The sequence below is a fragment of the Schistocerca piceifrons genome, chromosome 1, assembly GCF_021461385.2.
Source record: "Schistocerca piceifrons isolate TAMUIC-IGC-003096 chromosome 1, iqSchPice1.1, whole genome shotgun sequence".
Taxonomy (NCBI): domain Eukaryota; kingdom Metazoa; phylum Arthropoda; class Insecta; order Orthoptera; family Acrididae; genus Schistocerca; species Schistocerca piceifrons.
Window position 1 is genome coordinate 588,154,717 of NC_060138.1, and position 72,089 is coordinate 588,226,805.

The window sequence follows — 72,089 nt, forward strand, 5'->3', positions numbered from 1 at the left end:
ATTTGGTTAATGGTGACCCAGTTTCTGATAATATCTTTTTTGTGTTTGTCTAAGGGTGGCTTCTCTGGTGATTCATTTCCTGGAACTGTGAATCCTAATGTCTTAGCACTGCATCGAAGTCGCCTCATGGATATTTTCCCAGACATTAATTATCAGTCTGCTCACATATTGCTTGGTAAGTGAGGTAATTATTGCCAATTTTATTGTTGTGCTACTGTTAGTGGTAGTCTCTCAATGTAATACAATCCAGATATGAAAATCAAGCCACAGCAAATCTGTAAGAGGTATAGATGTTGTGATATATAGCATTATTAATGTGATGGTTGGTATGCTCATGTATGCTTGGGATAGGAGGAAACAACATTAAATCAGGTAAGTCTTATCTTTCAGCAATTAGCCATAGTTGTAATGTTCCCTGAAGTGAACTGTAAACTCGAGCTGTTAGCATTTTATTTTCGCAAGACCCTCTGGTTTCACACCTAGTGGATTTGCTGTGCATAATGCCATTGAATGGTGATTCAAGCAGCTTGACAAAAGAAAAAGACAGTGTAGAGATGGGGTGCTGAGTTGTTTTACATCTAAAAAAGATTATGAACATTAGAGCTCAGATTTCAGACTTGCAATGTTGTGCAAACAGATGCTCTAGTCATTGTCAGTCACTTGCTCTTCCTACCCCCACTCTCCTGCCCTCCATGACACAGTTGCATTCTTCTATCACTGCAGTGTAAGTCAGGACTCATCCAAATGGGAAAATGTATCTGTCTGTGTGTTTGTGTGTGTGTGTGGTTTTTTACTTGTCAGTATTTCCTCTTTATAGAGAGTGGTTGTCTTAGTTCACTTGCTTGATGGTACTCCATCTATGATTTTCAGTTTGCACACAAAAATTAGGTTGTAGAAAGTGTGTGATGAAAACTGGTGAATAGCCCTTGATTAAGAGAACAAATCACGATAGATCACAGTTTTCAAACCAGAAGCTCATATCATGCAAATATCTGCTTCGGGTATTGCTTTACTGGGAACAAATATGAATGGTACCCTCACTAACCCATACTGTAGATGTTGATGATTCAAGGTCTGCTATACCCAAATGCTTTTATCACATTTTGCTTAAGAACAATTAAATTCAAACCCCTTTGATAGGAAACAAAGAGTGGAATTTTTCCTGGAAGGTAAAGTGAACCATTTTTAATATAAAATAATGAAATATGAGGTGATCCAGGGCTTAGTATTAGGCCGATTTGTTGTTCTTGGTTTTTGTTAATGAATTATGGTAATTGTTTTCAGTAGCAAATACTATGTTATTTGCTGATGATACCAGCTTCTAAATGAAGGATAGAATGGTTATGAGCCACAACAAAAAAACTGACAAAACAATGAAAGTAATAGAAAAATGGTTTTAAAGTAGTTGTCTATTTGTTAATGATAAGAAAACACTGTGGATGAACTTCAGTCATATAAGAAATAAAATTAGAACCAATGTAAAGTTTACATTAAGAAACAGTCAGATTTGACAAGAGGATCAGAAATACTTCTTTTAGATTATTGTTGGATGAACATCAAATATGGGAAATAATGTAGCAGTGCTTAATAAAGTTTTAAGATGTACTGTGGATGAACATCTAATATGGGAAATAATGTAGCAGTGCTTAATAAAGTTTTAAGATGTACTGTTACCTATTAAGAACGCTCAAAGATTGTTGCCATGATGAAACTGTGTTAAGTTAAATCATTACGGCATTAGACATATTTAGGGATGCATTTTAAGTGAGGAAATTCAAGTGTAAACAAGAAAATTAAAAAAAAAAATATTACAGACATTGAAGAAATCGCAGACAGACTAGCTCAACTGATCTTAATAAGAAACAAAAGTCATTTAAGTCTTCGAAGACTAAGTGGAACTAAAAATTAAATTGTCTAAATATTATCGAATAATAAAGAAATTGCACAAGATGTGGTACTACAGCATCTAACAATTTCAAGTGCAGTGAGTCCTTTTATGAAGCTGGCATTCCAGACCGAGATGTGGAGTTGACAGTCGTGTGCTTGAGGTGTGCTTGCTTGTGTGCACATGTGTGTGTGTGTGTGTGTGTGTGTGTGTTTGTTTGTTTGTTTGTTTGTTTTACTAATGAGTGTTTTTTACTAATGAAAGCTGTGGCTGAAAGTTATATATGAGTGTCTTCTCATTCTGCCTGTCTGGAGTTTGACGTGTCTTATTTACGATATGTAGCAGTCTGTCTTTTCCTACATTGTTGATATATAATTATAAAATGATCCTTGAACAAATAGAGTTATTTGCTATATTAAAATAGGTACAAGGCTAGAAAAAAAGAGATTCACCAACCAGGAAGTTAGAAATATAGATTATGCAAACTTATGTAATAATTAGGAGTTGTACCATTAGTTAAAAGTTGATCATCCTGTGAAATGAACATTGCACAGGTACAGATAAAAGGAGAAGTTCTTTAACCAGAGGTGCTTAGACATTGTGGTCATTAGAAATCGCCTAGGCATTGTGCAAGCATTCCAAGAATTCATGAAATGTTTCTACAGCTCAAGAGATGAATGAAAAACACAGACAGCTATTTATAAAAATAATGATATTCTGGAAGCCATGTCAGATTAAGTGTATAAAGCAATTTGAAGGAAGAAGAAAAAGAAGGCACTGAGAGGTAATGGTGCTAGAATTGGAATTTTTAAAACTGGAACCAAAATTACAAAAATGGAATTGGAAAAGTGTAAAGAGTGTTTGGAGAGTAAGAAGATTCTCCTGAATTAAAACAGTGCTGTCCATCATTTTCAAGACATTCAATATTATTACCAGCAACTGTATTTGTAGGCAATATTGAAGTGTAATTAGAAAAAAGGGAGAAGTTAAATTTAGAAATGGATGTAACACAGTGCACCATTTGCAAGTCATGAACAAAATTACGGAATTAGGAATTGAGTATGATGTACCACTTTTATGGGATTCATAAATTTTAAAGAAGTGTTTGAATCACTGTCAGTTAAATATATTGTAGAAGGTGGCAGCCAGTCAAGGAATATGTCAGAGAATTGGTTTAAAAAATTTATTTCAAAGGCACAGTCAGATATTTACAAGTCTTATCCCAGAGCAACTTCCGCTGTGCCTTTGTGACACAAGTTGCCTGCCTTCAGAACCGAGGCAGTTATGTCCCGTTAAAGCTGATGACAAGAGACACATTAAGCCATCGGCTGAAATTGCTGGCAAATTCACACTATAGGTTTTAGCCAATAGTATGTGTGGAATACAGGTCACCTGTGTGGATGTTGGAGTGTTCTACAGTGCAGAACATAGTTACTTCTCTCTCTTGTGATCTGGACCTCAAGCAGAACAGATGTCTTTCTTGGGAGGCAGAGCCTCTGCCTCTGCATTTCACGACTGGCCACTGAAATCTGTTAACATGAACTGCCTATCCTTCCATTGCCCACTTCACTTAGATGTTCAACCTCCTACGCCGGCCTAAACCTGGTAACTTCCAACCCTTGGCACACCCCTTGTTTACCATACACTGAAATATTTTTGCTTATTTTACCTAATTTCCTGTTCTGTCATTTAATGGCAGCCCTGGATGCCCACTTACAAACCCTGACTGCTCGACCTCCTGTACATTGTTGTGATAAGCCGGATGCTGCAACCTTCTTCCCCCTTCCCTAACCATGTACATTGGTGTCAGGGGTGGGATTCATTCCCATCATTCGTTCCATAGGGTGGCTGTTTACTTTTGGTTCATGTTTAACATTGCGTGGTCGGTCAGTATTCGCCACTGCTACTCCACTGTGAGCTGAGCCCGGGTGCTGCAGCACGTTAGCTATGATACCATGCCAGATGCTGTGTCCATACATACCATTGCTCAGGGCTGCATGTAGTGCAGCACACCAAGGCATGCGCACTGAGTAAACTGAGCTGTGCTACACAGCAGAAGTGTGTGCTGCATGCGTGCCAGCCCCATTTGACAGTCGCAGTCAGACCAGTTTCTCAGTCGCCACCTGCTAACTCTGAGCTGGGTGCCGAGACGTGAAGAAACTGCACGGCATCCGTGCACCGTGCCAGTGCTGTGGCTCATGGAGCACATGGGCACAATATTTACAGTTGGCGTGACATTCCTGCTACTTGCGTCACCCACTGATGCCGCCAGTCCACTGAGTGCAGTGTGGCAGGCCTTGCTGCCACACAGGGGCCTAGATGTCCACGTTGCAGTCTCAGCTGTTGTCGCCCAGCTGCACGGCCCATCTGCTGCCGCGCCGCCCAGCGGTGCTGCCCCACGTGCATCGCTGGTCAGCTCCCTGCTGCCATCTCTGTCAGGGTCCTGGCCTCAACACGCAGGATGCATACTTTCGCCACCATGCAGCCAGCCGCCCCGATGCCCATGCCACTGCTACGCAGGTACCGCATGCGTGCGGCCTTCAGCCGGTGCATTCTGTGCATCACAACACGATGACTGTACTGTGAGTGTTTATATGTAGTGAGGCACTTCCAGTCATATAAGATCAGTAAGTTATAGTACACAGTTAAATTTTGCGTCTTACGCAGTTATTGCCTGGTTTTTGGAGTTGTCTTTACCTAGAATTAATTGAACTTTACCCCACGTCTACAAAGTTTCCAAAATCGTTAATGCACTAAATCTCTTTATCTTTATGGGAGCTAGACCAGACACAGATGCAAAATCTGCTTCTAGGCCTGGTAAGAAAAGCGACAAACGATTAGCTTTTGACGATCCTGGTATTGTCCATAGTTTACTATTGGTACTAGGCAACTTGAGGCCCCAAGCACATACACAGTTGTAATTTACGATTAGTACTTGTGTTGCCAAAATTGGTAGGACGCTGTGTGGCATGCCGGATTGCAGAACGAAAGGAATGAACTTTTTCTGCCTTCTCTTTCTCTTCTTTCTGTGTTTCTCTACATCCTTTTTCCTGACCTTGTATTCTTTTTGTGTCCATGCCTTCTGTGTTTCGTAAGTGGTAGTTGCTGAACTGGATATCTCAATGCAATAATCTACAATGTAGTTACTGATGTACCATAACAAGAGTTGTGATGAATGATGATGGAGAATTTATCTGTTGTACCCCTGTAATTTGTTAAGTGAGGATATGACAACTTCCGGCTGTAATGCCCAAGAGGGCAGTGAAGTTTTGTGTACAAAGATGTGTATGAGGTTGTTTGATTGAGGTTATTTGTGAGCAGGCAAGATGTCCCGTCATTTGTGTGGTTCAAGGTAATTATGTACAGGAAAGAGTTCTTGTGTCAGTTATTTTAGGTGATTTTTATTTCAGTTGTATGCTAATTATGTTGCTAATTGCATGAGAGAAGATGATTCAGTCATGTTAAATGGTCTGTTTTATGCTGTCGCCCTCAGAGGTCAGAGTAGAACAGTTAACCATGATTCATTTTACCATGCAGTTGAGGCAATGCATTTAGAGTCGTTTAAATTGCAGCCTGTGTCACCAGTAAACACTAGAAGCATAGGCCGCATGGTGCAGACATGTAGACTGGCACAGCTGTCGTCTTGCGATAAGCCAGACACATCCCCACACACTATCAGTTCTCTCCCTCTTCTTCGTCTTGTGTGACATAAATTAAGTGTAATTTCCATTTGATTTATAAGTCATTTATTGCACATGTTTTGAGGGCAGTATACTGAGAGTAGTATATAGAGTATAAATATTAAGTGGTTACAGGTAACTGTTAATATTTTTTGTGAGAAGGATTGCCCAGGTACATACCTATTTGTATTAAATAGAAAATTTAGGTATTTTGAAGATTTTGAGGTGTTTAAAAGAATGCATCAAGTTCACCTCACTAAAGTTTTTCTACAGTGCTACTGCTTCGTTGAATGTTTCGTTTTGAGGCCAAACCCAGAATGTGGAGCTGCTCTTTGTGGTGTCTGTTCTATTTGTCTTTTGTTGTTCAGTGGTTTGTGATACTTCGAATTTTCATCTAACTTTTGCAACTAAAGTTCCACTGTTCTGCAGATGAGCTAGTTCCACTGTCGGTTTAGAAGCATTTATTTCCCTGTTTTCTTTCAAGCTGTCAATAACAATAAAAAATGATTGCACAGTTTTAACTCTCATATCTGCCGAATTGACTACTTCCCTTCAATCTCTCTTTACAAAACTTTCCTGTCCTGTATCCAGTGAAATTAACACTTACTTTTTTCTTACCTACATATTTTACATGGTATATTAAGCTGTGCAGTACTCTTTATCACACCCACTGACCGTTACATTTCGGAGTTGTGTTGAGGCAACTCTGTTGTAATTTTTATGCAGACAGCAAATTCTTAAAACGGATGACCAGCATTTCCTGAATTTTGTGTTTGCTGAAATTTAACCCTGAGATGCACTATGTCACCCTATTTCTGTTTTAAATTTAAAGCTAGTACTGTACTAACTTTTGTCATACAAAAGTTAAGATCTTTTCATGTACAAATTTGGTGTCACCTGTACTTGGTGTTTGACCATCTGTTATCTTTATCTGTTTTTGCGCATTCTTAGTGTTATACTACTGGTACATGCCACCAGCTGTGCTTCAAAAACCATTTTCTTCAAGATTGCTTCAGCAAGCATCTGTGTGCTTTGCCGAGTGCTGAAAGTGCCACCTCCCCCTCACCCCTCCCACCTTTTATTTTTCCTTGTGCCTACCTCTCCATCCTTGCCCCTCTTGCAAGATATGCATTATGCCACAGATAATATCCCCTCCACCACCCTACTAGAGAGAAGCGCCATTAAAGTTGTCAATGTCACACATGCATATCTCTCCTTCCCCGGCGGACTAGCCATGTGCTCTTCTGTAAATTGGAAGTTTGCTTACAATCAGTATGTGTGTTGCTGTCGCACAGAACCACTTTCTAGCCCTGAACTATTTTGTATTTTGTGAACAGATGAAAAAATCACTGGATTCCTTCCCTTCCTCTATCAGAAGTATTTCAATATGCCATTTTTGGAGGACTGTTACTCGACAAGGCGATATAATTTATTCCAAAGTGAGGAGGTAACATTTTGAGATCAGAAATTCACGGGTTTTGATGTGTAGCCTTTGCTATCCCCTGACTTATCCATAATTCTAGTATTTTATCGGTATAAGAAAAGGTTTTGTACTTCGTATTTTAACATGGGTTAATGTGGTTAAATGCTTTCGTGTGATTTGTGGTACATCATCTCTTCAACTTGCTAGCTGCATTCTACATTTTACTGAAACTGTTGTAATATGTTGTAGCCTGTGAAACTATATGTAACCATTACCTATAGCTAATACATGGAGGCTGTACTAAGGTTTTACATTTGTTATCACTCTTTCCAAATGTGCCTAATCCAATTCTAACCCAAGCCAGGTGGTCAGACAATACAAACAACTACATATTTATGGGGATGCCTGTAAACCATTAAAAGATCAGTGCTGATTCAGTTCGGCTCTGCTTTCTATGAGACTGAGTTGAGTGCTGCTGCAGTATTAAGGCCTCTACTATGGCAAACTGCCTTTCGGGGAGTGACTGACACCCATTTGTAAAGAATATGAGTCACCACTCCTCGGGGGGGGGGGGGGGGGAGGGAGGGGGGTGCAAGGTGGCAGCCAGTCAAGGAATATATAAGGGAATTGGTTTAAAAAATTTATTTCAAAGTCCCAGTCAAATCTTTACAAGTTCTCTCCCAGAGCAACTTCTGCTGTGCGTATGTGACACAAGTTGCCTACCTTTGAGAACCAAGGCAGTTCTGTCCAGTTAAAGCTGCTGACAAGAGACACCTTAAGCCCTCTGCTGAAACTGCTAGCAAATTCACACCATAGGTTTTAGCCAATAGCATGTATGAGATACAGGTCATCTGTGTGGACACTGGAGTGTTCTACAGTGCAGAACACATTTGCTTCTTCCCCTTGTGATCCAGACCTCGAGCAGAACAGACATCTTTCTTGGGAGGCAGAGCCTCTGGCTCTGAGTTTCACAACTAGCCACTGACATCAGTTAACATGAACTGCCTACCCTCCTGTTGCCCACTTAGATGTTCAACGTCCTACACCGGCCTAAACCCGGTAACTTCCAACCCTTGGCACACCCCTTGTGTACCATACACTGAAATATATTTGCTTATTTTACCTAGTTTCCTGTTCTGTCATTTAACGGCAGCACTGGGTGCCCACTTCCAAGCCCTGACCGCTTGACCTCCTGTATATTGCCAGGTTCTTCCCCCTTCCCTGCCCATGTACAATATACTAACAACAATTAAGGAACAAGGTATTGATCCAACATACATTACTATACTGAAAAATACAAGTATATACATCAGTGCTATAGCATCTGTTAAACTTCATGTGGATAGTGACGAATTCAGAATTGAAACAGCAGTCTTAATAAGGGATACCGTATTGTTACCAGACCTATTGTCAGTAATCATAAAAGAATTTTTTAGATCTTTGAACAGCAAAAATGAAGAACAAACACATATTTGAAGTGACAATAGTTTTCAGATGATACTGTAGTATTTGCCTCATTAATGTGTAGGAGTAACTTCACTACATAAAGGAAAACGCTTGCGTGGGTTTTATACTGCGAATAACCACTTCTATTGTACCGCACAAACACAATACACACATACGTTCACACGGGAAACGAACACTGGTTGTTTCCTCCAAAGAACCTCACTCGTGAAAAGAATGTTTCAGTGTCCTGTTGACTATCGACTTGTCACTCCCACAGCCCCCCCCCCCCTCCCCGAAGTGCAGAGCTCTCAGTATGGTGGGGTATTTAAACTTCACCTCTCGGTCTGCCCGAGTGCGGGTGTGGGTGCTGCTTGATGATTCCACTGCTGCATTAGGTCCGCTGGTGTGGAGCTCGGGTGGGTCACAGCTGTCTGGCTCTGCGGAAGGTGTGGGTTCGTTGCAAGTTGTGTCTGAAGTTGTCTGTGAGACTGCAGTCAGTGCTGTCTTTGTCCAAGCAGGTTTTACCCACTCAATGGAAACCTTGGTCAACTTTCCCTGGAGGAGGATGTACATTGTGGGTGTGCCACGTCCTAGCACTTGGTATGGTCCAGTGTATGGTGGCTGTAATGAATGACATACGAGGTCTGTGCGGAGCATGATGTGGGAACAAGTATCCAGGGACTTTTGTATGAACACTGGGTGCGTGCCATGCTGAGACGTCGGGGCTGCATGTAGCATCTCTGCCTGCTTCCTCATTTGTTGCAAGTGGTGGGGTAGTTGTGTCTCATCTGGAAGAGAAACTGGTGCAAGGAATTCTGCTGGAACACGTAGTGGTTCTCCATAGACCAACACTGCCGAGGAACAACTGATGTCTGTTTTTAATGTGGTCCATAACCCCAGCAAAACCAATGGCACCGCTAGAGTCCATGAGTCCTTGTGGCACATCAGGGCAGCCTTTAAAGTCCGGTGCCACTTTTCCACCAAACCGTTGCTGTCCGGGTGGTAGCTAGTTGTTCGGTTTCGTTGGAAGCCGCAGAGTTTCGACAGTTGTGGGAACAGTGTCAACTCTAATTGGTGTCCTTGGTCGGTGGTAACGAAAAATGGGCACCCAATATGAGCTACCCAAGTTTCCAAGAATTCCCGTGCAGTAGTCTATGCAGAAATGTCCATGATTGGTGTAGCCTCTGCCCACTGTGTGCAGCGATCCACTGCCGTAAACAAGTACCTCTAACCTTCCGAAGGGGGGAGGGGTCCAACCAAGTCAATGTGTACATGCCCAAAACGTGCTGTTGGGGTTGAGAATTGTCCTACTGGAGCATGAACATGGCATCCCACTTCGCTACATTGACACTGATAGCAGGTGCGGGCCCACTCCCGTGTATTTTTCTTGATTGAAGGCCACACAAAACGACCATGCCCTTAACGAAAGAGCGGAAGTGCCTGACACTTTCATACATTGTGAGGAGTTCCCTGTCGTATGCACTCCAACGAGTTTGACTCATCTGTAGTATTTGTGAGGAAAAATCTTAGTGGCTGCCAATGACCCTTCACTCTCTGGTGCAGTGCTGCACCGATTGCAACTTGTCTTGCGTCCAATATTAGGGCTAGCTGAGCTCCTGGTGCAGGGTGTGCAAGCCCCACTGCATTGTGAAGGCTGTTTTGCAGTGCCTTCAAGGCAGAGTCCATCTCGGGTGTCCAAGGGAGGGGGCGCTTGCCAATTTTGTTGTGTCCGACCAAGGCATTGTTCAGTGGTGTCTGGATTGCTGCTGTTCCCGGGAGGTGGCGACAATAGAAATTTATCATTCCTAGGAATCGTCAGATCATGTTAGTTTTGAGGCCATGGTAGGGTACGCAACAACTCCAGCTTCTCTGGCAGTGGGAAAATGCCCTGGGCTGACACTTTATAACCCAGGAAGGTCACCGCGGGTTCCCCAAACACGCTCTTGTCCTTGTTAAGTGTTATTCCATGAGCAATAAGCCTGCTTTGCACCTCGTTTACGTGTTTCTGATGGTAAGAAACATTCCCCAAAAAAACCAGAATATCGTCTAAATAGGCGAAACAATATGATAGCCCTCTTAGCACGCTGTCTAGAAACTGTTGTCATGTTTGGGCAGCATTTTTCAGCCCGAATGGCATCACCAAAAATTCAAACAGCCCGAATGGGGTTGTCACTGCAGTCTTTGGTATGTCCTGCTCTGCCATTGGCATCTGATTATAAGCCTTACGGCAATCTAAAACACTGAATATGGTCGCCCCGGCCAGTGAATGGGTGAAATCCGGTATATGTGGCACAGGCTATCTGTCCGGAACAGTTCAGGCATTCAAAGCTCGATAATCACCACACTGGCGCCGTGACCCATTCTTTTTACGGGCGAGGTGCAGAGGAGAGGACCACGGACTGTTGGATGGCTGTATAGTTCCTTCTTGTAGCATCTCGTTGAAAATGGTCTTGGTTTCCCGCAAACGATCAGGTGAAAGCCTGCGGACGCGTGAGGAGACTGGTGGGCCTGGAGTTGTACGGATGTGGTGCACCGTCTGATGTTTCGCCCTGTTCTTTCTTGTTCCATGTTGTGGCTTGGGTGTCACCTTTGCGGTTGAAACAGCAGAAGCCTTTTGTTGTGCTGTCAACTGTTTTGATGTCATTTGAGTCATCTACAGTTCAGATTCGATCGTCGCTATGGTGTCCTCCCAGTTTATCTACTCTTGGGCATGCATGAGAGGTCGGACGTCCTTGTATTCCCGGGATAACCCACCCATTGGCAGAATGGACTAGTTGTGACTTGCGTAAATCCACGGACAATGCATGTTTTGCCAGGAAATCAGCACCTATTATAGGTTGGTCGATATCGGCCATAGCGAAGGTCCAGTTGCATTTTTGTGGTAGCCCAATGTCCACTGCCAGTGTTTCTGCCCCAAAAACATTGACTATTTGTTGCTTCACGAAAATGTTCTCCATAATAGCAAACCAAATTTCGGGACATTCGGAACAAAAGGTGGGGGCTGAATTTGTAACCGTGACGCGGGTGGGCCACGATAACCGGCGAACGGATAGTGTGAAACTCGTGGGAGCGGCACCGACGCGGGTGATGAAAGCACATTTGGTCTGATATAGGTGTGTCCTGAGGGCTGGTTGTGCGAGGCAATATCCTGTGGCGGCGGCACGGGAACTGCCGGCACACGCGGCGCAGTTGGAAACGTAAAGTCATGGATGAAGTCGGTATGAGATGTAGGAATCCATGGCATTGAGAACTGAGGGGTTTGCTGCATCGTGTCGAGCTTCTTCTTGATTTTCTGGATGAAGCCGTCGATGTTGCGGAAGAGGTTCTGTGCAGACGACATGTCGATACGAGATGTCGCGGAAAATATCTAAAGAAACTTGTCTACTGTCACACCACTTAGTTACGGGGTGACCACTTACGCAGGAGTAACTCCACTACATAAAGGAAAACGCTTGTGTGGGTTTTATACTGTGAATAACCACTTTTATTGTACCGCACAAACACAATACATACATACGTTCACGCGGAAAGCACACACTGGTTGTTTCCTCCAAAGAACCTCACTCGCAAAGAGAATGTTTCAGTGTCCCGTTGACTACTGACTTGTCACTCCCACAAATGAAAGAATTCAGCAGAAAAACTTTGAAAGTAGTTCCGAAAGACTACAGTTATTAACCAGAGACATACAAAAATAAAGTAGTACTAATTAATATTAAAGTCACTGGACTTGTTTATGAGTTTTTATATTTATGGCAGTTGAAGACCATGACTGCTTGAAGAGGTAGAGAAATAAACTGAAAAATTGAAAAGGCCCAGAATGCTTAAGTGAACTAAATAGGTTGCTTCCCAACCCTAACAAATAAAAACAGACCTTACAATCAATGTGCATTACCAGGATTTGACTGATATCAGTGAAATGTGAATTCATAATGCAAAACTGAGGGCTTGTTAAGAAAGACACTCATCTAAGGATTATCGAGAAAGGAAATGAAATCAACCAATTGATCAGAGAGTGGAACTCATAACCTAATTGGGACTGTAATGGAAGTGTGTGTGTGTGTGTGTGTGTGTGTGTGTGTGTGTGTGTATGAGAGAGGGAGAGAGAGATATATAGCAGGACAAATGACTCACATTAGAGGTTGATGTACATTCGTAAATGATATGAACATTTGGGTGTAGTAGTCTAACTCTAGAAACATTTGCAGAAGGAAGATTAGGATATAAGGACCTGACAAAACATAGGTCTCAAAGCTGGGTCATGTATTCAAATTGAACAAAGATGGGAGAAAGAAATTGTTTGTGCTCCTTTCAAAGGAACCATCTTAGCATTTTTGTCCAGTAATATAAGGAAAAACTAAATCACAATGACTGGGTGAGAATTTGAACTTGAGCTTTCAGAGCCAGTGGATCTCGAGGCAGAAGAGTTGAGGGGGGAGGAAGAGGAGTGAAGGAAAAGGACTGGAGAGGTTCAGAAAAGGGGGTAGATTTCGGGAAGGTCACCCAAAACCACAGATCAAGGGAGGCTTACTGCAGGGGATGAGAAGGAAAGACTGTTAGGGACTGCGTTGGATGAGATTTGAAAACCTGAGAGCCTTAGGTATAAGACAGAGATCACTGCTTAAACACCATGTATGAGTTAATAAGAGTGAAAAGCTAAGTACATTGTACGTAACAGAGGTGGGAGGGGGATGGTGAAAAATAGATAGGTAAGACAATGAAAGATATAGAAAAATAAACTAAGCGAAGAAAATAATAGTTACTGTGAAGAAATGCTGAGAGGGAAGAAATTAATGTAAATGAGGCCAGGTGGGTGGCAAGAACCAAGGACATGTTGTAGTGCTAGTTCCCACCTGCAGAGTTCTGAGAAACTGGTGTCTGGGGAAAGAATCCAGATTGCGCATGTGGTGAAACAGGTACCGAGATGACAGTTGTCATGGTGTAGCGCGTGCTGTGCAATGGGATATTGCGTGTTGCCTATATACACCCTCTGCCTATGCCCATTGATCCTAATTGATAAATCGGTGGTAGTTGTGCCAATGTAAAAGGCCAAACAGTGTTTCCATACAGCTGGTACATGACATATCATTTCACAGGTGGCTCTCGATTTAATAGTTTATGTTTTTCCAGTTACGGGGCTGCTATAGTTGGTGGTAGGATGGTGCAGTGGGGACAGTCACAGTGGTAGGAGCCATAGGGTAGGGATATGGGTGCAGAAGGAGCATAGGGTTTGATAAGAATATTGCAGAGATTGGGAAGGCAATGAATAACTATTTTAGGTGTAGAATTTCAGACAGAATATGTCTCATTTCAGGGCATGGTTTTAGGAAGCTATGGGCCTGTCGAAGTAGCTGATTAATACATTCCAGGCCAGTATAATACTGAGTTACCAGTGGTGTGCTCCGAAGTTGTTTTTAGGAGGGATCAGGAGTACCAGGATTGGATGTGATGGCCTGGGAAATCTGCTTTTGAACTAGGCTGATGGGGTAATTATGTGCAGTGAATGCCAAGATGAAAATGGTGGTGTATTGCTGTAAAGAGTCTTCATCTGAACAAATATGTTCGCCTCAAATGCCAAGGCTGTATGAGAGGGAATGTTTGACATAGAAAGGATGTCAAATGTCAAAGTGTAAGTACTGTTGTTTGATGGTAGGTTTAGTGTGGGCAGAAGTGTGTTGCTATCCTTTGGTGAGGACGAAATCAACATCGAGGAAAGTGGCACGGGATTGGAATAGGACCATCTGAAATTTAATTGGGAGAAGGTATTCAGAGATTCCAGGAATTTTAACAGGTCAGCCTCACCGTGAGTCCATATGGTAAAGAAGTCATCAATGTATCTGAACCAAACCAGGGGCTGAAGACTCATGGATCCCAAGAAAGTCCCCTCCAAGCGACCCGTGAAAAGTTTGGCATAGGAAGGAGCCATCCTGGTTCCCATGGTCGTACCCCTGATCTGTTTGTATGTCAGCCCCTGAGAGGTGTTGAAGGTGAGTAGCAAGGATGTCATAGGTTTGGAACCAGGTGGTTGTTGACTGAGGAAAGTTCAGCAGCAGCAGACCATCGTTTGGTGGGTGCTTTGAAGACAGCAACTGTAGGATGGCCAAGGTGATAGGGTTTTGTGAATCTTAGGAAGAAGGGAAAAGGTGGGTGTGGGTGGTTTGGGTGGGGTGAGAAGTTCTATGGATTGGGGTGTTAGTCCTTGTGAGGGGCATGAGGTATTAAGGAGGGACTGTAGGTCAGTTTGAATCACAGTGATGTGATCTTGATGGCAGAAACCATATGTAGAGGTGTCAGACAGCTGGTATAGGCCTTCAAAATCACATCCATTCCTGATACTGCTGACCCCTCCTAAAAACAGTTTTGGAGCACACCACTGGTTACTCAGTACTATATTGGTCTGTAACATAATCAGCTACTTTGACAGGACATGACTTCCCTAAATCATGCTCTTAAATGAGATCAGTTCTGTCTGAAATTCTATCCACCACACCTAGAATAGTTTTTCATCACCCTCGCAATCTTGTCAGACCCTAGGCACCTTCTGCACCCATCTCCCTACCCTATGGCTCCTACCCCTGTGACCGTCCCCACTGCAAGACTTGCCCTATGCACTCTCCTACCACCACCTATAGCAGCCCTGTAACTGGCAAAACAGATACTATCAAAGAGAGAGACACCTGTGAAATCACACATGTCGTATACCAGCTGTTATGTAAACACTGTTCAGCTTTTTACATTGGCATGACTACCATCAAATTATCAGTCAGGATGAATGGGCATGGGCAGTGGGTGTATACAGACAACACACAATATCTTTTCGTAGAGCATGCTGTACAACAGGACAGTCATGACCTTAGAGCCTGTTTCACCACATGTGGCATCCGGATTCTTCCCCCAGACACCAGTTTCTCAGAACTCCACAGGTGGGAACTAGCACTACATGTCCTTGGTTCTTGCCTACACCTGTCCTTCATTTATGTTAATTTCTTCTGTCTCAGCATTTCTTCACAGTAACTACTCTTTTCTTCACTCCATTGTAGTTTTATACATCTTTCATTGACTTACCCGTCTGTTTTTCACTGTCTGACACTCACCTCTCCCTGTTACGTGCAATGCACTGAGCATTTCACTCTTATTAACTCATGCATGATGTTAAGCAGTAATCTCTGTCATGTGTATTACCCTGTCTTCCACTTTTAAGCTCTCAGGTTTTCAAATCTCATCCAATGCAGTCCCCAACAATCAATCTTTTCTTCTCATCACACACAGTAAGTCTTCCCTGACCCCAAAATCTACCCCTTTTCATAGACCTCTACAGTACTCTTCCTTCACTCCTCTTCCTTCCCCTTCAGTCATTCCGCCTGAAGAAGGAGCCACTGGCTCCAAAAGCTTGCCTAATTATTACCGTCTTTTATTTATATGTTCTGCTGCCAATTGGTGAGTAGATTTTTTATTTATCTATCCAGTTTGTCAGTACTCGTATTGTACTAGCTGCAGATATTGACATTAATGAGGTCTTCATGACAAATCGAAGTGTGTTTCAAGTGGTAGTTAGCTAGAAATGAGAATAATTCACATGTCATGGTAGATCATACATCGTTTTACAAGGCAAAAATTGAATATCTGTGTGACTTCTTGTGGACAAGAGTGAGAATTAAAATAAGTTTGACACTTACTAATGATAGTTTCACTACCACCAGACTTACGTAGATGAAATGTTTTGATTATTTATGTTCTAGTTGCTGGTGGTATTAACAAACCAGCAAGAGAGTGAAAAAAATAGTTTCATAAATGATGTAAAAAGACCTTTAAAATTGTTCTAAAAGCCATATTTGAAAACTGCTTGGGATGTAGAGTTCAGCTAAGTAGTTACATGTTCCATAGTTCTAAAAGCCATGTTTGAAAACTGCTTGGAACTTAAGAGTTAAGCTGATTAGTTGCGTGTTCCATATATCATTTGAATAATTATTCTATTTAAATGATAATGTAATGAGTCAGTGTACAAGATATGTATACTTTTTTTTATATTTACTATCAGTTTTTAAGCAAACATTCGCCAGTGGAATAGAGGAGGTTGTCCAGGAGAAATGATTTTACAATAGATTTAAAACTTGCTTTGCTACCTGTCAGACATTTTATGTTATTGGACAAATGATTAAAAATTCTTATTGCTACATATTGAACTCCTCTGACAAGGCACTGACAGTGTTAACAATGGATACACTGACAGCTTTAACAATGGGTAATGAAGATTCATTTTCCCCTCTAAGTGTTGTAGACACACACGTCACTGTTCTTCTCGAATTGTGAGGGATTATTTATGATAAATTTCCTTGGTGACAATATGTCTTGTGATAGCACAACTAAAATGTGTAGCTCCTTGAAGAGGTACCTACTAGAGTCCTGCATGACCGAGTAAGCGAGCACAAAATACGAGGTGGGGCGAGCACACCCTAACTGGATAGGCTGCCCGCACTAGTTCTTGGACCGAGCATAGAAGCCGTGACCGAATACGTAGCACATAACTTCAAACATATTACACATGTCTTTATCCGTGTGAGACTGCAGCCAGTACGGGCTTCTCATTTGTGGTGTGTCTCTCTCCGTTATCATGCAGCCCGAGGAAGCCAGTGCTGTAAGACATAAGATTGAAACCAGTGCTTACACATTGAAGAAACGGGAAGGTCTAAAAAGCCAAGTATGGAGTACATTTCTGTTGGTTGTAGATGGAAACAGTGCGCCTACTAGGTACGTATTGTGCATAAACTGCTCCACATTATTGTGTTTGCAGTCGGGAACCATTCATTTAAAGAAACACAGTTGCAAGAAACCTCACAAAGATACAGCTCTTTCAGGGATACCGGCAGTAATAAAAAATAGTATTATAGCAAAGTGTGCCAAAGATATGAGGCCTTTTAATGCTGTTTCCGGTGAAGGTTTCAGAGAACTAGGCCAAGAATTAATACATCTAGGTGCGCATTATGGAGAAGTTAATGTGGCAGATGCCATGCCACATCCCTCTACTATAAGCAGACATGTCAAAGAACAAACTGATGCAATACGAAACAGCATAATGCCTTCTGTTATATTGCGGAAGTCATTAATAAAACATGTGCTGCGACAGTTGATATGTGGACTGATTCGCATTATCAGGTGCACTATTTGACGCTTACAACACATTACATTAACACTGATTGGTCTCTTGTGAACAATGTTTTATTTACAATGATGACATCTTAAAGTGGTGGGGCAGACATGAAACAGATCTGCCAGGCCTGGCTACAGTTTCAAGACGTATTTTATGTATCCCAGCAACAAGCGCACCTAGTGAAAGATGCTTTAGTAATGCCGGCATGTTACTAACAAATCGCCGCAGCCAAATAAATCGGAACGCTTTAGTGATTTACTGCTGATCAACAATAACTATAATTTTGTCTCTGTTGCAAACAAGTGCAAAGTATGACAAGTTAAGTCTGTAAATGCTTAATGTTCTTTGTATGCTTTCTTTATGAAGACGGTAGTCTTCTAGATTACAGGGACAGCACTTACTTAATGTTTCCTCTTAATGAAAGAAAAAATACATTTTCTGTTTGGAAATGAGACTCGCCCTCTATCCGCGATTGTATTGAAATGTCATTTTACTTTCCAAGTGCTTTATGAATTTAGCTGTGTCACGTACTCGTTCTTTGAAACGTTACTTTTGTATTAAAAGAGAGAGAGATAGAGATAAATACATTGTGTGTGTGTGTGTGTGTGTGTGTGTGTGCGCGCGCGTGTGCGTGAGAGAGAGAGAGAGACGTCAGATTTGTACAGTACAGTGCAGCGAGCCAGGGCGAGGCGAGGTGAGACGCCAGCGGTGACCGGTCATGCTCGGATATCCGCGTGTCCGGATTCCGGACAACAGACATGGGGCGAGTACGTGACCGAGCCAAGTCGTTTGGGGCCGGACACGAGCGGCTCGGTCCCCCCAACAACAGGCGAGCCGTGACCGGTCAAACATTGAGCGTTGCAGCACTCTAGTACCTACATGAAATCTGTGGATGAACACCACATATTATTCTTACTGATTCTTTTGTGCAATCAATACTTTCTTTCTTTCTAAGTGATGAGTTACCCCAGAAAATTACTGCTTACAACATTATTGAGTGGAAATATGAAAGATATGTCAGAAGGCTGATACATTTGTTTCCAAGATTATCAAGTATACATAGGACAAAAGTAACTGAACTTAATTGTTTGAGTGAAACAAATTTGTTTTGATGAACAGATTTGTACTGCTTGAAAATATTCAAACCAAAATAGTTTATCAGAAATAAAGCAGTTGTTGCACCAATCAGATAGTGTAAGAAGCAAAGTTTTTAATTTCAATAAATTATATAAACAAGCTATGGTGCTGTACCTCAGGGAGGAACTAAAAATATTTACATCCGGTTGTGATCCTTCGACAATTAGAGCCTACACAATTGATATAATCTCATTGTTTACTTTGTCCTCAATCAGTTCATCTCCCTGTAATTCTTTCCAGCCCTCACATTTCTTGCTTCTATTAATGTCATAGATCTCATACAATCCCACCCTTCCCTATTTGTCAATTTATATATTCATAACATTTTGTTATTAGTTGATTTATTTATTTTTATCTTTTCTAAATATTGATTCTGGTATCACCAGTTACACTATTCACAACACACTATTCACTTCTTCTTTATAAAAGTGAATGGTAATATAACCTCATTTTCATTCTCTGTCTAGTTGCTTGTATGTTTGATTGTGGTTGCCATTTATAATGAATTGTCAGTTACTCAGATGCATTTCCAGTTGCTAAAAGACAAAATATATTCATAGCAGAGTGGTTAACGTGACAGATTTTAATGCAGGGGCCCTATTTGACTCCCAGTACTGGCAGGAATTTTTCCTTGTTGAGAGGGCTGGACCATGGTGCACTCAGTCATGTGGTGTCAATTGAGAAGCTACCTTATTGAGAGGTAGTGGCTGATAGAAGGTAAGGCTCCAAGGTCGGAACATTGACAATGGCCAGGAGTGTGATGTGCTGGTCCCATGCGCCTCCATACCACTTCTGATGATGAATGACATCAGTCAGTCAGCTATCACGTGGTCATGATAGCCTGATATTGCGTCTCAATTTATTTTTATAGGGCTACTGAAAAACATCTAAGTGATGAACTGTTCTATTTCGTACAAACCCAAAAGCTACCAACAGCTTTTAAAGTTGCCAATACCAAAGAAAGCATCTGAAAACAGGTTTGAACACTATAAGACCCATAGTTTGCCCCCCCAGGACCTTGAAGACCACTACCATTTTAGGAGGATCGAAGTCAGGATAGATTCATTGATTACAAAGAACCAATTGTGCTCTAGAAGAAATGTGTGCACATGAGAAGCAATACTCAGTTTCTGATAAATTCTTGAGAAAAGACTAAAGAAGCTCAAAAAAAAAAAAAAAAAAAAAAAACCTTTTGATAGGGTAGACTGGTGACAGCTTTTTGATATGCTGAAAGTGGAATTAAGTATAAGGAGAGACTGTATAGTGAAGAGGTGACTGTGATTAGATGTGGAGAACATCAAGAAGAAGCTACTGTTAAGCAGGATGTGTGGCAGAGGTATTTACTACCTTCAGTCTTGTTCAACAGATACATTCAGTGGGTAGTAGATGGAAGTCAGAAAGAAAGTAGGAGCTACAGGAGTAATTAAAAGTCCATTGTAAGAAAATAGACATGTTTAGAGTTGTTGATGATATTGCAATGTAATGTGATGATGCAGAACATTTAGAAGTGATGCTGGCCAGATGGAAATCACCCTTAGCTCATCTTAACATCAAAATTAATAAAGCTGAAACAAAAATCATAGTGATGAGTAGGCAAAACACCTTTGCTTAGTGCTCAATTAACAATGAGTGACTGTAGACTGTTGAATGCTTTCTTTACCTAGGGAGTAAAAAGAAGCATATTGCAAGCCAAATCTACCTGACAAAAGTCTTTTTTAACAACACAAGAAAAACTTATCACATCCATCTGCATAGACAAACATGTCTGGCATGTGATGCTACTGCAGAACGCTAAAGATAGTGTGGATAGACAAGGTATGAAATGAGGTGCTTCCTCAGAGTAGAGGAAGAGAAGCCGTGTCTTTGGAAGCTTATCCAATGCATAAGGGACACATGGTGTGTCCACCTGATGAGACATGATGGTGTCACTAAAAGTATCATCGAAGGCACAGTATACGTACAAGAAGAAGCCCGAAGATGGAATTGCATGGTGAGCCCCTCCAACCAACCTGACAGCTGAAGTCGTAAGAAGAAGATTTTGTAGGGACTCTGACCAGTGTGACTGCACTAATAAATATAGAACCCTTATTAGTTATTTGTGATTTTCTGGTCGGGTGAAATGGTGGCTTGTATGTAATTGTGAAATTAAATGTGTGAAAGAGCTTTGATTGAAGTTCTGTTATAATGTTAATGAGTTGACAGAAAAATGTAACTATGTTTGTGCTGCATAATAGATTACACTTGATTTTCAAATAATACAATGGAACCTCACTAATTTGGACTAATTGAGTGATTTCCAGTCTGAAGTATACAGCTGTTTTCTAAATTAGTTATCGGAAGTTAAAATTAGAAATATAATGTACAAACAGTGTGTTTCAAAAAGGATTTTACGTCATTAAAAATCCATATAAATTTATTGACAGAAGATATAGAGCTTAACATATTAAACTAAAGATGTTGTATGTGGCTTCTGTTGGTTATCCTGCACACATCCCATCAGAAGTCAATTTCTTCCCAAACTTGCTGTAGCATTGCAGGTGTAACTTACTCAATGGCAGTGTAAATTCTTGCTCTAAGTTCAGGTAGAGAAGCTGCACACGAGGTACAAACACAATATTCTTGATGAATCCCCATTTTAAAAAATCGAGTGGTGTCAGGTCTTAGGGACGTGGGGGCCATGCAATTGGTGCATCATGGCCAATCCATTGACCTGGAAAGCAGCCACTGAGAATATCCCAGATGTCAGCCAGGTAGTGGGGTGGGCAACATACTGCATGAAGTAAACATTTCATTCTTGGTCCTCCTCATGGATCTGTGGTATAAAAAATTGTTGACATCTATTTATACTATCCTGTTGATGGTTCTTGGTTCTCCCACAAAAAAGGGGGTCAAACGCTTTGTTCTTGCTCAGTGCACAAAAAACGTTCAGTTTATGGCTATCATGAACATGTTGGAATGTTTGATGTGGATTTTCACTGCCCCAAATCCTACAGTTATGCATGTTAACCTTGCCACTTAAGTGAAAAGTCGACTTATCAGAAAAGATGATTTTGTCAAAAAAATGTTCATCCTCATATAATTGATTTAACATATCCACATATAAGTTCTTGCGAGCAATTTTATCAGTGCCTTTTATTGCTTGTACAACCCTCAATCTGTACAGTTTCCAATTCAGACAGTTTCTCTACAAACGTCAGACAGTCGTATGTGGGATTTGCAGTTCACAAGACGATGCTGGGTCTAATTTGTAGGGCTGTTGACAAAATGTTCTCTCACTCGCTCAAAGTTGTCATCAGATGTGCTTGGACAACCTTATGATTTCTCATGTCTTACCGAGCACCCTGTTTCTACAAAACATTTATGCCACTCACAAACTGTATGCCTACTAGGAGGATCTTTAGCATGCCTGATATGGAAATTATGCTGAACTGTTGTCAATGACGTCGACTCTACAAACCAAAACACATGCTCGGGTCCAATAAAGGCAGCCATCTTTAACGTAACTGCCGCTAGCGCTCCTTACAGTAGAATTTGGCACTAGCAAACTACACGAGGCAAAACTTGATGTATTTTGCTACAAATTGACAGTACAATCAACTCGGTAGGTGCCATGAATTAATTTGTATGAATTTTCAAAATTGTAAATCCTTTTTGGAACACCCTGTATATGTAGTGATTAAATAAAATATAAGTGAACTGCAATATTATGTGAAATACTGCACAGTATATTTAATTTAGAAGTAATTAATGTAATGATATTGTAAAAAGGAACAGTAGGATTAAACAAAGTTAAAATACATATTCGAAGATTACAGTAAAGCTTGATGTATGCCTAATGTACATTCATACAAGGGTGGTTAGAAAAGTTCTTGGAACAGAATAGAAACAAAAGTACTTACATCACCGAATTTTTTTTTTTTTTTTTACTTTTCAGTGTAGTCTCCTTGTAGATTAATGCACTTGGTCCACCGATATTCCAGTGCCTTGATCCCATTATGAAAATGAGTTTCTTCCAGGCCTGCGAATTAGTTGTCAACTCCGGCTATGAATTCTTCATTTGAAGCGAATCTTTGTCCACCAAGAAATATTTTCAGTTTTGGGAAGAGATGGAAGTCTGACGGAGCCATATCAGGTGAATAAGGCAGGTGTGATAACTATTCATACCTTAGTTAATGTAATTTTGCTATGGCGACAGCACGTGTGTGTGGCACCCGTCTTGCAGATACTTTTTTCATTTCTAATTCTTCAATTAAAATGTGATATACCCTTTCAGAGGTCATCTGGCAAGTGTGAGTAATTTCACGCACTTTCAATTGGCAATCCTCCATGACCATTTTGTGCATTTTTTCAATGATTTCTGGAGTAGTGACACTTGTTGGCTGACCACTGCATGGATAATCATCTGAGCACTCCTGACTAAATTTAAATTTTTTTGTCCACTTGGTAGCAGTTGAATATGAAGGAGCAGAGTCCCCCAGTGTATTCTGGAAATCGACATTAATGTCCTTTTCTTTCATACCTTTCTTTAAAGTATTTAATCACTGCTCGAATCTCATTTTTTTTCCATCTCCACAATCACTATGCAGGAACAACAGAGCTACGTCACCACCACAGCCCTCTTCCAAGAGCACTGATGCGGCGCGTGTTTACAGGTAACAGTCCAATGAATATCACGTGAACAACTTGTTGCGCTAGCGCTGACCTCTCGTGGTGATTCCGAGGACTTTTCAAGCCACCCTCGTATTACTGTATGTTTCCAAATATGAAAGTCTGAACTGTAGTGAAAATCTATGTTTCATTTACTGTAAAATGGTACATACTTTACCGATTATTTGCTGCTGTCATCTGGTCCACAGCAGCCAAAGAGGCTTCCCACACCACCAGGAGTAACATCAGTGTGCCTCTCAAAAACATTGAAAGAATGGTACGCCACCCAGGCCACCAGCATGGTTGTCCGGGGTAATGTAGAGTAAAATGTGACACCATTCATCAGTGGACCATGCTTCCCAGTCTCAGCATCATACAGACAAAGGAGTAAACGCGGTACCTATATCTCTGACGTCGATCTGTTGTAGAATTTTAGAACATGTTTTTTGCTCGAGTATCATGTCGTTTTTGGAAGCCCAGAATCTACTATGTAGGAATCAACATGGATTCCGGAAACAGCGATCGTGTGAGACCCAACTCGCTTTATTTGTTCATGGGACCCAGAAAATATTAGATACAGGCTCCCAGGTAGATGCTATTTTTCTTGACTTCCGGAAGGCGTTCGATACAGTTCCGCACTGTCGCCTGATAAACAAAGTAAGAGCCTACGGAATATCAGACCAGCTGTGTGGCTGGACTGAAGAGTTTTTAGCAAACAGAACACAGCATGTTGTTATCAATGGAGAGACGTCTACAGACGTTAAAGTAACCTCTGGCGTGCCACAGGGGAGTGTTATGGGACCATTGCTTTTCACAATATATATAAATGACCTAGTAGATAGTATCGGAAGTTCCATGCGGCTTTTCGCGGATGATGCTGTAGTATACAGAGAAGTTGCAGCATTAGAAAATTGTAGCGAAATGCAGGAAGATCTGCAGCGGATAGGCACTTGGTGCAGGGAGTGGCAACTGACCCTTAACATAGACAAATGTAATGTATTGCGAATACATAGAAAGAAGGATCCTTTATTGTATGATTATATGATAGCGGAACAAACACTGGTAGCAGTTACTTCTGTAAAATATCTGGGAGTATGCGTGCGGAACGATTTGAAGTGGAATGATCATATAAAATTAATTGTTGGTAAGGCGGGTACCAGGTTGAGATTCATTGGGAGAGTGCTTAGAAAATGTAGTCCATCAACAAAGGAGGTGGCTTACAAAACACTCGTTCGACCTATACTTGAGTATTGCTCATCAGTGTGGGATCCGTACCAGATCGGTCTGACGGAGGAGATAGAGAAGATCCAAAGAAGAGCGGCGCGTTTCGTCACAGGGTTATTTGGTAACCGTGATAGTGTTACGGAGATGTTTAATAAACTCAAGTGGCAGACTCTGCAAGAGAGGCGCTCTGCATCGCGGTGTAGCTTGCTCGCCAGGTTTCGAGAGGGTGCGTTTCTGGATGAGGTATTGAATATATTGCTTCCCCCTACTTATACCTCCCGAGGAGATCACGAATGTAAAATTAGAGAGATTAGAGCGCGCACGGAGGCTTTCAGACAGTCGTTCTTCCCGCGAACCATACGCGACTGGAACAGGAAAGGGAGGTAATGGCAGTGGCACGTAAAGTGCCCTCCGCCACACACCGTTGGGTGGCTTGCGGAGTATAAATGTAGATGTAGATGTAGATGATTCCATTGGTCAGCAAATAAAGCTTCCCACTATCAGCATTTTTCAGACGCACACTATCAGCATTTTTCAGACTCACACTATCAGCATTTTTCAGACGCAGGGATTAATGGCAGAACACAATATAATGCCACTCATCAGCAGATCATGCTTCCCAGTATCAGCATCACTCCAGACACAGTCGTTTTTATTGTGGTGCAATTGGTAACCTAATCAAGGGACAGTAATTCCCTAGTCCAGCTACTGCTAGACTCCACTGCTGTTGTGGAATGACTCAGAATGTTGCAGGGAGGTGGTACTTGTTCTTGAATGGCAGGTGCAAATGTGAAGGCGTACGGTGTCCTCCTTCTTGGCAGTCAGACATGGTCGACCAGAACCTTGACAAAAAGTATGCCTGACTTCTTGTTCCCATGTAGTCCCAACAATGGGCCACTGTCACATCCGAAAGCCACACAAATTTGGATATTCCATGATTTGACCAACAGGTCAAATGGAGACCCACAGCAAGTGCCCTTTCAAACCCTGCCATGTGCTGAAATTAACTGTCTCACATGCATATGCGTCATCTCCATGTCCTTAACTATAATCATGCAACATTTGACACTGTCGACACCCTTTATTTACCCTACCAAGTCTGCCAACTACAGTAATGTATTTCAGCGCCCATTCTGCTTGTTGCAGAGAATTTCAACTTTTAATCATTTACACATCCACCAATGGTGCATGTATGTATGAATTTACATTGACTTCTGATCAAGTTTTCTGGGTTCTTGACTCTTTTTGTCTGGCAGTATACATTTGAAATTTGTATGCACGTCAAATGGTTCAAATGGCTCTGAGCACTATGGGACTTAACTTCGGAGGTAATCAGTCCCCTAGAACTTAGAACTACTTAAACCCAACTAACCTAAGGACATCACACACTCCGTGCCCAAGGCAGGATTCGAACCTGCGACTGTAGTGGTCGTGTGGTTCCAGACTGTAGCACCTAGAACGGCTCGGCCACTCCGGCTGGCTGTATGTACGTCAGTTTCCTGTAGCTAGCATCAAAGCATACAACAAGTAGTGTGGTTTATGCTTAAAGAAAAATTTCATTTATCGTCAGCAACTATATTTTTAATGCCAAACATTAAGTAACTAGTGCTTCAATAAAGCTTTATATGTAGTAATAACTAAAATACTGCCTCGGTAACTATAAAGTGTATTGAAACAGAATATATATACCCTCTTAAAGAAGATTTTGGTTTCTCAAAAGGTGGGATTGGAACCCTGATTTATTTTAAAGTAATTTTAGGTGGTATACATACGACTTAAGTTGACATATTTGTTTGACATAATGTCTTTCACTGATTTTTATGGAATGTTTCCCTTTGGTTTCAGATCTTTGTGAAGCGAATGTGGTAAGAGCTATTGACAATGTTTTATATGCCCAAGAGTTACGCAAAAATGTACTTTCTGTATTCGTTGAATCAAGAAAATTGGCCTTTGCTAATTTATCCGATGAGCAACGCAACGAGTCAACATCCCAGAAACCAACTGAAATCCCAGTGATTCCTAGCACATCTTCTGGAGAACACATTATGACACAAAATGAGTCTTTACAACAGCAAGAATGTCAGTCTGAATCACAAGCCTCCCAATTCATCGAAGATGTTTCCATCAATGAGGAACTGATGAATGCTGTGCACTACATTACTGAACATGTAGAATCTTCACCAAATGAGCCAAGTAGCACCTCACAGCAATTGCAAAATGAAATAATTAATTGTGAACTCTTTTACGAGGGCAACACCACTCCAAGTGTTGCTCAAGAAAATAAAGAGCGTATGAAGTGTGAAGTATATTCAGACTACACACATGCTCATTCAGTTACAGAACAACAGTCACAACAGACTATTGTTCAAAGTCAGAAGGTGAACCAACGAGCAGGAAAAGTTAAGATTGGTCAGACAACCTACGTGGTGAAAAAGCTTCCCAAAGATGTGCCATTGCCAGCCTTACCTTCCATCGCCAAGAATCGAGAAATACTTGAGAAACTAGTAAATCAGCCCATGCAAAAATTCAAACAATTAGAGTGAAGTTTCGTGGTTTATGCCAAATTTTTTACAGCAAGAACAGATCATCCTCATATATTTTGTGTGACACTACTTTAAAGATTTGTTCTTACTCATTTGATAAAGTTTCTTCTTTGTACAGGTACATTTACCTGTTATTGAGATGAAAATGTGGAATTGTAGCAAAATATAATTATGTAAGCAATTCGCTCTTTGAATAATCGTTCTCCTGTTTTCCTGTAGAGATTTATTACAGTATGTGAACCGTTTTCTTTTTAGTGTAGATCTCTTACAACATCCCCTTCAAAAAAGCATGCTGATCCGATTGGGTAATGCAATAAAATGTTCTGGAATTACACTTTTTTTCTTTTTAATTAGATATTTGATAACATAGAAATAATTGCTTACTCAGGCCCCACTTACTTTTGGTGTCACTCATATTGTTGCAGTACTCCTAATTTAAATAATTTATTGGCATCTATAAGAACCATAGTACTGACAACACTGCACTCACAACAGGGCAGTTTATACCAGTGATGCACTCAGTAACAATTACAGTCAGTCATCGATAATTTGGAAATCAAGGACTCAGGAAAAATGTCAGATTATAAAGCATCGAAAATAATAAGAGTTCAAATAACAGAGAGGAATGGAGTAAAAAACATCAGTAAATGCCATTCACCTCCATTTTAACGATGTGCATAATAATACATAAATAGATGTGTATTGTACATAAGTACAGTGTATGAAAAACATGCAAGTAACAGTTACACATCATTGTCAAAAATAGTCAGTTATTTTCCTTTGAGAGAGGGTCTTTCGTGTAACGTTGTGCAACAAATTTTTGGTGATGATGAGAGTTGAGAAGAAATCATCTCTTGTTTCCGTTCCAAGTGCATAGGGTAGGGACATACAACTTTGTGACTATGTGATTGGAGTTTGCAGTTGTTCTTCATTTTCTTTCTCATCCTCATCCTGACAGGCCAATAATTCAGCAGGTAGGACACCATGGGCACCAATGTCATCACTAACATGAACAAATTCCTCAAAGGTCCACTCACCACACCTCTGTAGAAGTTCTCAACCTTAGTGTGGTGGGATTGATTTCATTAATTCTCATGACTCTGAGGGACAATCTGTATTTTCTCTTAGTATTACAAACCCACACTTTCTGAACCAATTCTAAAGAGTAGTAGGGCTGACATTTTTCCTGGCATTATCAGTCATGATTGTAATAGTCCAAAACCAGTATGTTTCGCTTCTCACCTTTTTCAGTGATATCCAGCACAAGCAAAACAATTTCTCTGTGGTAGAGTGTTTCCAAATTTTGTATAATGGTCGAGTCCAGTGGTTACAATCTTGATGTGGTGGGTTGTTATGTACAGTGCTGCTTTCCAAAAACAGTAGAATTTTGTGTTTCTCCTCTTTCGTATCATTATTAACCGAGATCAGCTATTCATTAAATAATTCTATCATTAGCCATGATTTGTTATTTATGACTGATAAATTGTGGAAAGCGTTTGTATTCCCTCCAAACAGTGTGGTTTCTCAGATTTCCCTACTATGAGTGGTTTCAGCTTTTGAGATCCATCCCTGTTACTGGCTATAAGGACTGTTATTCTGTACATGCTCAGTTTTCCTCCATGACAGTTCTTATCGTTGAATGCTGTGGTGCGATCAGGGGGAAGTTCGTCGGTCCATTCAATACACTGGCACTCTCTCAACAGATATTTTTTTAACATGTCATTTTTTTAAAAAAAATTTTGAGTGCCACCTCTCACATATGCAAAATTTTCAGTCCCTAGAGACTGAGCAAAAGACTTGGCTTTTTCCTTCATCTTGAAACTGCCCATGGGAATGTTTTGTCCTCCATACTGATTTAGCCTCTTGGGCAAGCATCTCTAACAAGATGGGAAAATTCTCCTTGACACTCTTGAGATATTTCCAAGACATGATCGTCATTTCTTGGAAACATTGACACTGTAGATAGGAAATTTCCTACTCTCCACAGCTTCAGTAACAAACTTTTTTTTGTTAATTGAAAGACACTTTTTCCTTCTAGCATTCGTGGCTTTTTACAGTTTCAAGAAACACAGGTTGGTTAGAGTCCAGTATGAAAACAGACTGCAGAGTGGTAACATCCCATCATGGCCTGCTTGCTGAAGGAGAAACCCTACTCCTCCTGGTTGCCTAAAAACAAAATAAGAACTAATATGAACATCCCAACAGGAAAAGCAATGAATGTCAATTTGTGTGCAAAAACTCGCCTGGATCACCTTGACTGATGGTTAAGGTAAGCGATAGCTTTACAGCAGGGTGTGGCAAGTCACATTTATGACTTACCAGCACATTAGCAGCATTGTCAGACTCTGCACTTTCTCGTCCTATAACCTATCTGATTTTACCTGCAGTGCAGCCATTCGTGTGTTGTTTACTATCCTGTGAATTCAGTACCTCTACAAGGTTAATATGGTGAAATGAAGGTTTGCTACTATTAAAGAAAGTAACAAAACTCTGTTAAAAATTAGCTATATTCTTTACGGATGTTGACCTGTGTAATACCTTTGTAGTGACCTATTTCTGACAATCTATCCCTACAAGTGTACAGTGCTTCATAAACATTCTGTGAAGTTTTAATTTATATGCAGTGATATAGTTATTCTATGACTTAGCTTTTGTTAGTTATTCCGTGCTGTTAATGTCTACACAATTCATTCATGTGTGTAGTGTTAAGTTATTGCTAAATATATGTGGGAATAAAGGAATTGTTTTCTCCAACACCCACATTTGGTGGCCCCGGCAAACTATGTTAACATCCGCGTCGGCTTCAGCGTTTAACGAAGTTTGTAACTTCCGTGCCAGCCGCGTCGCGCTCGTTTCAGCACGATAATGACCGATTCGCCAGTCTCAATTCAACCTGAAGCCAGCAGTGCAATTAACAGGGTGACGATAAAACCTCCACCATTCTGGTTACATAATCCTCTATTGTGATTTGCCCAGTTAGAAAGCCAGTTTGTCCTCGCTCAAATATCAGCGGACGAAAGTAAGTACAGCTACGAGGTTGCAGCACTTGCAGAAGATCTAGCAGCAGAAGTACAAGATATCCTAGCCACACCACCGGATACCAATAGTTATGCATCCATTAAAAACGCATTAATAACAAGTTTGTCACAATCAGAGGCAAAACGGTTAGAGAAGCTACTGTGCACTGAAGAACTGGGAGATCCCACTCCATCACAACTCTTGCGACATTTGCGCACACTGGCAAGTAACACTGTAACTGATGATGTGCTGCGAAATATATGGTTGTCTCGGTTGCCGTCAGATACTCAAAAAATTCTCATGGTATGTGCAGGCAATTTAAACGCACTGGCACAAACGGCTGACAGGTTAATTGAAATGTATCCCACATCAAGTGTCTCAACATTAACACCACAACAAGAATATTCGCCTGCAGTGACGCTAGTCTCTCTACAATCACAACTGGCAGAGTTGACCGCGCAGGTAGCTGCATTACAAACAACGCACAACCGCCAACGGTCACGAAGTCGCAATCGATCACCATAACTACAGAACTTATGCTGGTACCACAAGACATTTGGTATATACCACCTTGCAAGTGGAAACATGAAGCAGACACCGTAGCAGCGATAACTTCCAGTGCAAACCCTCACCGACTTTTTGTGACAGACCGCGAAACAAAACTACAGTTTCTCGCGCAGAAGTGTCCTTATATCCAGCAAACCGCCTATCACGTCGGAGCTGAGACGACTGTTATCTATTCACCGCCAATGACTCCAAAATTAGAACATACGGTTGAGTAACATTATTCCTTAACTTGGGGCTACGCCGTTTGTTTGAATGGCAATTTACAGTGGCAGATTTATCACAGCCTATTATCGGAGCAGATTTTTTGTCCTTCTACGACTTACTGCCAGATCTGCGACGTCAGCAACTAATAGGTTTGACTACTAGTCTGCATACAACACGAAAAGTCTGTTGTATCACACCACTAGAGGTACGCACAGTCACAGGCGACACACCATATATACGATTACTGAAAGGATACCCCGAGATCACACAACAATCGCCTACTCTCCCACCAGTCAAGCATACAACCGTCCACCACATTTTGACCACGCTAGGGCCGTCAACTCACGCTCGGCCTAGACGTTTAACGGCCGAAAAGATAAAAGTGGTAAAGCAGGAATTTCACAGCTTGCTGTCACAAGGTATCTGCAGAGTTTCTAGTAGCAGTTGGGCATCCCCAATTCACATCGTGCCTAAAAAGAAGAATGGATGGCGCCCCTGTGGTAACTATCGCCAACTCAATGCAAGGAGCATTCCAGACCGGTACCCAGTTCCACATATAGAAGACTTTTCTGCAAATGTTCACGGTAAGACTATATTTTCTACCATTGATCTAGTTCGAGCTTACTATCAGATCCTTATAGCTGCAGAAGACATTCCTAAAACAGCAGTGACAACGCCATTCGGTCTATTTGAATTCACCCAAATGCCATTCGGACTATGTAATGCCGCCCAGACCTTCCAACGTTTTATGGATGTGGTTACAAGAGATTTAGATTTTTGCTATGTGTATATAGATGATTTATTGGTGATGGCTGCCTCGGAAGAGGAGCACTTTTTCTACCAACACTTCATTCGCAATCATGCACTGACAACTGTACCATTGAATGAACTACTTAAAGGCGCACCTAAACCTAACCACAGTGTGCATTGGACTATCGAGACAGGCACCGCGTTTCACGCAATAAAAAAAGCTATAGCAGAGGCCGCACAATTAGCACATCCGGTCGCACATGCTCCACTCGCTCTCATGGTTGATGCTTCATCCACTGCCATTGGTGCCGTACTTCAGCAACAAATTGATCAGTTATGGCAGCCCATTGCATTCTATAGTCATAAGTTGTCACCATCTCAGCAACGTTGAGCAACGTATGACCGTGGGCTGTACGTCGCTTATGCGGCAGTAGAGAAATTCATACACACATTAGAAGGGCGACAGTTCACGATTTACACAGATCACAAACCGCTTACCCATGCCTTTAAGGTAAAGCCAGAGAAAGCATCGCCCAGGCAGCTGCGACACTTAGATTACAGCCAGTTCATGACCAGCATTGTGTATGTGGAAGGGAAGCTAAATGTTCCAGCTGATGCACTTTCTCGCATAGAAGCAGTGTCCACAGTTGCAAATGACATCGCACAGGTGGAAGCAGTGGCAAAGGCCATTGATTACGACGCCCTCGCGCATGCGCGACAAAGTGATAGTGAGTTGCATGATCTATTGCAACAAGAGAAAGGATTGAAGCTACAGCTTGTGACATTTCCTGAAGCAAGCATTGAGTTGTACTGTGACGTAGCAAGAGGAAAGATACGTCCATTTGTGCCACAGCAATCCAGAACACAGGCAATTGCATCAATGCACAATCTGTCACACCCAGGAGTAAGAGCCACACTCAGATTGGTCAAACAAAAATTTGTATGGCCATGTATGCACAGACTGTAAAACATTTGTGAAGCAATGCTTGGCGTGCCAGAGGAATAAAATCACACAGCATGTCAGGGCACCATAAGGCACATTTCTTCCACCAAATCAGCGTTTTCACCATGTGCATGTTGACATCATCGGCCCACTCTGGCATCGGAAGGCTACAGTTATTGCCTCACAGTGATTGACAGATTTACTAGGTGGCCTGAGGCATTTCCAATGAAGGACATCACTGCAGAAGCTATAGCTCAAACATTTTTTCATGGTTGGATTGCCCGGTTTGGAGTTGGACTGAGAATTACAACTGATCAAAGACAACAATTTGAAGCCTACATTTTCAAAGCATTGGCTACATTATTAGGTTCGAAACGCATACGCACCACGGCATACCACCCCGCATCAAATGGCATGGTTGAGCGTCTTCATCAACAGTTAAAGGCAGCACTGAGATGTCACGCAACACCGAATTGGACAGAGAAACTACCTATCATACTTTTGGGTCTACAAACGTCATTCAAAAGTGATCTGAAAGCAACAGTAGCAGAACTGGTGTATGGACAAACGTTATGCCTACTTGGAGAATTTCTGCACAGCATGGCAGATGGTACAATCACAGCCTCAGAATTCGCCACAAGATTAAGAGAGCATATACGCCGATTGAGACCAACAATGCATAGAAACCAGCTTGGAAGACACTCGTTCGTTTTTGTGGAGCTAGACAAGTGCAAGCATGTATTCTTACGCAATGATACTGTGCGTAAACCACTGCAGCCACCATATGACAGACCATATCTGGTAGTCAGTAGGGATACCAATACTTTCCGCATAATGATTAATGGTACACCCACCACAGTTGCAGTGGACCATATCAAGCCAGCATTTCTGGACACAACAGACACCACAGCTACCACTGAACACAGACCAGAGAAGACAGGGCAAGCTACAAGACGTGTTCCTGTACCCCATGAACACCACGACGCTCAGCGAACACCAGTCACTGCAACACCAAGACCGATGTCGAGGACTACTACACCACTCCCTGACACACCCACTGACACATGTGACGCACCGCCTGGTTTCAAGAAAGAAGTAGTTACAAGAGCTGGACGGCGTGTGAAATTTAATCTGTGGTACCGTTAGCATTAAACAGGGGAGTCATGTAGTGACCTATTTCTGACAGTCGATCCCGACAAGTGTACAGTGCTTCATAAACATTCCGTGAAGTGTTAATTTACGTGCAGTGATATAGTTATTCTTTGACTTAACTTTTGTTAGTTATTCCATGCTGTTCATGTCTACACAGTTCATTCATGTGTGTAATGTTAAGTTATTGCTAAATATATGTGGGAATAAAGGAATTGTTTTCTCCAACACCCACACCTTCTTACAAACTTTTATAAACAACAGCACCTCCATACTGTGCAACTCACTATCCAGTATGGTAGTGGCTGTGCGATATGCCACTTGTGTAGTGTTTATGCCACTGGTGTAACCTTCATCCGGCTCAAAGTTGTAGTAAATGTCACAATAAGGCTAATCCCAATTGTGTTCACATGAGTATAAGACTCATTTTGCCATGTGGGTCTTCATATTGCCAGATCTTTTCCAAGGGAACTGTATGGAACTACACCATTCTGCCCCACTAAAGTTCCACAATTCAAATTGGTAATGAACATAACCAACATGTTATCATCAGTTGTTGGTTGACCACAAAAGAGAAGTGTAGGAACAAGCACAGCATGTCTGGCGGCACCATGTTGCGCAGAACAAGATTTGCTAAGTCAACTACGTTCCTCTATGCATCTGCCATCGTCATAGTCCAAATCAAACTTTAATTCACTATTATAAAATTGCACGACCTATATACAAGTGACATCTCATATTCTGGCTGTTTGAGCAAAATGCAAAACTTCAGTACAAGATTCGGGCTAGCAATGCTGTCACCATTCCGTCCCGTTCGCTGTCAGAACTCCAAGTACTAACAATTGCGTTTCTGCCTTTTTCCCCTCCTCTGCACCACCGTGGCATCAGACACCATATTTTTCGTAAAATTGAATATGCTTAAGTTTAACTCGCCCTTATAGACACTCTAGTACTCAAATTAAAGAATTATACTTTTAATTAATTTTTGCCACTCCTGACTGTTTTACCTTAATTGTTTAATGACAACTACTGGTAGGACCAGTCCGCCTTTCCCAGTGCGGAAGGATTCCCACCAATAGATGCTGCATTTTACTTTTTGTTCACTTCTACCATGGCTTGTTCTTCCACCTTCTTGCTTGTGCAAGTCACTGTGACCCCGTGCCAACATACAACTCACCTCACTCTGGAAGTCTTCTGCTGTGCAACCACACAATTTATGCTGGCTTGTCTTGTGCCCTATATCAAACTGATTTGCCCTTTTTAATTAAACTTGCTATGACTTCTGTTTCATAGCTCATACAGCAACGCAACTGCATTTGCTTCTGCAATAATTGATTAATCTAATTTACAGACATTTCAGATTAAAAATAGTACTAAATCAGAGTGTGGACATTTGTGCCCATTATGATGCCACACTTCACTCTCACTTCCATTTAAAAAAATCCTTTTTGTAAACAGTACCCGTATAACCCCTTCGTATCACTTCAATAGCGCTGTTGCAAGGCATACTCTCCTCCAGCTGCCTGTCCTATCTATCCCCCTGTTGGCACATCTTAACTTCCTGTGACAATTGAGCTTCTTATTACTGTTTAAATTATTTTTGCAAGATCACACATTTTCCTCAGACTAATTTCCCTGTGACAATTGAGCTTCTTATTACTGTTTAAATTATTTTTGCAAGATCGCACATTTTCCTCAGACTAATTTCTCATCTTAACACTATCTTTCTCTTTATTCTTAATTTACTGGGCACATATGAAGGGCTTATTTCAATAGTGGTACAAGTCCATTACCTCCACTTTTCTGTCTATAATGCTTCTGAAATTACTGAGCCAAAAAACAGAAAGAGAGGTTCATCTCTAGCAAGAAGCCATATGCTTGAATATTTCTGTTATATCAGCTGCAGATTTTTTTAGCACTCGTTTAACTTTTGGACTCTGTATCTCAATATGAACAAAAATGGACTTGTACCACTATTGAAATAAGCCCTTCATATAATGTTGATATTACATGTTTTACACACAGTGTCCTCCCATTGCAATTTCTACCTATTTGTTCCCACTGTTTTCGTGTAAATAAACTGTGAGCTAAAATGCTTAGTTATTTAGGTTCTGGCTGTCATTTACACCACATCTTACTCTGCTCTTGCTGTTTCTTTATCCTCTCACTCATATTATATGGTACACCCTCGTGTTGGTATGCTTTGTTCTTACCTATTTCTTTTGTCCGCTTTTCACTCATTTACTCCCTTCTGGTCTTCTGTTTGTCTTAATTCTAATCAGGTCAATTTTGCTTACTATATTTATACTACTATTTTAATGTATTACCTTCACTTGTGGCAGCTCACTCCATGACACACCTTCCATATTACCCAAACGCTTTGCATTTTCTACTCTCGAGCTTCAGCTCAGCAATTCTGCCTTATAAACTAATACAGAAATTTAACCTTAAAATTACTTCATTTACTATGTGTTTACTTTTATTCAATATCACAATCCTATATCTTATTATTGGTCTCTGCTTCCATTTTGTGTCACAGTTGAGCGGCACTTTACGTGTGTTATCTGACCTTGGCCTTGCTTATCTGAAAGACCAGTCACTTTAATATTTGATTCCTCCATTTACAACTATTTCATTATTTTACCTTCCCTCTGAATAATTAATGCTCTCCTGTCTGACACTTGCAATGCCTCCCTGAACTTCTCCTTCTTGATCACCTGTCTCTCTACATTTCATCTCGTGACCTTCTCACTAGCCTCTGGAAGAACTTCCAGTAGACCAAAGTACCTGGAAGAGACTGAAGCAGAGAAAGAAAGAACTGCTTCAGATTGGTGAGGTAAATACACATGGTTTTCACTCTCTCCATGCATGCACCTTTTCAATCTTGTTCATTCCTTAGTCCTGGTTCTCTCTTTGAGCTGACATAGATGACTTGATAGGCACTGATATTTAAAGAACTCTGCCAGAAACAAGCCATTGTACACTAACAAAAAATTCTTAATTTCTTTAGTTACTTTCTTTGATCTATCTTTTGTTTTCACTAATATCAAATCCTCTGGTTTAAACCCTTGTTTGGCTCTTGTATCATTTCTTTTCTTATTTTCAGCTGCCCATCACAACATCCTCTCTGGCCAGCCTGTGTGTTTCATCCTTTGTGAGAACTCTGCTCCCGGGAAGACAACTTTTCCCCCAGTGACATATGTTGGTTTATCCTTATATGGATATGGTGTCTATTCTTTTGGACATGTCCGAAAGAACAGATGCTATTGATGACCTGCAGCTGTCTAGAACAAAATTAGAATTATATTAATACAAACAAAATTAGAATTATATTTATACCTTCAGCTGCTGACGGGCATTGATATATATCAACGGGGACAGGTGAAAATGTGTGCCCCGACCAGGACTCGAACCCGGGATCTCCTGCTTACATGGCAGACGCTCTATCCATCTGAGCCACCGAGGGCATATAGGATAGTGCGACTGCAGGGACTATCTCACGCACAACTCCAGCAAGACCCATATTCTCACTTTGTATGTCCACACACTATATTCACACCCCAACACAGACCTGGAGACACTAGAACATTTCAGATTGATTGTATAATGGTAAGACAGAGATTTCAGAACCAGATTTTAAATTGTAAAATTTTTTCAGGGACAGATGAGAACTATGACCACAATTTGTTGGTTATGAACAGGCAGATTAAAACTTAAGAAATTGTAAAACGGTTGGAAATTAAGGAAATGGGACCTGGATAAGTTGAAAGAACAAGAGGTTTTTAAGAGTTTCAGAAGGAGCGTTAGACAACGATTGACTAAGTTGGGGGAAAGGGATACAGTAGAAAATGAGTGGATAGCTTTAAGAGATGAAATAGCGAAGACAGCATAGGTTCAAATAGGTAAAATTACAAGGCCAACTAGAAATCCTTGGATAATGTAGCAGATACTGAATTTAACTGATGAAAGGAGAAAATATAAAACTGCAGCAAATGAAACAGTTGAAAGGGAATACAAACATCTAAAAAATAAGATGGACAGGAAATGCAAGAGGAAAAATGTAAGGATTTAGAAGCAGATTTCGTTAGGGGAACGGTAGATACTGCCTGCAGGAAAGTTAGAGGCTTTTAGAGGAAAGAGAGGCAGGTATATGAATATCACGAGGTCAGATGGAAAAGCAGTCCTAAGCTAACTAGGGAAAGCTGAAAGGCGGAAGGAGTATATAGAGGGTCCGTACAAGAGAGATGAGCTTCAAGGCAATATTATAGAAATGGAAGAGGACTTCAAGGAGATGGGAGATGTGATACTGCAGGAAGAATGTGACAGAGCTGTGGAGGACCTGAGTCGAAACAAGGCCCTGAGAGTAGACAACATTCCATCAGAATTCCTGATAGCCTTAAGAGCCAGTGATGACAATCCTCTTCATTTGGTGTGCAAGATGACTGAGAAAGGAAATGCCCTCAGACTTCAAGAAGAATGTAATAATCTCAATTCCAAAAGAAGCTGATAGGTGTGGAAATTACTGAACTAATAAGTGATGGTTGCAAAATACTAACACTATTTCTGTAGAGGAGAATGGAGAAATTGGTAGAACCCGACCTTGGGGAACGTAAGTTTGGATTCCAGAGAAATGTAGGAACTAGCCTATGATTTATCTTAGAAAATAGGTTAAGGAAAGGCAAACCTCCATTTATTGCGTTTCTAGACCTAGAGAATGCTTTTGACAATTTTGACTGGAATGCTGTGTGAAATTCTCAAGGCAGCAGGCGTGAAATACAGAGAGCAAAAGGCTGTTTTCAACTTGTAAAGAAACCAGACAGTACTTACGAGCTGAGGGGACATGAAATGGAAGCAGTGGTTGAGTAGGGGGAGAGATAGGTTTGCAGCCTATCACCATTGTTCAATCCGTACAGTGAGCAAGCAGTAAAGGAGAGAAAAGAAAAATTTGGAGTAGGAAGTAAAGTTCAGAGAGAAGGAATAAAACCTTTTGAGGTTTGTTGATGACATTGTAATTCTATCAGAGACTGCAAAGACTTTAAAGAGCAGTTCATGGAACTGAATGGACAGCATCTTGAAAGGAGGATAACAGATGAACATCAACAAACAGAAAACAAGGATAATGGAATGTGGTTGAATTAAATCAGGTGATGCTGAGAGAATAAGATTTGGAAATGAGACACTTAAAATAATAGGTGAGTTTTGTTATCTGAGCAGCAAATACCTTATGATGGCCGAAGGGTATAAAGTATAATACTGGCAATGGCAAGAAAAATGTACCTGATGAACAGAATTTGTTAACATCAGATATGGATTTATGTGTTACGAAGTATTTTCTGAAAGTATTTCTATGGAGTGAAGCCATGCACGGAACTGAAACAGGGACAGTAAACAGTTAAGACAAGGAGATTATAGAAGCTTTTGATATGTGGTGCTACAGAAGAATGCTGAAGATGGGTAGATCACATAACTAATGAGGAATTGCTGAATAAAACTGGGGGGGGGGGGGGGGGGGGGATTTGAAACTTGTGGCACAGCCTGACCAGAAGAAGAGGAATAAGGTGATAGGACACATTCTGAGACATCAAGGGATCACCTGTTTAATATTGGTGTGAAGAGTGTGGGATAAAAATTTTAGAGGTAGGCCAAGAGATGAATACAGATTCAGGAGAATGTAAGCTGCAGTACTTATTGGGAGAGAAAGAGGCTTGCACAGGATAGAGCAGTATGGAGAGGTGCATCAAACCAGTCTTTAAACTGAAGACCACAACAAGAAAATGGCACGTGCTTTCTGGTCTGTGACACAGTAGTTCTTTTTGCCTGCAGTAAGTGTTCTACTAGTGGATGCTACGGTTTGGTGCCAGGGTTCGTCCTCCTTTTTACTCTCCTGAAATATATCTATCCCGATTCTGTAGCTACAGGCAACCAATGACGTAAAATGACCTACTGAAGTCCAGATGGCATAGAATTTTGTTGCCCAAATGTCGTGCTTTCAGTTTCTGGAAAGCCACCCTGCATTTGTCCAAGTGCTTCCAGAACACATTCTTATTTGATAACTGATTCAGAGCTGGATTATTGAAGGGTTGTGACAACACAAACATCCTGTAGAACCCAAATATTCCAAACACAGCTGTCCTCAATGTCCCTAAGCTTCCCAACTTGTGGTTGAATACCCTCGCTATCCATCATGTGACCCAAAAATGTAATCCTTTCATTAACCCAATCTATCTTACTAAATTTAATTTTCATACCCCTTTCTGCACCAGTCCCAACTGACACTTTCTCCAACAATTCATAATGTTCTGCCTGTGTGTCTATAGCTATTAACACATCATCTACACACACTGTTAGTTGGTTGATCAGCTCAGGCCCTAACACCCTGCACATTGCTCTTACAAATACACACACAGGAATGTTAAGACCAAATAGGAAAACACAAAATTGGTAATGGAGCCCATTATGTGGGAAAACCTTGTATTTCCTTGAGGGGTGTGCTAACCAAATATTCCATTATCAACAAGTCACGTCCATGGATGATAGCAATTTTGTTCCATGAAACTTCTGCAGTAGCTTGTCTATTGACAGGGACCTGTCTGTCTCTCTTGTTTCATGATCTCAGTCTATTTCCTCACGTCCAAGACAGGTCTTACACTGCCACGCTTCTTTGGGACCACAAACAAAGGACTGCTTCTTCCTCACAGTGCTTTCCATTCCTACCACTATTACTTGCTTTCTCCGCATTGCTCCCAGTCCTTACGAGTCTCACCGCCCTTGTTTCATCCCTCTTTTGCGGTCCCTACGTCTGATTACTGTCATGCATATGCAAGCTCACAATTCTCTCCAAAAAACTGACATGCTATTTGTAGTTGTCCCACAGCTCTACGACCAATTCCTTTGTAATGTGAAATAGCTACATTCAGTCTATTCCTGCTGCAAATAACTCAGCTGCCATAACTGTCTCTATGTGCTTTATGTGCCACCACCACCATTGGTGGTGCTATGCTCTGCATTATATTTATTTCCTCCTCAAAAGTCCACTAATAGTTCCTGCTGAATCTCTAAAAACCAGTATTCCTCTAAAAACCTTCTCTTAAAATCTGCTAAATATTTGTCCATTAGTTGACACCTTGTTAGACTACCTAAAAATGTCTCTCTTTAAGTGCACTATTAGGTAGGAGACTTGTTCTTGTTCTGTCCACTTCACTGCCTGGCTGCCCTTCTGACTAGTTGTGCATCCACCTGCTAATTATAGGTCTCTTGCTCTTTCTCAGATGTGTCACACTTTGCTCTACTAACAGCCAACACCTAAGTCATCTCACTCACATGCAACTTATTATTTTCATCTCAAAGTTTCCCTGTTTCACCTCCACCTCCGTAGTAAAGTCATGATAAACAGTAACATGAACTTCCAGTTCCATAGTGAGCTGACCTAATGCCCCTTTCTGCCCTGCAGCACACGCCTTACTCACTTTATCCAGATCAGTATCCAATTTATCTTACTTGTATTTTGGTATCTACTCACTGTTCCAATTGCAGCTTACACTTAACAAACTCCTACATGATATCTCACTTTACTCCCTTGCGCAAAAGTGCCACTTTCAGTTTAACATGGGTGCTGAGTTGATAATTACTTTGTTTAATATCCTAACTGATTTCCTCCCAAAATTCCGTTATGTTACAATCAGTACAACAAGAAAACATTTTTCTCTGCTCCTGGCATTGTGGCAATCATACGATTCACCACAGACTCTGATTTACTTCGAGTAAAGCTCAAGCTTTCGCAACCCAAGGTTGCTTCATCAGGAAAGATTCCTTGATATTTGTGTGTGTGTTTGCAATGCATGCTTTGTGTTGCACGTTGCTCATTTTCTTCTTGTATTTTGAAATGAAAGATGATACTAATCTTGATCCATCAGGAATTTGTGTGTGTGTTTGTGTGTTTTTTATTGTCTCCTATCAACATACCAACGCTTACGTTTGGTAACTTACAGCATCTTTGTTTTTAGATATATTTTTTCCCACGTGGAGTGTTTCCCTCTATATTTTCTGAAAATGCAAATTTTTTAGGTCCTTAGTTATCACACATTAATTTTCAGGTTCATCATGCACTTCCTTCTGTAGGTACAAAAATCTGAACTTCACATTTTTTTCAAGTATCTCTTTTTGGGTCCATATTACTCAAATTATATATATATATATATAATGTGACTTACCAAATGAAAGCGCTGGCAGGTTGATAGACACACAAACAAACACAAACGTACACACAAAATTCAAGCTTTCGCAACAAACTGTTGCCTCATCAGGAAAGAGGGAAGGAGAGGGGAAAGACGAAAGGATGTGGGTTTTAAGGGAGAGGGTAAGGAATCATTCCAATCCTGGGAGCGGAAAGACTTACCTTAGGGGGAAAAAAGGACGGGTATACACTCGCACATACACACATCCATCCACACATATACAGACACAAGCAGACATATTCAAAGCCACACACACACACATATATATATATATATATATATATATATATATATATATATATATATATATATATATATATATATATATATATATATAGAGGGAAACATTCCACGTGGGAAAAATATATCTAAAAACAAAGATGATGTGACTTACCAAATGAAAGCACTGGCAGGTCGATAGACACACAAACATACACACAAAATTCTAGCTTTCGCAACCAACGGTTGCTTCATCAGGAAAGAGGGAAGGAGAGGGAAAGACGAAAGGATGTGGGTTGTAAGGGAGAGGGTAAGGAGTCATTCCAATCCCGGGAGTGGAAAAACATCCCTTAGGGGGAAAAAGGACAGGTATACACTCCCATACACACACATATCGTCTTTCCGTCTCCTTCCCTCTTTTCTGATGAAGCAACCGTTGGTTGCGAAAGCTAGAATTTTGTGTGTATGTTTGTGTTTGTGTGTCTATCGACCTGCCAGTGATTTCATTTGGTAAGTCACATCATATATATATATAATAGAGGGAAACATTCCACGTGGGAAAAATATATCTAAAAACAAAGATGATGTGACTTACCAAACGAAAGCACTGGCAGGTCGATAGACACACAAACAAACATACACACAAAATTCTAGCTTTCGCAACCACCGGTTGCTTCGTCAGGAAAGATGGAAGGAGAGGGAAAGACGAAAGGATGTGGGTTTTAAGGGAGAGGGTAAGGAGTCATTCCAATCCAAGGATGTGGGTTTTAAGGGAGAGGGTAAGGAGTCATTCCAATCCCAGGAGCGGAAAGAGAGGATATATTGAAGAGCACGTTCCCATCTCCGGAGTTCGGATAGGTTGGTGTTGGTGGGAAGTATCCAGATAACCCGGACAGTGTAACACTGTGCCAAGATGTGCTGGCCGTGCACCAAGGCATGTTTAGCCACAGGGTGATCCTCATTACCAACAAACACTGTCTGCCTGTGTCCATTCACGCGAATTGACAGTTTGTTGCTGGTCATTCCCACATAGAATGCATCACAGTGTAGGCAGGTCAGTTGGTAAATAACGTGGGTGCTTTCACACGTGGCTCTGCCTTTGATCGTGTACACCTTCCGGGTTGCAGGACTGGAGTAGGTGGTGGTGGGAGGGTGCATGGGACAGGTTTTACACCGGGGGCGGTTACAAGGATAGGAGCCAGAGGGTAGGGAAGGTGGTTTGGGGATTTCATAGCTGCTGGAGAGCCACATTCAGAGTCTGGTCCAGTCCCGGAAAGTATCCTGTCACAAGTGGGGCACTTTTGTGGTTCTTCTGTGGGAGGTTCTGGGTTTGAGGGGATGAGGAAGTGGCTCTGGTTATTTGCTTCTGTACCAGGTCGGGAGGGTAGTTACGGGATGAGAAAGCTGTGGTCAGGTTGTTGGTGTAATGGTTCAGGGATTCCAGACTGGAGCAGATTCATTTGCCATGAAGACCTAGGCCGTAGGGAAGGGACCGTTTGATGTGGAATGGGTGGCAGCTGTCATAATGGAGGTACTGTTGCTTGTTGGTAGGTTTGATGTGGACGGACGTGTGAAGCTGGCCATTGGACAGATGGAGGTCAACGTCAAGGAAAGTGGCGTGGGATTTGGAGTAGGACCAGGTGAATCTGATGGAACCAAAGGAGTTGAGGTTGGAGAGGAAATTCTGAAGTTCTTCTTCACTGTGAGTCCAGATCATGAAGATTTCATCAATAAATCTGTACCAAACTTTGGGTTGGCAGGCCTGGGTAACCAAGAAGGCTTCCTCCAAGCGACCCATGAATAGGTTGGCATACGAGGGGGCCATGTTTGTGTTTGTTTGTGTGTCTATCGACCTGCCAGCGGTTTTGTTTGGTAAGTCACATCATCTTTGTTTTTAGATATATTTTTCCCATGTGGAATGTTTCCCTCTATTATATTAATATCATTAATTTGAACCCAACAATTACGTTTGTTATTGTCACTGTTGCATTTCGAAATCTTTCCTGTTGTTTTATTTTCTCTTTCTGTTTTTGCCAGTAGTTTCACTTTGTATTCACCTTCTCCTTTTTACCGTAATCTGCTATACAATTTTATCCCGCCTATATATACTCAATAATACGTAACCACTTCCAAACCATAACCAAAAAAATTTTTTTGCCGCTTTCAACACTACCGCTGCTGTAAAATCCACCGTTTCTAGTTCACAAACAGTTCCTTTCACCTTTTAAACAACCATTTCGGCTATTTCTAATAACTTTCGCTTTATTTCCATTTCCGTTCTTCCCACATCACTGATAATTTTTAGCCGCTTCCCACAGGTTTTAACGTCATTATTTCTTCGTCAGACTATTGTTAGCCTCATTTTCATAATCTGCCACCACAAAACCACTCCCTTTAATACATTACACGCAGTTTTTTCGAAATTTTCCCGAATTTCTCCGTCCTTTAACGCGTTTTGGTGGCAACACAACCACCTAACCTTTGTGCACATCGTTGTCTACCAACCCAAGTCCAACATAACCCAGCTGTAACCAACACCTTTTCGCCTTTTTCACACCAGATCTCCAGTTACTTTCCAGTTCACCTTTATCTCTCCCCATATATTTTTATTTTCATTTTCATTTCAGCCTCATGTTACACTTTCCACCTTCTAATACCATGTCACCCTCACAACACCCCCACAACGACCCCAATAAGTTTTATTTACATTTCCTCCGCAAACATGCCTTCGCCCTAGCCAGATTACACTCCCATATTCTATTTTCTCAGGCTTGTCTAACATTTGGCATTACCCCCAAAGGCCTCACACTTAAAGTTCCCATCTCTGGCTGCAACCCTTCTTTCCATCAGTCCCTATACCAGTTCCAAACTGAGCAATCCATTGCCCTCACCCACCTAATCCTTCACCTACACATCAACTTAGACAATGAACACACCCGTCAACTCCTATCCTTAATAAAAGTCCTTAATCTTTCCTCTCCCACATCCACACCGGCTGTTCAGAGCATCCTCCTACAGGCCAACCGCAAATTAGAACAGCATGCCACCCTCCACCTCAAAAAACTATCCAATCTCTTGGTTTCCCACCTCCGGAAAGGCAACTCACTCATCCTTCACAACCTTTCCAGCAAACATCAACCTCATCTCATTGCACACAAACCCAGTCTCTCCCATCTACTCAATCTCCCATTTCCAGCTCCACTCCCTCCAAAACCTCAAAATTCCAATCAACACAATCTGGAACCACAACACCCTAATTCAGTAGTTAACCTTTCCTCCAAACCTCTCTCCCAATCCGAAACCTCTGTCCTATCCAAAGACCTCACCTTCAGCCCCACTCCCAGATTCAACCAAACAGGCTGTCCTACTCTTGTACTCTCTGCTGGAAATATCACTTTGCCACGAAGAAAAATGATCCTAATCCTACTAATTATCCAACTCCCCAGGACACTATCCAAATTGAACCCTGCCTGGAACAGTTCCATCCTCCGTCGCAGCGGGACCCACCTCCTCTTCCTCAAAATCAACCTCTCCAAACCTTCCAGGAATTTCTGACTTCCAGCCTTGCATCTCAGTCCTTCTTAAAAAACCTTAATCCTACTCCCAACATCACCACTGCTGAAGCCCAGGCTATCCGTGATCTGGAGGCTGACCGATCCATCGTCATTCTTCCGGTGGACAAGGGTTCCACGACCGTGGTAGTTGATCGTCGGTAGTATGTGTCTGAGGGACTGCGTCAGCTTTCAGACAACACCACATACAAAGTTTGCCAAGGTAATCCAATTCCCGATGTCCAGGCGGAGCTTCAAGGAATCCTCAGAACCTTAGGCCCCCTGCAAAACCTTTCACCTGACTCCATCAACCTCCTGATCCCACCGACACCCCGCACCCCTACCTTCTACCTTCTTCCTAAAATTCACAAACCCAATCATCCCGGCCGCCCCATTGTAGCTGGTTACCAAGCCCCCACAGAACGTATCACTGCCTACATAGATCAACACCTTCAACCCATTACATGCAGTCTCCCATCCTTCATCAAAGACACCAACCACTTTCTTGAACACCTGGAATCCTTACCCAATGTGTTACCCCCGGAAACCATCCTTGTAACCATTGATGCCACTTCCTTATACACAAATATTCCGCACGTCCAGGGCCTCGCTGCGATGGAGCATTTCCTTTCACGCCGATCACCTGCCGCCCTACCAAAACCTCTTTCCTCATTACCTTAGCCAGCTTCATCCTGACCCACAACTTCTTCACTTTTGAAGGCCAGACATACCAACAATTAAAGGGAACAGCCATGGGTACCAGGATGGCCCCCTCGTACGCCAACCTACTCATGAGTCGCTTAGAGGAAGCCTTCGGGGTTACCCAGGCCTGCCAACCCAAAGTTTGGTACAGATTTATTGATGACATCTTCATGATCTGGACTCACAGTGAAGAAGAACTCCAGAATTTCCTCTCCAACCTCAACTCCTTTGGTTCCATCAGATTCACCTGGTCCTACTCCAAATCCCATGCCATCTGTCCAATGGCCAGCTTCACACGTCCGTCCACATCAAACCCACCAACAAGCAACAGTACCTCCATTATGACAGCTGCCACCCATTCCACATCAAACGGTCCCTTCCCTACGGCCTAGGTCTTCATGGCAAATGAATCTGCTCCAGTCCGGAATCCCTGAACCATTACACCAACAACCTGACCACAGCTTTCTCATCCCGTAACTACCCTCCCGACCTGGTACAGAAGCAAATAACCAGAGCCACTTCCTCATCCCCTCAAACCCAGAACCTCCCACAGAAGAACCACAAAAGTTCCCCACTTGTGACAGGATACTTTCCGGGACTGGACCAGACTCTAAATGTGGGTCTCCAGCAGGGATACGACTTTCTCAAATCCTGCCCTGAAATGAGATCCATCCTTCATGAAATCCTTCCCACTCCACCAAGAGTGTCTCTCCGCCGTCCACCTAACGTTCGTAACGTGTTAGTTCATCCCTATGAAATCCCCAAACCACCTTCCCTACCCTCTGGCTCCTATCCTTGTAACTGCCCCCGGTGTAAAACCTGTCCCATGCACCCTCCCACCACCACCTACTCCAGTCCTGCAACCCGGAAGGTGTACACGATCAAAGGCAGAGCCACGTGTGAAAGTACCCACGTTATTTACCAACTGACCTGCCTACACTGTGATGCATTCTATGTGGGAATGACCAGCAACAAACTGTCCATTCGCATGAATGGACACAGGCAGACAGTGTTTGTTGGTAATGAGGATCACCCTGTGGCTAAACATGCCTTGGTGCACGGCCAGCACATCTTGGCACAGTGTTACACCGTCCGGGTTATCTGGATACTTCCCACCAACACCAACCTATCCGAACACCGGAGATGGGAACTTGTTCTTCAATATATCCTCTCTTCCCGTTACCCACCAGGCCTCAATCTCCGCTAATTTCAAGTTGCCGCCACTCATACCTCACCTGTCATTCAACAACATCTTTGCCTCTGCACTTCCGCCTCGACTGACATCTCTGCCCAAACTCTTTGTCTTTAAATATGTCTGCTTGTGTCTGTATATGTGTGGATGGATATGTGTGTGTGTGTGCGCGAGTGTATACCCGTCCTTTTTTCCCCCTAAGGTAAGTCTTTCCACTCCCGGGATTGGAATGACTCCTTACCCTCTCCCTTAAAACCCACACCCCTTCGTCTTTCCCTCTCCTTCCCTCTTTCCTGACGAAGCAACCGGTGGTTGCGAAAGCTAGAATTTTGTGTGTATGTTTGTGTTTGTTTGTGTGTCTATCGACTTGCCAGCACTTTCGTTTGGTAAGTCACATCATCTTTGTTTTTATATATATATATATATATATATATATATATATATATATATATATATATATATATATATATATATATATATATATATATATATATATGTTAGACCCAAAAACAGATACTTGAAAAAAATGTGAAGTTCAGATTTTTATACCTACAGAAGGAAGTGCATGATGAACCTGAAAATTAATGTGTGATAACTAAGGACCTGAAAAATTTGCATTTGCAGAAAATACAAACATAGAGTTTTTGTGGCTGTGTTCGTAGCGACAAACACTTGGCTGTAGAAATGGCTTACGAAGTCACCGCCACACTTTTAATAGCGGGCCGACCGGTTCGCTGGAACATTAAACAGAAAGATGAAACCCCAAACACTCTGATTAAATAAAAGTCGGTACTTATCTTTATTACTGAAGATACAGAAACACAGTAGTGAACTCGGTGTCTACAGAAATCTGTCTCGTTCGAGTCGGAGCGGCTAGGTCAGCGTCGGCTGACGACAAACAACAACTCTGCTGCGATGAACACACAACTGACTAGCAAGTACACAATTCGGTAGCGAGTATACAACTGAGCGGCGAATACAGAACTGTCCTAGCGCTCGCGACTCCAGCGCTTAAGAAGCCAGAAGCCAGCGGTGGCGTGCGCAGACTTGCCGCGATTTCCTGTATCGCTGGCGCTGCTTATGCGGACGGCGTCCGGACTTTGATGCTGCCAACCTTTTGGCAGCGGGCTCGGGTGGCAGTACTGGCTAGGATACAACAAGAGTGAATTACGCCTCAAAATGCGAGAACACAAGTTTACCTAACAAATATTATTTCATATCATATTGTATTCAGGTGAAATATTTTATCAGAGCTAGTTCGGAATTGCTTTATTTTCAGCGTATCGAAAATGTAACATATTTATGATTATTGGTATTGTACATCATCTAATGAAGCCCAGTTTGGAAAGATAATGTTTGTAATACCATGTTTGTAAAATAAAAAGTGCACTAATGCAACAGTGTATTGGTGCGTAGTATGCTCTAGTTCCATGCCAGTTTTGGGTAGTCGAATGGTCTGTGTAAGAAACATGCCACAGTATTGTAGTGTTCAGCCATGGGACCAGGCATCTTATGTCAAAGAAATGCATATGTTCTTGTGCTAGCTACAGTCAAAAGTTGGTATACATGGACACTTTTAACATGTCAGTTTTATTTAGGTGGCGGGTGTTGGAACTGTGGTTGCATCTAATATCAGTAGAGGTGAAACCTGAACTATTTAATTTGTGAAACTGCCAAAACTCAGAAAACAGTTGTGCAATAGTCATTATCAAAAGCTTTGTGTTGCACGTTGCTCATTTTCTTCTTGTATTTTGAAATGAGTGATGATACTAATTCTGATCCATCAGGAATTACAAAAGGCTTGTGCCTCTCCTAAATTTTCATCTGCTGAAGTCTGCAAGCAATTTTGCCCAGGGTTGAACAGTTATTAATAAAGATATGTTAATGCCAGAACTCTGTATCCATACCTGTATGCCATCACAGAAGTATGCCATCACAGAAGTTATCTCTTGGAGGTACTGAGGCAGGAGCCACTGGTGGACCAGCAAACTGCGTGGCATCAGGTGGGGATACAAACCAAATTTTGAGATGGTGGGAGAAGGTGACAGAATACATGTCACTCACAACACACTCATTTCCTTAAGGAGAAAATTTTTGCATAACTGAGTAGCAAATTACAGAGTGTACCAGGAAAGGGACTAAATAATTTCACGGCTGTGTGCAACATACATAGAACGGAAAAAATCGTAATTGTCTTGTTGTGTACAGAGAGCCAGAAATTTACTGTAATATATCTCTAGATACACGTGAGCAGCCAATGTGTTACCCAGAATAATACTTGGCGCTTTTAACATTTGTCCTTGACTCTTATAGTGATCGAGAATGCTGCTGCCAAAGGGAACTGCAAGCATCTGAATTGGGAAGACAAGTTTTTTGGTATGATAGGAATTCGGATTGTCAATACCATCTCTCCTCATCCTGGCGATGATGGTGGCCTGCAGGATATGCCTTCTCAGCTCCATGATGCATATCCTGGTGCCATTGCACAATCTTGGTGCACCCAGATTACACATCAGTATGACAAATACACCCACCTTCAGTTCCAATCTGTGGATCAGCTCCCCCGACAGCTGTAATGAGTTTAGAAACTCTCTTCATCTCTGTATCAGTTGATGGGTAGGTGGTCAGCTTGCAAGGTAGCTGATCAGTTTTCTTTTATTTGTTATTATTATTGTTTTAAAGTAATATTTCCCACCAATTCATTTGTTGATGCCAGTATCTCTAAGCTAAACTTAATGCACTTATTTGATAGTTAACTTTCATTGATGACTTAGTCATGTTAGTCAACTCGTAGGAACAATAATTGCGTTGACCATCCAATGGAAAGAGTGGTATCTCTGTTCTAAATTTATATTTGTGTTTGCAACAACATCATCTGCCCTCATGCGCCTGTTACCAGTGGATACACTCGCATATCATAATCAAATCCAGATTCGCTAAAAGCCTACCACATTCTGCATGTCAATGCACAGTGTTTCTGTCATACAGTATTTAAATAACACTGTTCTTCCCAATACATACTAGAATTATTATTCTTTACCAAAAAAAGTATCAACAAAATTAGCAAAAATATGGATTATGACGATTATGACAAAAGATCAAAAACCTCTCTAAGAATACTTCCCCACTCAACAAAACTGTACAGTGATGGTGTCAAGTGCATGGGAATAAAATTATATAATCATCTTCCAACTTTTATACAAGAAATCCAAGAAATAAATAAATTCAAACAGACAGTGAAATCTCTTTTAATAAAAGACTGCTTGTATGCCATCCAGGAATATTTGGAATCAAAATTGTCTTAGTGCATGATAATGTATCAAAGCTGAATGTTGTTAAGTCAATTTTGTCACATCATGTAACAATTCTCTGTAAAGCTGTAACTTTAAGTAACATAATTTTGTAGGTAATGTTAAATAATCTTTCTTCTGTGTTCTTGTTTACTATTTTAGACTCCTGTAAACTGTATATTTGTATTGACTTATCCCATATCAGTTGTACTAGCCATTGTACTGATTTGATCCACGGGACAAATAATAAATAAATAAATAAAGTTTTCAAGTGTCTCAGTAGCTGTAAATATATGCCTGTTGCTAAGTGACTAAAATACAACAGGCTTGTATGGATTAAATACTTTTAGAGTTGTATAAGCATTGTATTCAGTATGTTTAATCATATTACATAGGACATATTAAACAATGAAAGCATTCCCACAAATACTATTCAGTTCAAAGGTCTGAAGAGTAAATAGCTTCTTCTAAGAGTAATTATTGTTCCATTTTTTGTGTTATATTCTTCAAATTAATAAATTTCTTGTGTTACACACTTTTAAAAGTAGCCTTTGTATTAATTCAGAGTGTAAGCTAACACCATTCAAAATTTCTCTCAATTCCTTCCATTTGTTTCAGTGTGAAGGAGCAACAAACAAGCTCACACACAAATGCCAACCATACTGAGAGAATGGCAGGCCATTATATCGTCTCTCTCTCTCTCTCTCTCTCTCTCTTGTGTACAAGGTATCCGTTTGATATTTTAGGAATTGTGGATAAAAATATTTATAAGTCATGATGTTGCATATATTTTGCATAATCATAATAGTGTCTTAAAATGTATACTAACAATCATCAATGTTGCTACTTAAGCAAATAATGCTGAGTAAAGGTACTTGGTTGAGTTGTAACAATTTACTTACCTTGTCAATGACGTGGCTAGCTCAAAAACATGTGGTTTGTCTAAAGCTGTAATAGTCAATTCCTAATAAATAAATATTGTTGCAGAAGGAGACACGATATAATCACCTACGTAGCTGCATTATTATTATCAGTAAATTAGGTTTTGAATTATAGGTTGAGTTGTAACAATTTACTTGTGTTGTCAGTGACACAGCCAGCTCAAAAACGGGTGTGGTTTGTTTAAAAGTGTAATACTGATTGCTGAATAAATAAGTGCTATTGCAGAGAGAGACACGATATAATTGCCTATGTAGCTGCACTGTTATTATCAATAAATTTGGTTTGAATAATATTTACAGCAGCGAAAACAAGATTTTTACTTGTTAGCAATTTACTAATTACCAAGCCTGAGCCTCATATTACTTATAATATTTCATTCATCGTGTATATTTAATTAAAACTTTTCTGCAAAAAGTATATTCTTTTCCTGATAGCAAAATATTTAAAATGGCAGTCAATGCACGAGTTTGTTTCATGTTGAAAGTGTCAGTCAGTATGGATCCATTGCATACGAGGTCTGTTCAAAAAATTCTGGAACTTTGTAATTTAGCACCAATGGTGTGTCGGAATCGAAATGCAGTTGGCATCCCTGCACACTGTAACTTCTGGAAGTTTCATCATTACATGTCTGTTAGTTATTGTTCATTGCTATATTGAGTAAAACGTTGCGTCACACAGTTTGCGAACTTTGAGTTGGCAGAGTTAGAGGAGCAACACATCTGCATTAAATTTTGCATGAAACTCAAGGAAACGTTTACAGACACACACCAAATGATGCAGGAAGCCTATGGTGATGAATGCTTAAACCGTACTTGGTGTTCTGAGTGGTTCACATGGTTTCAGGATGCCCTTCGACGTCTATCGATGGTGCTCGTCAGGAACATCAACTAAGTTGTTCATGCTAATCAAAGACTGACTGTCCAAGAGATTTCCGTTGGATTAGGTCATAAAATCCTGACACAGCAATTTGAAATGCGTCGTGTCGTCACCAAAGTTCGTCCCGTGACTCATGAGTCAAGACTGGAAAGACCTTTGCCTCACAGTCTTTGAAGAGCTTTTGTATCGTGCAAATAAGAATGAGATGTTCCTTAAGAGAGTCATAGCTGCTGATGAGACGGGGGTCTACATTTTTGATGTTGAGACTTTGAAGGATTAGTTCATCATGAATTCTTGCTACAGGGACAAACTGTTAATTGATAGTACTATCGAGACATGTTGCAACGCCTTCGAGAAAATATGAGAAGGAAATGGCCTGAAATTTGGCAAGACACTTCAGGACTTAAGCATTACGATAATTACCTGCACATTCATCCCTGTTGGTGCGTGACTGTTGCGCAAAAAATGAAAATCACTGTGCTGCTTCAACCTCCATACTCTTCAGACCTCTTCTTTATTTCCAAAGCTGGAAACACCATTTAAAGGGCCAATATTTGCAATGTCAGACCAGGTAAAATGAAAATTCGCAGACTGCGCTTCGCATAATCCAGCAAAAGACATACCAAGACTGCTTCTGGAAGTGGAAGTGGTGCTGGGAGCAGTGCATCAATTGTGGAGGAAACTATTTTGAAGGAGACCATGCACAGTCTGTAAAAGGTAATTGTAGAAAAATTTTGCTGACAGAATTCTAGAATTTTTTAAACAGACCTCTTATACACAATAATTCTGTGTGGATCTATGAAATAGCTGGCAACTGCAGATGTTACAGCTTCTAGTTCAGGACATTTTTCACGGCAATGTAGTATGCATTCTTTAGATTTTTAACTGCAAACTGGCTGCTTAAGAATTTTCACTTATGGCCGCCCCGTTAAGCATAAGTTTAGTAATATGAACTACATAAACAGAACCTGCATATGTGCTCCAGCTATTACAAGCCATTTTGATCTAATTAAGGTAACTAAATTTTAAGATCCCTATATCTGATCCGTTTTGAGTCTTGTAGCAACATATATTTCCCAAGATTGCAAACAAACAATCCTTTTTGCACCTGTAATAAAGAGTCAATGGATGGCCCTAATGTTAATAACACGTTCCTAAGAAACCTGTGAAGCAGACTTAAAACTCAAGAGCATCCTTTGATTTTGGACTTCAAGGATGTCGGGCTTCATAAACTCATGGTGCCTTTAAGACCGAGTTAAATGCTACTGGCTGCAATCTTGATCTGTATTATTTATTTATTTATTTATTCATTTAAAAATGTTTCCTCCCACTAAGCCAATTTCACCAACATTAAGGGTACCTCTGCTTTCCTGACGGAAGTTTTGCACCATTCAGTGGGTGGAAAATATAATGGTGGCAGACAGAGATCAACGTATGTTAATGGCTACTAAAAATGTGTAAAGGAAGTAGAAAGGGAAAAAGAGGAACAGAAGCCAGTAAAACCAATACCAGAGGTCAGTATAGGAGTCTGTAGTGCTTCGAGAATTTACACATAAATTCTGGAACCACCCGACCTTCTGCCACCTCAAACACATATTTTAAAGATAAGTGTGAGAGAGAGTCTATTTACTGTGCAACACATGCTCTGTGTGTGCAGGATTGACGTTTATCATGGGAAGACAGGATCTGTGTCAGACCAGCGGCACTGACAAGTGTTTGCGAGTCGTGCCTTGGAAGTTGTATTAAAAGGACGAGGAGTGTCTGTAATATTCTGTGGTTTTTGGTACTGTGATTATTGTAAAGAAGACAAACGATCAATTGACTATAGACTTTTACTTACGTCATGTCGTAGCTCTGAATGAAGCGAGACGTATGTCATGTTCAAAAATGATTTGACACTAAACTGTGTTTAACGAATTCTAATGTTTGATGCTTAATTTGATTGCACAAGTTTAAATGTTTATATGAGAAATGGCAAAGTTGTTTTTTTATGATGGTTGAAAATATATTGTGATTGAACTGAAAGTATTTGGTGAGTAACCAATTATTCCAAAAGTAGAGTCTTTTAAATTTCTATAACCAGCGAGAGTCTTCGTAGAAGTTGTTTTGGAAGATCGAGCTAGCAAATTATCCAGAGAAGAGGATCGACTGGACACATCAAGTAAGTCAACTGATGAGAGGGTGGTGTGAATTTTGAATGCAATCATAAGTGACAGGACCCGAAGAAAAGGGAATTTTAAGATGGAAAAGGGAAGAAGGTATTTTGAGTTGCCATTACAACCAGGCATAACAAGATACTGGAACTGTTTCGAGTAATTTGATTGAGTCCAAGAAACTAAATGGAAGAATGTTGTGTATGCAACACCAGACTGGACTGAGGTAACAATTTTAATTAAAGGACTAAGTCTTAAAATTAGATGCACAAAGTAAAGAATTTGCTGCTCAAAATACTTATTTAAGAAATGGACTATACACAACTATAAATGCTCAAAGTCTTAAATTAGATTCAGTGAATACTCAATTAAATAATAAATTCGATGTTCAGAATGAGACTTTAGGATTGTTAAGTGCTAAAGTAGATGAATAAAGTAAAGAATTTAGTCAGTTATGTGGAAGGCATGGGATTGAATTTGACGCTTTAACTACTAAAGTAGAGAATTTTAAAATAGATTTGAGAGAGGAGTTGTCTAGTTCGTTAAGTAGTCATGTAAACCAACTGTTCACTGACTTTATTCAGACACAGAGTAATCCATTTCAGGAGTTAGCTAAAAAGTTAGAATGTGATGTTGAAGATAAGTGTAATAATGTAGAAGCTGAACTTGGTGAATAATTAGGATCATTCCAAAGTGTCTGTAATGTTACGTTTGATGCTGTGAAACATAGATTACACACCTTATAGGAGAGTGTTGAGAAACAGGACAAATTATTACCAGTAATACAATCGCAAATTGCAGGCATTAACACTCGAGTTGATAACGCAGAGAGAAATTTTAAAGAGAAACTAGCCAACTTTGACATAAATGTAAGTAGTTTGGCGGAACCATTTGAACTAATTAAAGATCGAGAAGTTACCGAGAGTATAATCTCTGGAAACATTTTCCAAACTAGAATTCAAGCTTGTCTATGACGAAATAGAAAGTAGAATAACTTTACCTAATGTTGGTTTCCTAGTAAAGTGATGATTGTTTCGTTGTGGGGAGACTTACACACAAAATTTGGTGAGAAGTGCTGGTTTGTGCTTGCCCAAGTGAGGTTAAGGTCAGATCCATGGGACCCGGATGGGGTCACATATATTCCCCAGGGACGTTAACATTCTGTGTTAACAGGCAGGCTGATGACCGTCGGATCCCAAGTTGTTTAAGGTGTTTGTTCTGTACTAATTTTCCTGCACTGAATTCCCTTCAAATCTTAAACTATTGTGTTATCTATTAATGAATTCTTGACTATCCTATAATTTTAGTGTGTAGAAAACCGGATAGGACCGAAAAATAATGGACTTACGAGAATCACAGATCAACAGTGATCCCTAGACATGAAATGAAATACATAGATTATAGTATAAATGGAAAAATAATATCATGGTACTATTCAAACAGAGTTATATCGAGACGACATAAACTGAACAGAGTATTTTATTTATGTATAAAATATAGTGTAAAGTGATTAACTGAACAACTATTTGATCATAGTATAATTGTCTATTTTTATAGAATATTTTATAACTTTTATGAGATGTGATATAAAAGGGGGGAGGGGGGGGGGGGTATATTAGTTTTTGAAGGGGTGGGCAGTGTAAGTACAAACATGGCTAACACAGAACACACACCAACCCTTCCAAACGTCCCTCGCAAACAAGTGTGACTGCTTCTTCACCATTTGCCGTTCTATAGGGGTTGCTAAGATTTTTCTTCGGGGACCTCAAGGGTGAAGGTGAGACTGTCCATTCTGTAGGAGACAATTAACACCATACCTCCTTCGGCTTCTCACTCAATTACCGGCGAGGTAGGGATCCTGGGGAAGGGGGGTGGGAAGAGTTTCCTGTCTTTGGGGCTATCTTCTTTCACTTCTTCAAGCTTAGCAACCACTTCTACTTTTTCCTTACTTACTTCTCATTTGAGTACCTATCTATCTTTCCATATTCAACTGCTTCTGTCGCAGAAGTCCTTCTCATTTTCCATGGCTTCCAATAACCTACAGCTTATTTCATATAAGTAGGCCGAAGAATCAGACTACACAAACACACTTTCTCATACACACAAACAATGATGTCACACATCGAAAGCGAAGAACTGTCAAGCATTGTAGAGGGAAAGGAATATGTACATCAGGAAAGGGCGCACACACTGTTGTTTACTATGGTGGTTCTACATCGCACACATTGTTATATAAGAACACTTTCCGAGATATGCACACATTGTTGTTTACTGTAATGGTTCTACATCGCCTGTTTTATATATATGGACAAGGAGTCATATATGTGCATAAGTGTAGAAGAACTATGATAATTGCATGTTGTTTTTGTGGTCTTCAGTCCTGAGACTGGTTTGATGCAGCTCTCCATGCTAATCTATCCTGTGCAAGCTTCTTCATCTCCCAGTACCTACTGCAACCTACATCCTTCTGAATCTGCTTAGTGTATTCATCTCTTGGTCTCCCTGTACGACTTTTACCCTCCACGCTGCCCTCCAATGCTAAATTTGTGATCCCTTGATGCCTCAGGACATGTCCTACCAACCGATCCCTTCTTCTAGTCAAGTTGTGCCACAAACTTCTCTTCTCCCCAATCCTATTCAATACCTCCTCATTAGTTACGTGATCTACCCACCTAATCTTCAACATTCTTCTGCAGCACCACATTTCGAAAGCTTCTATTCTCTTCTTGTCCAAACTATTTATTGTCCATGTTTCACTTCCATACATGGCTACACTCCATACAAATAAATCTATACTCGATGTTAACAAATTTCTCTTCTTCAGAAACGCTTTCCTTGCCATTGCCAGTCTACATTTTATATCTTCTCTATTTCGACCATCAACAGTTATTTTGCTCTCCAAATAGCAAAACTCCTTTACTACTTTAAGTGTTTCATTTCCTAATCTAATTCCCTCAGCATCACCCGATGATAATTGCATAAGTATATAAAAACTAGAATGATTCCACATCGAGTATGCTTAAAAATCAAGCATGAGTAAGGAAAGAGAACGTAAGACAGAGGACAGTCAAACAAATATTCTGATGAATTTGAATTGTAGGATTATAGTGCGACTCATAGCTTGAGTAAAATATATTGAATAGAGTATATAGGCTTGATTAGAAATTGTTGAGTAAAGGAGGACACTATGGTATGAAACAAAGTATTAAGAAGCAAGTGTAAAGTGTCAAGTAGATTTTTAATTTTACCAGAGAATATTTAATTATAGTGTACATAAAGATGGATACTAGGGCAAGGAATCATGAGGCCTACTCATTAAGTATAAGGCGGTTGCACCCAGCATTTATTAAATATAAAAGGCAGATAAGCAGACCTAAGAAAGGCTAACCTGTACTGTGCGGACAGGGGTACCAAGAAGGGGATTGACCTGTACCACAGGAGAATAGGAATCAAGAGGGGCATACCTACCAAAATGGAAGGAGGGAGTGCACTCATAGAGTCAACCCATACGTAAGGTAAAGATACTGATCTGAGGGGAAAAGAACAGTTCTGTGACAGAAGTCACACATTTTGTAGGAATTATTCTAGTAAGTTTGGATTCTATATACCACTTGCATTATTAGGTTTTATGAATGTCGGAAAGAGCATGTTCATTTTTCCCTAGTCCCTCCAGATTGCAGACAGCGATAAATAATGATACTAGTCAGCACTGAGGAAAAAATAGTACAAAAAATTAGTATAAAGGATGAAATATTTAAGTGTCCATGACACTTGGAATTTACGATTGGAGCTGAAGTGAGAGTCCTCACCATTTACAACTAAGAGTAATGCAAAATTAAATCATAAATAGAGGCTTATGTTCTGAAAACTAAGTAGAGTAAATAATTTGTGGAAAGACAACAATTGGAAGCCTGCTCTATAGAGTACAAGGATTTATGGGGGGAAAAGGAAATTGCGTAAATAAACTTATGTAATAAATGATTACTTTTGAAATGTGGATTGTTACGATATTAATATACATACTAGTGATGTATAAAATGCCGCATGTTCGATCTGAGGAGGGGAATATGTGGTGCTTCGAGAATTTACATGTAAATTCTGGTACCACTTGACCTGCCACCTAGAAAACACGATATTTTAAAGATAAGTATGAGAGAGAGCCAATTTACTGCGCGACACATGTCTGTGTGTGCAGGATTGACATTTATCGTGAGAAGACAGGAGCTGCGTCAGACCAGCGGTACTGACAATTGTTTGCCAGTCGCACCGTGGAAGCTGTATTAAAAGGACAAGGAGTGTTTGTGTAATATTCTGTGGTTTTTGGTACTGTGATTATTGTAAAAAAGACATATGAACAACTGACCATAGACTTTTACTTACTTCATCTTTAGCTGTGAACAAAGCAAGACATATGTCATGTTCAAAAATGATTTGGACACTAAACTGTGTTTAATGAATTCTATTGTTTGATGCCTAAGTTGACTTGCACAAGTTTAAATGTTTATAAGAGAAATGGCAAAGTTGTTTCTTGTGATGGTTGTAAATACACTCCTGGAAATGGAAAAAAGAACACATTGACACCGGTGTGTCAGACCCACCATACTTGCTCCGGACACTGCGAGAGGGCTGTACAAGCAATGATCACAAGCACGGCACAGCGGACACACCAGGAACCGCGGTGTTGGCCGTCGAATGGCGCTAGCTGCGCAGCATTTGTGCACCGCCGCTGTCAGTGTCAGCCAGTTTGCCGTGGCATACGGAGCTCCATCGCAGTCTTTAACACTGGTAGCATGCCGCGACAGCGTGGACGTGAATCGTATGTGCAGTCGACGGACTTTGAGCGAGGGCGTATAGTGGGCATGCGGGAGGCCGGGTGGACGTACCGCCGAATTGCTCAACACGTGGGGTGTGAGGTCTCCACAGTACATCGATGTTGTCGCCAGTGGTCGGCGGAAGGTGCACGTGCCCGTCGACCTGGGACCGGACCGCAGCGACGCACGGGTGCACGCCAAGACCGTAGGATCCTACGCAGTGCCGTAGGGGACCGCACCGCCACTTCCCAGCAAATTAGAGACACTGTTGCTCCTGGGGTATCGGCGAGGACCATTCGCAACCGTCTCCATGAAGCTGGGCTACGGTCCCGCACACTGTTAGGCCGTCTTCCGCTCACGCCCCAACATCGTGCAGCCCGCCTCCAGTGGTGTCGCGACAGGCGTGAATGGAGACGTGTCGTCTTCAGCGATGAGAGTCGCTTCTGCCTTGGTGCCAATGATGGTCGTATGCGTGTTTGGCGCCGTGCAGGTGAGCGCCACAATCAGGACTGCATACGACCGAGGCACACAGGGCCAACACCCGGCATCATGGTGTGGGGAGCGATCTCCTACACTGGCCGTACACCACTGGTGATGGTCGAGGGGACACTGAATAGTGCACGGTACATCCAAACCGTCATCGAACCCATCGTTCTACCATTCCTAGACCGGCAAGGGAACTTGCTGTTCCAACAGGACAATGCACGTCCGCATGTATCCCGTGCCACGCAACGTGCTCTAGAAGGTGTAAGTCAACTACCCTGGCCAGCCAGATCTCCGGATCTGTCCCCCATTGAGCATGTTTGGGACTGGATGAAGCGTCGTCTCACGCGGTCTGCACGTCCAGCACGAACGCTGGTCCAACTGAGGCGCCAGGTGGAAATGGCATGGCAAGCCGTTCCACAGGACTACATCCAGCATCTCCACGATCGTCTCCATGGGAGAATAGCAGCCTGCATTGCTGCGAAAGGTGGATATACACTGTACTAGTGCCGACATTGTGCATGCTCTGTTGCCTGTGTCTATGTGCCTGTGGTTCTGTCAGTGTGATCATGTGATGTATCTGACCCCAGGAATGTGTCAATAAAGTTTCCCCTTCCTGGGACAATGAATTCACGGTGTTCTTATTTCAATTTCCAGGAGTGTACATTGTGATTAAACGAGTAACCAATTATTCCAAAAGTAGAGTCTTTAAAATTCCTATAACCAGCTAGAGTCTTTGAAGAAGAAGTTTTGGAAGATCGAGCTAGCTGATTATCCAGAGAAGAGGATCGGCTAGACACATCAAGTAAGTCAACTGATGAGAGGGAGGTGTGAATTTTGAATGCAGTCCAGTTTTGCACTACTTCTCGTGTCATCAAAACGTTAGGAGTCATAGCCACCAAGTAGTACATGAGTCTTTGGTAATATGCTGTTGACTTACCTTGCCTGTTTTGAGACTATGACTGCTTAAGTTGATCTGTTTCCGACTAAATCTCAGTCAAATCTCCCGTAGCTCTGTTCCTCTGCACTTCCCTCTAATCTATGGTCAGAAACAGAATGAAAAACTCAGTCAACCCAGAAGTTTAGGAGAAATAGACTGTCTCCAAAATGGATCTGAGAGACAACATAAAGCTGTTATGACTTCACGAAGTGGACATTGGGTATGAAACCAAAAAAGCACTTGCTCAGTGTGAAATATCAGAAAAAGATATCTTTGCATTCTGAAATGAATGCCACACATTTCTGAAGATTATGGTATTCCAAATTCTGGATAACTCACCCATGGCATATTCCTTTACGAAGAACATCACATTTTTAGAGTCATAAGTGGCAATTAATGCCGACCTTGCAAAGACAGTGTTAGGCACAACATTGACACATCCTCTCTTTTTCTTCTTCCTCTTGTGCTGTTGCCCTATGTTGGCATAGGGTTGCAATGGTTATGAATGGATTTGAAATGGTTAATTAAGGGCTGGCCAGGTGTCGCCAACCATTACCCCTCCCGGGACACAATGTGTACACCAACTTACTGTGTGTAGTGTTATGCGAGTGAAAGTTTTCTAAATGTTTGCAGGTCATGTAACTGAGTGCGGCTTGGGTTCTAGACCAGTATTCACTTAGTGCGGTTTGGGAAACCTAAAAAGCAAATCTGGGCTGCCTGGCACTGTGACCCTCATCGTTACCCCACTGGTTGGATTCGATCCAGAGCTGGTATGCCTCCTCAGTGTGGAAGTGGCACTTTAACAGGCATGGCTACAGGAGCAGGTATAACACTGACACATCTGCATACCTTTAATTGCTTTGGTGGTCATCAGGCCGATGACATTGCCTGTCAGTTCCAAAATCTTTTTAAAGATCAGGTCAGTGAAGGAAGTCCACAAAGATGTTGAAGGGGTTCATGATTGCAACCATAAATTCTGGATGATGGTCATTTGGGTTAAGAAGGGACATGAAATTTTGAAAAGCTTGCTTGTTATCTCTTATACCAGTGCCAGCCTTAAAGGTTTCTTTGACAACTCCTCCATCTGACTGAAAATTTGACTAAAGCCTCTTTCATAGCAATTCGCACCATTCATGATGCAGTGCAGATCATTAGGGTGTTGCACCTGTACCCATCACAAAGCAGTTAAAACACAGCTTCTGAATTGCACTAGCTGTTTAGTCCCCCTTAAACACGCCAACAACCACCACCACTGAAATGCACATGGTAGATACAGTGAAGTAGTAGCAAAGAAAAGGGCAGCTGAGGAGTGTCCTTAGCAAACTAGTCTGTAAGTATTCCTTTCACGTAGAAAGTGTATTTTTTTGCAAAAACTTGTTTTTTGTCAGTATGTGCTCCAGCTGGTTATTCATATTGGAAATTTTTAATACATTTTATTTCCTTTGCAGCCTAGTCTCAGTTCAAATTAGCCTCAGAATATCGTTTGAAGAAACAGAGATTATTGTGCTAACTGACCCACTACTTGCAAAGAAAATTACAGTAGGAGAACAAGAAACCAAAATTGTTGATAAATTTAAATGCTTAGGTGAAATCACAACTTAAAATCTAAATGAGAAACCATCATTGCAGAAACGAATAAAATTAACTGAACGAACAAAATAATATTACCAGAAACACATAAAACAAAAAAAGGATATCTATAGATGCAAAATTAAAACATTATAAAACAGTTACACAACCAGAAATAGCATGTGCAGTTGAAACCATCTTAAAGACAACTAATACAGCAGAAATTGACAAAATATTATGAATATAGAAAGAAGAATAATTAGGACATGCATAAACAAACAATATCAAGTAAATGGGCATTGGAGAATAGCTTCAAAAGAAACTGTGTACAAGAAAATACAGCCAGTAATAAGGACAGTGGGAATTTTCCCATTCAACCATTTCACGAGTGTATGTGAATATTAGGAATCCAGTAAAACATCAAATCGCTGCAGCCAGAAAAAAATCCTGCAAGAACGGGACCAACGATGACTGAAGAGAACTGTTCAACGTGACAGAAGTGCAACCCTTCCCCAAATTGCTGCAGATTTCAATGCTGGGCCATCGACAAGTGTCAGTGTGCAAACCATTCAACAAAACATCATTCATATGGGGTTTTGGAGCTGAAGGCCTGCTCATGCACCCTTGATGACTGCAAGACACAAAGCTTTACGCCTTGCCTGGGCCCATCAACACCAACACTGGTCTGTTGATGACTGGAAACATGTTGCCCAATCGGACGAATTTCGTTTCAAATTATATCGAGCGGATGGACATGTAGGGATATAGAGACAACCTCATGAATCCAAGGACCCTGCATGTCAGCAGGAGCTTTTCAAGCTGGTGGAGGCTCTGTAATGGTGTGGGGCATGTGCAATTGGAGTGATATAGGACTCCTGATACATCTAGATACAATTCTGACAGATAACACCTAAGTAAAGCATCCTGTTTGATCACCTGTATCCATTCATGTCCATTGTGCATTTCGATGGACTTGTGCAATTCCAGCAGGACAATGCGACACCCCACATGCCAAGGATTGTTACTGAGTGGCTTCAGGAATACTCTTCTGGGTTTAAACATTTCCACTGGCCACCAATCTCCCAAGACATGAACACTGTTGAGCATATCTGGGATGCCTTGCAATGTGTTGTTCAGAAGAGACCTCCAACCCCTCATACTCTTACGGATTTATGGACAGTCCTGCAGGATTCGCAGTGTTAATTCGCTCCAGCACTACGTCAGATATTAGTCGAGTCCATGACACATCGTGTTGCGGCACTTCTACATGCTTGTGGGGGTCCTACACAATACTGGGCAGGTGTATCAGTGGAAGAGTGATATAGGACTCCTGATACATCTAGATACAATTCTGACAGATGACACCTAAGTAAGCATCCTGTCTGATCACCTGCATCCATTCATGTCCATTGTGCATTCCGATGGACTTGTGCAATTCCAGCAGGACAATGCAACACCCCACATGCCCAGGATTGTTACTGAGTGGTTTCAGGAATGCTCTTCTGGGTTTAAACATTTCCACTGGCCACCAGTCTCAGACAAAGAAAGGAAATGTCTAAAAGAGTGAAGAAGTATTGGGCTGAGAGAAGAGCAGAACACCCTTCATATAAAAATAAATTATAATAATCCTGTAAAACCCCTGCACTGTTGAATTGTATTATTCAATTATTATGAACTATATTGCATTATAGTGCAAACCTTTGTATCAATGACTAGTGGTTCAATGAAGGCCATAAAAAATTACTTCTAAGTTCGTCTTTGGTGGCTGTTTGCTTCAGGTTATACCAGTCTTTTGCTTCAGGTTATACCAGTCCATTGTTAAATTGTCAGTTATGTGTTCTTGCCTTTACTATCTCATTTCCTGTCACATTTTTCCAACATTATCCAACTCCTTGTTTGCCATGGTCGAAATCTAAAATGAAGCAGTCTTCATACAGTCATTTTGCATTGAAGTGAAAAAATGGGCAGACCAGTTGGAATTGACACTAAGGAAGAGAGCATCTGTACTTGCTTTTGTGTCGTCGGTCTCAGACCAAGAGAGATATCAGTCTACAATTGCGAGGTTATTGTAGAGGGAAAAATCCAGGAAGAAAGGGAATGGTGATCATGAGAAAGGAAAAGGTAGAACAAGGGCATCTACTGCAGGCCCCTCTGCACTGGCAAGTTACGTATTTAATTTTTCATGGGTTTTTTAGTAGTGTATGTCTTTAATTTTGTGCTTGTCTTTATATTTAACAGGTTTCATCTCACATTTTTATTGGTAAGCTGGAATTTCTTCTGAATAGCCAGCTACACAGCTCATTAAAGCATTAATATCCATTGGTGACTGTCAGGAGGGTAGTAAGTGGCATACCTAGGTTTCTGTCGCCTTTTGTAGTTCATTTCTTCAGTTAACCTTTTTAAGGATGGTTAGAATGCATGCATGCTGTGTGTGAATGCAGGAGGAGCTGGCCACAGTTTGTGAATAATTGAATATACTTTTGGTGATGAACAGCCACCTTCAGGTGCTTCCTCAGGATGTAGCAATAGCAGAGAATCTGGCACCTCGCATGGGACATCTCAGGTGTCGCTTGTTTCCCCCAAGGACTCGGTTGCCGAGGCACTGTGTACTGTGCAGGATGCTGTAGGTCCACCCTCACAGCAGAGTGAATGGCAGATGGTAGTGCATTCATGTCGCCGAGGCAGAGGTCCAATGTGGAGGTTGGCCATCTAGCCTTGCCTATTCACCCTGTGAGTGAACAGGTGGCCACCCTTCAGCTGGCTCCAACCTGCTAGTTATCTGAAGCTCTAACAACACCTGTCACATGGCTTCTGAGGCCATCCTCAGTTTATAAATATGGCTGGCAGAGGTGGTGAAGGCCCCTGGCATGCACGGGGTGCAAGGAGAACTAGCAATTTGCAGTATTGTTCCCAGAGTTGATCTGGGTTGTTTGGTTTGGAACCAAGTGTAGGGTCTCAACCAAGGGCTTTTTTGACTCGGTGAAGATCTTGGCTGCAGATTTCTGGACCTGTGTTATCAGGAGGAGGGCAGGGGGGGGGGGGGTAATTGTAGGACTCCCTTTGATAGATCGTTGCTGCACTAAACAAAGGAAGCACTTATTTGGGTAGCACAAAACGTGTAGTGCATGTGAGGGTTTTTTAGGCTAAGCAATAATTTCGAGGTACTCCGATAAACATTCGCCAGTCAATACGCAAATAGCAAAATCAGACCATGTTCAGAGTAAAGATACTTCAATTGTAAAAATTTTATCAGTAAACTGTCAAAAGTATTCATAGCAAAGTTCCCACATTTACTGCCCTCCAGGAAAGTTCTCATCCAGAAAAGTTCTTATGCTCAAATTACTATTGGGGCTGAGAGCTGACTGAAATCTGCAATAGTAAGCTCTGAGATACTTAGCGATTCACAGAATGCGTATTGGAAAGACAGAAGAAGGGGAAATGCTCATTACAGTTGACAAAAATATTGTCATGATTGTGGTTGAAACTGAGTGTTACAGTTATACGGTCACACGTAACAAGTCTCGCTGTAACCATGTTAATTGTTGGATGTCTTTACTGGCCACTTCATTACACTGTGACAATTCTATGGTCATTCAAAGAAAGTCTAGGGTCAGTAGCACATAAATACCCAGATAATGCAATGTTAGTTGTAGACAACTTCAACCTACGAATATAGACTTGGTCGTCTATGTATTTATTACAAGGGATACATGCAGACAGTCTTGCAAAATACTTTTGAACATATGGTCCAAAAACTCTTGAGCAGCTGGCTCGACATTCCACACACAATGGAAATCCTTGTAGTTATAAACAGGCTAGACCTTACCAATTGCATTGGTATAGGTAAGGGATTAGTGCTCATGATGTCATCATACTTACTGTGCTTTCGAAAGTTAATAAATCAATCAAGAAGGCTAGGAGAATAGTTCTCCCAGAAAGAGCAGAAACATAGTTGTTAGCATCTCACTTACACAATGAATTGATATCATTTAGTTCCAGTATAATGAACAAAGTTTTTGGGCTAAGTTTAAAAAGATTGTAAATGGTGCTCTGGAGAAGTATGTGCCTAGTAAGTTGATTAAGGGTGGAAAAGACCCATCACGGTTTAACAATGAAATTTGGAAAAGTTGAGGAAGCAACTCTCAGTTCAAAAGAGAGAACGCAAATGACGACAGGAAAAGGTTAGTAGAGATTCATGTGTCTGTGAAAAGATCTATGCACAAAGGATACAACTACCAACACCACACAGCAAAAGATCTGGCTGAGAACCCAGGAAAATTCCGGTCCTATGAAAAATCGCTAAGTAGGTCCAGTCACTCGTTGATCAGTCTGGTGTGGCAGTAGAAGATGGCTAAACGAAAGCCAGTGTTAATAAATTGCGCACTTAAGAAATTCCCATCGCAGGAGAATCATACAAATATGCCATCATTTGACCATCCATATAGATGACATAGTAATAAGCATCCCTGGTGTAGAGAAAGAACTGAAAGAGTTGAAAACTGATAAGTAGACATGTCTGGATGAAATCCCGATTCAGATTTACAAGAGTACTCTACAGCATTGGTCTCTTACTGCATTCATCACGAATCTCTCACCCTGCATAATGTCCCAGCCACTGGAAAAAAGTGCAGGTGATGCCTATTTATAAGAAGCATAAAAAATGAACCTGCAAAACTACAGCCAAACATTCTCAACATTGATTTACTGCAGAGTTCTCGAACATATTCTGAGTTCGAATATTATAAATTTACAAGAGATTGAAAAGCTTATTTACATGAACCATTACGGTTTTTGAAAGTTTTGCGTATGCAAAACTCAGCTTGCCTTTATACTGCAATCTATGGATGAGGGGCAATCGGCATATTCCATATTTATAGATTTCCAAAAAGCATATGACACAGTATTCCACTGCAGACTGCTAACGAAGGTCAGAGCATACGGAATAGGTTCCCAGATATGTGAGTGGCTTGGAGACTTCTTATGTAACAAAACCCAGTATGTTGTCTTTGACAGCGAGTGTTCATCAGAGAAGAGGGTATTGTCAGGAGTGCCTCAGGGAAATCTGATAGGGCCATATTAGGAGTATACATAAATGATCTGGCAGATAGGATGGGCAACAAGCTGCAGTTGTTTGCTGATGATGCTGTGGCAGATGGGAAGATGTTGAAGGTGACTGACTGTAGGAGGACAGAAGGATGACTTTTTAAAAACTTCTAGTTGGTGTGATGAATGAATGCTAGCTCCAAATGTAGAAAAAGTAAGTTAATATAGATCAGTTGGAAAAACACGGGCATAATTTTTAGGTACAGCATTAGTAGGGTTCTGTTTGACACAGTCATGTCATTTAAGAATCTGGGCATAACGTTAGAAAGCAATATGAAGTGAAATGAGCATATTACGATTATGGTAGGGAAGGTGAATGTCTGACATCAGTTTATTGGGAGAATTCAGGGAACTGGCTTATCTGCGAAGGAAACTGCATATAGGATGCTAGTGCAGCCTGTACTTGAGTACTGCTGCAATGTGCAAGTATTACATAGATGCTTTGGGAACTAAAATGGGAATCCATGGAGGGAAGGCTATATTTTTTTTTCTTGGAACGCTATTGAGAAAATTTGGAGAACTGTCATTTGAAGCTGACTGCAGAATGACTACTGTCAACGTACATTTCGCTTAAGAACCACAGTGACAGGATAGAAGAAATTAGGGCTCATGTGGAGTCATATAGACGGTCATATTTTTGCTTGCTCTATTTGCCTGTAGAACAAGTAGGGAAATGACTAGTGGTTGTACAGGATACCCTCCACCAAGCATTGTATGGTGGCATACAAAAAAATGTATGTAGATGTAGATGAAACAAGATCGGATACTGAAAAGACTTTCTCTCATGGGTTGTTGCCTGTCATCAACTGAATTAAAGTGAGACTTGGAAGAAATTTGTGACATCTCAGTAACCAGCAGAACTGTTAGGAACAGACTGCTGGAAGCTGGACTCTCTGCCCGTTGAGCTAGATAGAAGCCTTTATTGACAAAAACAATGCATCAACAGCAGTCAAAATGGACAAAAGCACATGTGACATGGATGCAAGAGATGGGGAACACAACAGTCTTTTCAGATGAGTCTAAATTGAGATGTACTTGGGTTTGGAAAAGTCATTTGAACCTGGCTCAGGGGAGACTTACAGGATGAGAAGGAAAAGGACTGGCGAGGTTTAGGAAATGGGAAGAGTTGGGGAAAGTCACGTGAAACCTGACTCTGGGGAGACTTACTTGATGGGATGAGAAGGAAAAGGACTGGTGAGGTTTAGGAAATGGGAAGAGTTTTGAAAAATCACATGGAGCATGGCTCAGGGGAAGCTTACTTGATGGGACGAGAAGGCTGCACTGGGCGAGATTTGAAAACCTGAGAGCTTAAAGTTGGAAGACAGGTAAGAAGCAAGACACTGAAAAAACATCAAACAAGAGACAGGTAAGAAGCAAGACACTGACAAAACGTCAAACAAGAGTTATTAAGAGTGGAAAGCTAAGTGCAGTATATGTGGTAGAGGTGGGATGTTGGGTTTAATAGACAGGTCAGAAAATAAAAGTTATAGAAAAGCAAAAGAGATGGGAGAAAGAAATAGTTGCTGACAAGAAATGCAGAGATTGAAGAAATTAACATATATTAAGTGGTTGTTGAGAACCAAGGACATCTTGAAGCTTGTGTGGGGGGAGAATCCGGATGTCACATTTGTTGAAACAGCCACTGAGGTCAAGACTGTAATGTTTCAGATCATACTCTGCCACAGGATATTGTGTGTTTCCAGTGTACACTCTGTCTGTGCTCATTCATCCTGACTTATAACTTGGTGGTAGTCATACCAATGTACAAGCCCAAAGAATTTTTACTTGACAGTTGATACACAACATTCGCCATTTTACAGGGCTGGTGTAGGTGGTGATTGGAGGAGTGTCTACATCTACATTTATACTCCGCAAGCCACCCAATGGTGTGTGGTGGAGGGCACTTTGTGTGCCACTGTCATTACCTCCCTTTCCTGTTCCAGTCGCGTATGGTTCGCGGGAAGAACGACTGCTGGAAAGCCTCCGTGCGCACTCGAATCTCTCTAATTTTACATTCGTGATCTCCTCAGGAGAGCTGTAAGGTAGGGGAATGGGTGCAGAAGGCACATAGGGTCTGACCAGAATATTGCAGAGATAGGGAGGGATGCAAAGCTACTCTAGGTGTGGTGGCCAAAATGTTGGACAGAATGGGCCATATTTCGGGGCTTGATTTTAGGAAGTCATAGTCTGCTGTCAGGATCCCACCCCTGTGACAGGAACTGACCTACAGTCCCTCAAAACGTCAGGCCTCTCACAAGGACTTCTTAACCCACCCAAACCATGCACCCCCATCTTCTTACTTTCCTTTCTTTATTACCTTTTAGTTATGTATCTTTTATTTTCTGACCTGTCTATTTTCTCTGCACCCAACATCTTCTGCATACAATGCACTTAGCTTTCATCTCTGATTAACTGTTGCATGATATCTTGTCAGTAACGGTTGTTTGGCTTATTTTCTTGTCTTCTACCTTGAAGCTCTGAAGTTTTCAAATCACTCACAGTACAGTCTGCAACAATCAGTCTTCCCTTCTCATCCTGTCCGGTAAGTCTCCCATGACACAGAGCTCTAGGCAGGTTTTACAAACTCTTCCCTTTTTTGTCATCCTTTCCCTTCAATCTTTCTGCCAGGAGGAGGAGCCACTGGCTCCAAAAGCTTGCAAATTTCCTTAATCTTTATATGTGTGTTCCACTGCCGCTGCCTGGTGAGTCGATCTTTTATCTACCCCGTTAAATTATATTTTCAAAAGTTGATTGTTTTTGTTGATATGTTGAAGCTATTATTAGGAATATAATGCAGAGTGTATGTAGTGATTAAATAAATATTATATTTTAATAAAAAATGGGATTAAACTTACGTTTTCAAAGGGCACATTAAAAAGGCTTGATGTAGGCACTAATGCACACATACATTGCTGTATGTATTCAAAATTGGCACTGAACTGGAAATTAATATGCTACATTTACTATAAAATGGAACATACATTACTAGTTATTTGGTGCTGTCATCTGGATGTACAATGATATGTTCCACTGCAGCCAAATAGGGACTTGTGTGATGTTGCTGCCTCAACATCTTCATCTCCAGTATTTATTTTTGTCTAAAACTCTTGTGGACTTTTCTTTTATCGTTTGTTGTTATATTCTTTTAGTGTAAGGTAATATCTTTAGTAATATAGATTCATGTGAATAAAGTTGGTAAATATGTACAAATACACTTTGAAATGTAAAAACTTGTTTTTATGTACATACATTGTTGTTTTTGACTTCCTCTTCTTCACTGGAAGCTCCTTCTTCTTGGCCCATTATTCGATCTGCACTCAAGACTTGGTTGACGTAGTCTTCTTAATCTCCATCAAGCCAGTGACGAGCAGCATCCATGTTAGTAGCTCCAAATGCATCCTGAAAATTCCAGAGCTTCTATTCGTTCAAGACTAAACTCTATGTTGCACAAAAGTTTATTTCATGCATTTTTAAGTGTTGTCCAACATCTTACAATAAATTAGCTTGGCATCAATAATATCCAGTATAGTTTCTCTTTATGATTAAAAAAAAGTTTGTCCAATTTAACACAAATTCCTAATTAGTCATGGTATACTTTATATCGGCAAGAAATAATTAACAGGGTAGAGAGGTCTAAGTTCATAGTTATTGTTGTGACAGTGCCACGAGATTTAAAAGTGCCGCTACGTCAGTACGCGAACACGGCGATAGAGGCGCTCCGTAGCTCGGCCGAGCGCGGGAGCGCCACCTGGCTATGAACGGCGCCGTCCACATGTCACGGCACGGCAGTCGAATGACAGATACGGAGTGAATAGCATGTAACCCGCTATTGTTGCTACTTTTGTATATCCACGCAATTTATTAGTGATTAAAGGTTATAACAGTTATTCCTACTGATGAAAACTTAAACTGGAAAAATGATGCAGTAGATGAGCTAAAATATTTTGATTAGGCTACTTTCACCATAAGAATAACTGCCAACTTTGCAGGTAAAGAATTTAGTGAGTTGACATATTTTGCACATTTTCATTCACTGATGACTACTTTAATAGTCTGAGGTATCTTCTAACTTAGTCATTTAGGCATAGAAAGTAATTAAAATTATGGGTGCAGTTCACAGACTTACATTTTGCAGTCATCTCTTAAGCAGCTGGGAATGTTAACTGCAGCCTCACAGTGCATTTACAAAATTTATCAACAATTCAGCTCAGTTTGAGAATGACTGAGATATTCATAGCACTAAAGGAGAAAATGACCTGCATT

General features: G+C 41.1%; 1 non-coding gene across 1 annotated transcript; it reads right to left on the reverse strand.

Annotated features, from left to right (window-relative positions):
* Window positions 1-37,153: 37,153 nt before the first annotated feature.
* On the reverse strand, window positions 37,154-37,228 carry Trnat-ugu. The gene has a single exon. It is a non-coding gene; the product is annotated as a tRNA-Thr (tRNA).
* Between the last annotated feature and the right edge of the window lie 34,861 nt (window positions 37,229-72,089).